Below are 72089 nucleotides of genomic sequence, written 5' to 3' on the forward strand. Positions count from 1 at the left end.
CTTTTTGAATATTTTGGAATTCACAAGCTTGGCACACCTATCTTTGGGCAGTTTCTCACATTCCTCTTTGCAGCACCTCTCAAGCTCCATCAGGCTGCATGGGAAGCATCGGTGCACAACCATTTTCAGATCTCTCCAGACATGTTCAATCGGATTCAAGTCTGGGCTCTGGCTGGGCCACTCAAGGACATTCACAGAGTTGTCCTGAAGCCACTCCTTTGATATCTTGGCTGTGTGCTTATGGTTGTTGTCCTGCTAAAAGATGAAGTCAAGAGTGCTCTGGAGCAGGTTTTCATCCAGGATGTCTCTGTACATTGTTGCATTCATCTTTCCCTCTATCCTGACTAGTCTCCCAGTTCCTGCCACTGTAAAACATTCCCACAGCATGATGCTGCCACCACCATGCTTCACTGTAGGGATGGTATTGGCCTGATGATGAGCGGTGCCTGGTTTCCTCCAAACATAATGCCTGGCATTCATGCCAAAGAGTACATTCTTTGCCTCTCATGGTCTGTGAGTCCTTCAGGTGCATTTTGGCAAACTCCAGGTGGGCTGCCATGTGCTTTTTACTAAGGAGTGGCTTCCGTCTGGCCACTCTACGATACAGGCCTGATTGGTGGATTGCTGCAGAGATGGTTGTCCTTCTGGAAGGTTCACCTCTCTCCACAGAGGAAAGCTGTAGCTCTGACAGAGTGACCATCGGGTTCTTGGTCACCTCCCTGACTAGGGCCCTTCTCCCCCTATTGCTCAGTTTAGATGGCCGGTCAACTTTAGGAAGAGTCCTGGTGGTTCCAAACGTCTTCCATTTATGGATGATGGAGGCCACTGTGCTCATTGGGACCTTCAAAGCAGCAGATATTTTTCTGTACCCTTCCCCAGATTTGTGCATCAAGACAATCCTGTCTCGGAGGTCTACAGACAATTCCTTGGACTTCATGCTTGGTTTGTGCTCTGACTTGCACTGTCAAGTTTGTGACCTAATATAGACAGGTGTATGCCTTTCAAAATCATGTCCAATCAACTGAATTTACCACAGGTGGACTCCAATTAAGCTGTAGGAACATCTCAAGGATGATCAGTGGAAACAGGATGCACCTGAGCTCAATTTTGAGCTTCATGGCAAAGGCTGTGAAAACTTATGTACATGTGATTTCTTAGTGTTTTTTTTTTTTTATTAAATTTGCAAAAATTTCACAAAAACTTTTTTCATGTCATTTCGAGGACAAAAATTAATTTATTCCATTTTGGAATAAGGCTGTAACATAACAAAATGTGGAAAAAGTGAAGCATTGTGAATACTTTCCGGATGCACTGTGGAGATATATATATATATATATATATATATATATATATATGCATCAGAATGACTGCACACTGAACCAAACTTGTAATGTCTGGGGCTGCTCCTTTAAAGGCATATAGCCCAAAAAATAGAAAATCAAGAAAAAAGGGCACTCACCACTTGATATGCAAAAGGGATTCTTCTTTTAATTCAACATAAGATCATGTGTAGACGTTTCGGTCCAACAGGACCTTTATCAAGACACCAACATATATATATATATATATATATATTCCACAAAGTAGGTTGGCACTCACAATCCAATTAGTACATCCGTCTGGGGTGCTGACCCAATGTTTCCACTGTCGGTCACATTAATATAATAAAAAGATCATTTAATAGAGTGCACTCACCAGGGCTTCGTAAAGCTGAAAAAGTTGCTTTATTTTCTGACGAAAAAGTACAAAACACGGATCACATGTCGACATTTCGGCTACGTTCAGCAGCCTTTATCAGGATGATACCCACACACCACAGGAGCAAGCAGTATACATATGTAGCAGTAGGTGGCACTCCTTGCGACTTCACAAAAAGCACAATACACTCTTAATTGAAAATATCAACATTTCAAAACTCTTGTATTGGTTCTTTTCCTGTATCCTGAGGAAAGAACCAATACAAGAGTTCTGAAACATTGATATATTCAATTACGAGTGTATCGTGTTGTTTGTGAATTTGCCGGGAGTGCCGCCTACTGTGTGTGTATATATATTTTTGTATATATATATATATATATATATATACACACACATTTATGTGGATATATATACTGTATACATGTGTATAACTATATACATGAGAAGAGACAGAAGGGTTGGAACCCGGACTAGAAGAGAAAAAAACAATCTCTCTCTCTCTCTCTCTCTCTCTATATATATATATATATATATATATATATGTATGTATTTAAAAGGAGCATATGAAATTATAAATCACTTTCACCTTTCTAGAGTGTGTACATGTGTTTCAAAATTTTCCCATGTTATTTAGTGTGCATGTGATACATGTGGCCCAATAGGAAGAAATGAGGAAGTTGAGTTTGATTTTGCATTCTATTTTGCATTTGATTTTAACTGAGATTTGAGGTTCGATTTTGGAAGGGATTTCATATACTGAACACAAAATCCCTTTTGAAAATCGAATGCAAAATTGAATATTAGTAAATGAGGGATTTGTTAATGGATTTTGCAGTTCAATTTAAATTCAATGTCGGTCGATTTTATTGATTCATAAAATCGAATACCAAATCGAACTTTAGTAAATTTACCCCCTGGTAATGCCCATTTACACACCTGCGTTGTGATGACCACGCATGCTCAGTCACTGTGTCGGGGGCAGAATCAGGAAATAAAATGATGGCATAAGCATTCACTTTAGTTTTTACACAATGCAGGGTTGGGCTTCCTGTCCCTGCATGACATTTTAAGTCTCATGATACATAATTTCTTATTGTGGCAATAAGAAATTATAATTATCGGGACTAATTCCCCCAAAAATATAAATATGTCCCATAGGAAAAAGAAGAAGCAATTACTGGCGCTTGAGATAAATCTATTAATTGACCACTGACTAGCCTGCTGCTCTCTGTAGCAGAGGATTTACTCTACCCTCTTCTATATGAGTTAAATAAAAAAAATACAAAATTGAGAGCACTGGCAGACAGTTTTATATATAAAGAAAAAAATATATTTTATTTTATCTAATTTCCTTATTATGTCCCATAGAAGCAGATAAAAAAGGACCTATCACTCAGCCAAAAAAATTACATCTTATACTTTTTACCTTGCAGATTAACCAATATGACTTCTTGGGTGATATAAAAAAGCAGATTGAGGGTCACATATGTAAAAGTAAGAGAGAATGGATTATGCTGTATATGACAATGGGAAGGAGAATGGGAGTCATATGTGACAAGGGTAATAGGGTGAGGTGATATGTGAAATGGAAAGAGTAGAAGGGATATTTGGCAAATGGAGAGAGGGCATAATATGGGTAACACTGTTGTTGCATGGGAGGGTGGAATCTAGTACAGTTTAAGTACTGGAATAGTTACTATGAATTTATGGTTAATCTTTTCTTTCATATTGAACTTAAAAAAATAGAAAGGGTACTTTATTTGTAGTTTCTGATTACTCAAAAAATATTATGGTACTTGTAAAATGTAATGTACTACAGAATTGATTTGAAAGTTCGAATTTGATTAGCTCTTTAAAGTAAATGCTGGTATGCTGGCATGAAAATTAGCAATGTCTACTGTGCAGTGGGTGGTAGAATAGAAAGTGGAGTCACCAATCTAAAAATACACAAGTTTACAGTACATTTTATATTCTGGAAGAACAGTGTCAATGATGCAATAAAGATAGTATAATGAAAGGTTTGTCACCAAAGTACAATGGCATTGCAGAAGTCATTAAAAAAGGATCACATTTTAAAGGCTATTTAATACAACATGTAATACATGCCCAACAGACCAACAGATGTTAAATAGAAAAAGAACAGTTGTTTTGTCCAGCTGTTTTTTTTTTTTGGAGGGGGGGGATTAATTCAGAGTGATTCTGCTTTGAGCCATTTTATATTATAATCTTATTTTGCAATAATATCACTGGATACCCATTAAACAAAAAAAGCACATTGAAAGGAACATTACAAACAATATATTAATGTGTGTTCCATTAGGATTACATTTGTTTCTGTACTTATGGAATTAAAAGCTTAGACTTTATTGTTTTAAAATGTTAAAATCAATACTGGTAGAAAGAAACTAAAGATGAGTGGTTCGGTTTTACAGAAAACTGACTGCTACTGAAATTGGGGTCCCAGCTAAGGTCTTCCAACCAAGTTCAGATCTCAAAACTAGGCAAAACGTAATTTTTCCAAAAATCTCGGATCTCGTGTGTTTTGGAGTGCATATAAGAGTTCCCCCTTCGTAATCAGGTGCCATTTAACACAGGAGAGTGTATGGAGAGGGTATGGACTGTACAGTAGTTGCTCTTCAAAAGACGCCATTAGGATGCCATTAGGTTCAGATTAGAGAGAGTTGTAGTAGGTACCGTAGATGGAGCAGGTGGGAAAGGTAACTGCAGTCATCTTTGCCACTGTGTGTATTTGTTTGTTAGACACACTAGCTAGGAACTGCAATGTACAAACAGGCTACCGTATATTTGTCTGTTTGTCAGACATAGGGTCTTATTCAGAGATGAATGATTTTGCACTGTCGCTGCATCTTTGTACACAGTGGATGTGCTAAAATATGCAAAAGTCGCAGGAAGTGTCTTGTGTAAATAAATGCCTACTGCAGGCTTTGTGATCCGATGCTATGTCTGAAGACAAAGCATCGGATCAACTGCGTGAACATTGGACATCTGAGTAACCACAGGTTACTCAGGATCAACCTGATTCAGAGCTGAAGATTCAGAGTTACCGAGTTAAGCAATTATCGGTAAACTGTGCATGTATTTAAGTTGTACTTCTCATGCATCAAGGTACATTATATTTACTCATAGTGTGATTGACAGTCAGAGAGCATTTAGGGAAGGTAATGGGATGTGGCATCAAAAAACGCAGGCAGAGTGCGACATTTTCATGGGTGTATCACATACTGCATCTGCTATCCTGCACGCAAGAAAATGGCTCCGGCGCCTCAGTTCCCATACTGTAGCTATTTTACACGACCATAAGGTTACTCAGAAGACAGATAATCAAATGATCTACAATCGATGCTGCATCTTTGTATGCAGAAACTTGGATTTGTAAAGCCGCAGGTGGGCATCTCAATACATTCCTAAGTGTCTGTGACATTTACTTATTTTTGCACAGCGGCTGCGTACGGAATCACAGCTGCAGTGGCATTAGCGTACAACTCTGAATCAGGACCAATGTCTGGTGAATTCATACTGCCGGGGCCAGTGCAGCTGCATCCAAGGATGCCCCCATTATCTGCAATGCTGCCTGTTGCTGACCCCAAATGCAAGCTGCATATCAATCATACTGCTGTTTTTTTTGCACTAAGAGTGACATCGCAGCCTCAGATATGCATATTCACAGTGTGGTTTCTGCACATTCTCAGATATAAAAACATCATCTCTGAATCAGGCCCATAGTAGCACCTGCAATCCAGTGCTGTAAACAGTCTGTTGTATATGTTTGTTATAGTGAGCATCTTGCACTTGCTTTTTAACAAGGATTTATAATCTATCTACAGTACATTATAATATATAGGTTACATGTGTGAGGGTAGAAAAAAATTATTTGTCCAAAAAAATAATATACTATCTGTGCTGTGTCTAAGTTCACCCACACCCAAGAGGATACCTCTTTTCCTGCTATATAAAAATAATTGAGAAATGTTTTTTAAAATATTATTTCAAGAGTGTGTGATTTGAAAAGGTAGCATATATTACTGTACTTACATATATTTTCTGGAGTCCAAACAAATCTGGTCTTTTATTAAAACTGCATTGTAAATGTAATGGTCCTTCATTGTACCTTCACTAGCATGTGGTGGCAGTTAAGTTCAGCTACAGTAGCTAGCTTTACTCCTGTCCTAGTGTAAAAATAAAACCAATCATGGATTAGTCCATAGAAGAAGAGAAACCCAGTACTAGTGCTGGAAGTCATAGTATGTCAATATTTACTTTTAAAGGAGGTCAAGGGAAAGTAGGTGTAAGAAAGGACACCTAAAATCTAAAAAGTATTTCACAGCCTTAAAGACAACATCATCAATGAAGGAAAAGGTACTGCCGGAAAAACATAAAATTGCCAACATGCCATACACCACATGCAGTGGCAAGGAAAGGTTCAGACCATGACTTTTCTTTATGAGTGGTGGTTCTGTTACTGCTGTTTCATGCACTAGAATGCCGGGGCCAAATACAGTCAGGCATCTTCTGTAACCTCTCATGCACCACTTTCTCACTCTGAGTCTAGATGTGTCATCTCTAAAACAGGCAAATCAGTGTACAAAAAGAACACTAAGAGCTGTATTCAATTTGAGCGGACCCGCGATAGTTTTCTGTCTCCCAGACTTTTCACCTACATTGCGTGTTTTGTAGGTGGAAAAGTATTGCGCGCGTGCCCACGTATCCCCGTATTCAATTTGAAAGTAGGCAAAAACAGGACCCGGCGAAACATAAACAAGCGGAAAGTATTGTCAGATTTGGGGAAATCAACCTGACAAAAAGATGCTCTGACATGGGGGTTAGCTATGATACCTCCAGATTTGGCTTGCTGAAGGTATTTGGTGTTTTTAAACAGGCTCAATAGCTGCTAAATAGGATTTTTTGTATAAGTGGTGCAGAGTAGTATTCTGAAGGTTTTTTTGCAGAAAATAACTTATCCCAACAAATTTGGAGTACTTGAAAATGGGGGCCAGCATATTTTAAAGTTGCTAACGTTAAGTTTAAAAAAACATGAAAAATCCACCTGCCACAAGCCTCTGCAATGAAAAAAACACCTGGGGCATACTTGGGGACCCCCCCCAGAGTCAAGTTCGCTATTTTTTAACTTTGTCCCCCATCATTTTTTTTTTCCCCTAAATTCAAAGTGATTTTTTTGGGGTGTTCTTAAGTGTTGTTTTTTTTTTACACAGTTTACCTTTGGGGGACTGTCAATGTTGCACCCCAAAACCCAAATTCTACACTTTTCTCCGACTGCTATTCATAGGCGAAACTTTTTTGCCTATTACATTGCATTGACTTTCTGCCTAGGCAGAAAGTATTTCAAATTGAGTATGGCGATACTTTTCCGCCTGGCGAAATGACTTATCGGCGAAAAGTTTCCGCCAAAAACACGCAAAAATGTTTTTTCACCTCAAATTGAATATGGGCCTAAGGCTGAAGAACAAACTGTGTTCACAAACTTCACAGAGACTAAAGGTGGGTACACACTGGAAAAATATATCTACAGATTGACTGATCTGCAGATATATCAGCAGATGATGGTTGTTCATACACACTGTACAACCATCACTGCCTCTGGCCATGGGTCCCACTGGCCAGGAGTACTGTCTCCACACTCTCCCCACCGGCTGCTGCAGCAGGTGTGTACAGGCAGTCAGCCCCCATCGGCTGCGCTGCACAACCGATGCAATATATCTGTGAACAACGTAATTCACAGACATATCGTCTGTACACACTGGCCGATGTGCACATGATATATCAGCAATTCAATTTAATGGCAGATATGTCGGCCAGTGTGTACTCAGCATTAGGGTGGCTATGAATGCTATATGCGAGTGTCATATTTCTGATACTGTAATTGTAGAGAAGCCTCCTTCCACCTGCATCAGGCCCACAACACCTACTATGGTCTAGAATGGGTAAGATGTACAGAAGGAAACACAGCCAATAATTTAGTCAGTGGTTGTATTGCTGTGCCTATGCCGATAATAGACTCAAGGTCACTCTGCACAATCTATTGTATTTTAAAACTTAAAACTTTTTTATAAGGTAAGACAATTAAAAAAAAATGTTGCGTAAAAGTGAAAAAAAACTTTTACATAGGCACTGTATGTCTTCTCAAAAACACATATGATAAATTTGCAATATAAATATTAAGTAAGCTTTGCAATGCAATTTTAAGAAGAGAAAAAAAAATACTTGGCACAAAGGATCTGAGGGGATAAAAATACACAAATTGAAGAGTGTTTAGAAAATGTCTAAACAGAGTTGTGTGTTTACTGTAATAATTTTAAAAGTGTATATCACTGTACTCTAGCCATACACAATTGCATAAACCTAGCTAAACATAGTTGAAATATAAATGTGCAAAACAGTAAAGTTTGTTTACATTAATTTTGATAGCCTAACACACATTCGTTATTCGTGTTATAAAATAAAACTCACATATCTGTATAGCACTACAGTTTTCATAATCCTTTTTGTGCTGGTCTAACTGCAAATAGCTTAACAATCACTACAGCAAACAACAGATAATAATATGTATAAGTGTGATCAATTAAGGAATTGCTATAAGATGGGGTGGTCAATATGCAATCATCAAATCAGAAACGACTAGCTAGTGTCATTAGTGTGAGTATTTGCAACTGACCATCAGCATGTGTATTTGCCACCTACTGTACAATAGTTCATATACAGTATGCCTTTAGTGTACTCTGCTTATGTTAGACCTTCCCTCCCTTTTCTCACCTCTCCAGTTGCAATGAGACACAAGTGTTAGATGTAAGCAAATCTGTCTCTATCTCATATTCTCTCTCTTTCATTATAAGAAATCTAATGACTACATTTTTTTCTTTTTGTGCTAACAGACCAAGCTGTATTGTGTTACAAGAGATAAATTTATCTCAAGGTTTCATTTCTCAGCGATTCCAATATAGATTGCAGGGAAACCTGGAGATACAACCTTGAAAAATATTTGCTGTACCCCATGAAATAGAATCCAGCCATGAAAATCCTAACAATGTCACACATACAGTATATTTTATGTTTTGTTTTACTAATTAGTGGATGATGATAACACCAGTGCTTTAGTAAGAATCAAGAAATATTTTCTTTGCAAAGGCATATTAAAAAATAAGTGCTGCATACGTAATTCAAGCCTCTATCATAAAATGTTAATTGTTATGTTATGTTTTATATATATATATATATATATATATAATGGAATAAGCCTGGCACTCAGGACGATGAGGATAAGAATGTGGGTGCCATCCTAAAAAAATACACACAAAATCCTTCTGGCTTGGGTATGCACCCAGCACAATGAAAAGGAAGATGGCACTCCAATGGGTGAATAAAGTCAATATGTATTAATAATACAACAGCATGATAACATCCATGTGTCAAAGTTTCAAGGCTGGAAGCCTTTTCATCAGGACATACAAAGGAAGACCAAATGTGAAACTGTCCTACCTTAAATAGAAAAAGGAAAAGTGTTGAAAGAATCTCCTCTCCGTGTCTCGAGCCACGAGACGCGAGCATCTACCGGAAGTGGGGAACTCACCAAACGTGACACAGCCGTGTGGTTGCCCAGCAACCGAACACGCAGCTTCCATTAGGACCTGCGGGCAGACTAAAACTCTCCGAAGTAACCTCATTGGAGTCTACGTCAGGGGTGCTGGCATCCCCCGGGCACGACACGCCTCTGTGGTTGCCCAGCAACCAGTAGTCCACTTTGTCATCGGCCCCTGGAGAAAATAGAAAAGTAGAATATGCGTGAAGAATGTGTAGGGAGATAGTGCAGATAAACAGATCCAATTGTTGATAGAAAAAAATGAAAAGAAAAACAGAAAGAGTGATTGATGTACAAATGCAAAATAACAGAGAAAAAATATAAAAAAATATAAAAAAGTGAAAAAGGAATCTACTAAATGCTAAATAATATGCAAAGTACCGATAACACATTGTCATAATAACATTTGACAATATACAGGCTGATGATAAACATTAAAGGAGAAAACGATTAATGAAGAGCAAAAGGGACATAGCATCAAAACCCACTAGAAGACATGAATTATAAAAACACATTTAACATGTTTTTTTAATTAAGCCCCCTCGGGGCAATAGTGTCTAAATGGTGGATCCAACGTGCCTCACACTGATTCAAACATTTGGCTCTGTCAACGCCTCAAACATCAATAGGAACATGATCCACAATTTTGTATTTGAGACTGGCTAAAGTGTGATTAGCCAACCAAAAATGACGAGCCACAGGTTGCTCTATCTCTTTGCCTCCCAGAGCCGCACAAATAGAGGATCGGTGCAGAGCTGCTCGTTCTCTGAACGTGCGAGTGGTCTGACCAACATAATAAAGCCTGCAAGGGCAAATAATGATGTAAATTATGAACGTGGATGTACACGTAGGTACATGTCGTATAGGGAATTTACGACCCTTATGCGGAAGTTTAAAATACTATCCAGGTTCTAAATATCTGCAGGTGGTGCAAGAAATACACCGGTAGCATCCTGGTTTCTTCTTCTGAACAACTGTATCTGGAGCAGGAGATGGAGAAACGACATAGGTTCTCATAAGTAGATCCTTAAGGTTTTTTCCTCTAGAATAAGCCGGCATGAGAGTAGTATGTTTAAATGTGGGAAGATCACTGTCACTTGTCACAATCGGCCATAGTTGCTTAGAGGACTGCTTAACAGTAGAGCTTGTGGTGGAAAATTCAGAGATGAATGGAATTTTATTAGCCACTTTTTGTTTAGAGGCAGATTTTAACAACTCTGTCCTAGGTATCTGCAAAACTTCTTGTTTGCTAGCCAACAATTCTTGCACAGGATAACCACGACATATAAATTTATCCACTAACTCATCAAGACAGCCATCTAGTGCTGAAGGGTCATTGGTGATTCTAGCGGCACGCATAAACTGAGAACGAGTCAAGGATTTCTTCAAAGATGAAGGATGACAACTGCTATGATGCAGAACAGTGTTCCGGTCAGTAGGTTTATTGTAGAGATTAGTTGTAATGATGCCATTGAAAACAGAAACTGCAACATCTAAATAGTGAATCTCTTTTCTACTGTAATCCAGAGTGAATTTGATAGGGCCATCCAATAGATTGATAGAAATCACAAGACTACACAAGTCATTCTCTGTACCTGACCAAATCAAAAAAAGGTTGTCTATGTACATCGTGTACATTATAATTTGACTGCTGATGTGGACATCTGAGAAGAAAAATTGTGCTTCACATTCAAACATGAAAATTTTTGCAAAAGATGGGGCCACGCAGGACCCCATTGCGCAGCCCATCAGTTGTAAATAGAACCGTCCATTATGGAGAAAATAATTCCTAATCAACCTGAGCTCAAGCAATTTCATGAATAGGTCAATATCTAACTGATTGAACTGATTATTGACCAGAAATCTGCGCATGACTGCTAAACCTTCTTGATGGGGAATAACTGTGTATAAATTCTTCACAAGTGTGCACAAGATGATACTCATTGGAAGAGCTTCAAGATTTTGTAATTTGAGCAGGAATTGGGTTGTATCCTTGAGAAATGTATTTTGTTTCATGATAAGCGGCTGAACTAAAAAATCCAAAAATTGAGAAACAACTTGATACAGTGACCCCCTCACCGATATAATCGGACGTCCGGGTGGATGGACAGGATTCTTGTGTAGTTTCGGTATAGTATAGATGATCGGAATCTTAGGGAATTTCTGAAGCAAGGAATCTTTCAATTTCTGATTGATGGGCTCCTGTTCACATGCCATGGTCAAAAACAGACTCCAACTCTTGTAAAAAAAACAGACGTTGGATCGTGAGGTAGCAGTTTGTAAGTGCTGGACTCAGATAGCTGTTGATCAATCTCTTGTATCCATCACCACTAGGGCTCCCCCTTTGTCCGCGGGGTGGATAAATATATTGGGGCCATTATGCAGTTGTTGTAACGCTATTTTCTCTGCTTTACTTAAATTGTAATAACATTTCTTATTGGTAGTTTTGCATTCTGTCACCGCTGTATCCAGTAATCTAGAAAACCTTTTTAGTGAAGCATTAGAAGAGGGTGGATCGAAAGATGAAGAAGAGTGTGTCTGATGAAAATCTGCAAACTTGTTGATGGATATGAAAGCACATTTGTGTTGATAAAATTCTTTTCTGCGTAATGTGCGGTTAAACCTGTGTAAGTCAATTTTCCTCGTAAGATCATGATGGAGATTAGTGGGAATAAAGGATAAGCCCTTGTTGAGTAATGACATTTCTGGTTCAGACAAAGGACGATTTGATCAATTAAAAATTAGATCTTTTTCTTGTTTGTGGGAGGCTTGGTGTTGTCTTTGGTTTTGTTTGCCCCTCCTCGTGGGCTTGGTCCAGGACTTTCTTGGCTGGCTCTTGTAATCCTGCCTAAAAGGACTGCTCGAATAGGCTCCTGATCATCCGAATCATCTACAGCAACATCGCTGCCACTTCTGGCTTTGTACGCATCTCTTTTATGGGATTTATTTCTCCATGTGGTACGAGACCAATTGGTGTTCCTGGAGCTAGATCCTGATAGCCAATTGTAAACTCTGTGGTCTTCATAGTCTGCCTGCACAGTGGTCAGTTTTTTCTTTTTAAATTTGAGCAAATCTTGTTTATACTGTTCACATTGTGCTTCTAATTTTTCCCACAGTGCTTTCAATTTTTTATCATCCAGACTAGTTTTGTGCATGGTGTGGTATTCAGCCAATTTAGTACGGCTGACCGAAAGTTCTTTACTTGATTGCTGTATGACTAGTAGCATTAAGTCAAAGCTACACTTATTGAGTATAGCAATCCACTGACAACAAAATTCGGTTAAACACAGGTTTAACCATACATTACGCAGAAAATAATTTTTTCAACACAAATCTGCTTTCATATCCATCAACAAGTTTGCAGATTTTCATCAGACACACTCTTCTTCATCTTTCGATCCACCCTCATCTAATGCTTCACAAAAAACGTTTTCTAGATTACTGGATACAGCGGTGACAGAATGCAAAACTACCAATAAGAAATTTTATTACAATTTAAGTAAAGCAGAGAAAATAGCATTACAACAACTGCGCAATGACCCCAATATATTTATCCGCCCCGCAGACAAAGGGGGAGCCCTAGTGGTGATGGATACAAGTTATTATCTTCAAGAGATTGATCAACAGCTATCTGAGTCCAGCAATTTACAAACTGCTACCTCACGATCCAACTTCTGTTTTTTTACAAGAGTTGGAGTCTGTTTTGAGCATGGCATGTGAACAGGAGCTCATCAATCAGAAATTGAAAGATTCCTTGCTTCAGAAATTCCCTAAGATTCCGATCATCTATACTATACCGAAACTACACAAGAATCCTGTCCATCCACCAGGACGTCTGATTATATCGGCGAGGGGGTCACTGTATCAAGTTGTATCATGAAACAAAATATATTTCTCAAGGATACAACCCAATTCCTGCTCAAATTACAAAATCTTGAAGCTCTTCCAATGAGTATCATCTTGTGCACACTTGATGTGAAGAATTTATACACAGTTATTCCCCATCAAGAAGGTTTAGCAGTCATGCGCAGATTTCTGGTCAATAATCAGTTCAATCGGTTAGATATTGACCTATTCATGAAATTGCTTGAGCTCACGTTGATTAGGAATTATTTTCTCCATAATGGACGATTCTATTTACAACTGACAGGCTGCGCAATGGGGTCCTGCGTGGCCCCATCTTTTGCAAAAATTTTCATGTTTGAATGTGAAGCACAATTTTTCTTCTCAGATGTCCACATCAGCAGTCAAATTATAATGTACACGAGGTACATAGACAACCTTTTTTTGATTTGGTCAGGTACAGAGAATGACTTGTGTAGTCTTGTGACTTCTATCAATCTATTGGATGGCCCTATCAAATTCACTCTGGATTACAGTAGAAAAGAGATTCACTATTTAGATGTTGCAGTTTCTGTTTTCAATGGCATCATTACAACTAATCTCTACAATAAACCTACTGACCGGAACACTGTTCTGCATCATAGCAGTTGTCATCCTTCATCTTTGAAGAAATCCTTGACTCGTTCTCAGTTTATGCGTGCCGCTAGAATCACCAGTGACCCTTCAGCACTAGATGGCTGTCTTGATGAGTTAGTGGATAAATTTATATGTCGTGGTTATCCTGTGCAGGGATTGTTGGCTAGCAAACTAGAAGTTTTGCAGATACCTAGGACAGAGTTGCTAAAATCTGCCTCTAAACAAAAAGTGGCTAATAAAATTCCATTCATCTCTGAATTTTCCACCACAAGCTCTACTGTTAAGCAGTCCTCTAAGCAACTATGGCCGATTGTGACAAGTGACAGTGATCTTCCCACATTTAAACATACTACTCTCATGCCGGCTTATTCTAGAGGAAAAAACCTTAAGGATCTACTTATGAGAACCTATGTCGTTTCTCCATCTCCTGTTCCAGATACAGTTGTTCAGAAGAAGAAACCAGGATGCTACAGGTATGTCTTGCACCACCTGCAGATATTTAGAACCAGGACAGTATTTTAAACATCCGCATAGCGGTCGTAAATTCCCTATACGACATGTACATATGTGTACATCCACGTTCAGAATTTACATCATTATTTGCCCTTGCAGGCTTTATTATGTTGGTCAGACCACTCGCACGTTCAGAGAACGAGCAGCTCTGCACTGATCCTCTATTAGAGCGGCTCTGGGAGGCAAAGAGATAGAGCAACCTTTAGCCAGTCTCAAATACAAAATTGCGGATCATGTTCCTATTGATGTTCGAGGCGGTGACAGAGCCAAACATTTGAATCAGTGTGAGGCACGTTGGATCCACCATTTAGACACTATTGCCCCGAGGGGGCTTAATTAAAAAAACATGTTAAATGTGTTTTTATAATTCATGTCTTCTAGTGGGTTTTGATGCTATGTCCCTTTTGCTCTTCATTAATCGTTTTCTCCTTTAATGTTTATCATCAGCCTGTATATTGTCAAATGTTATTATGACAATGTGTTATCGGTACTTTGCATATTATTTAGCATTTAGTAGATTCCTTTTTCACTTTTTTATATTTTTTTATATTTTTTCTCTGTTATTTTGCATTTGTACATCAATCACTCTTTCTGTTTTTCTTTTCCTTTTTTTCTATCAACAATTGGATCTGTTTATCTGCACTATCTCCCTACACATTCTTCACGCATATTCTACTTTTCTATTTTCTCCAGGGGCCGATGACAAAGTGGACTACTGGTTGCTGGGCAACCACAGAGGCGTGTCGTGCCCGGGGGATGCCAGCACCCCTGACGTAGACTCCAATGAGGTTACTTCGGGGAGTTTTAGTCTGCCTGCTGGTCCTAATGGAAGCTGCGTCTTTGGTTGCTGGGCAACCACACGGCTGTATCATGTTTGGTGAGTTCCCCACTTCCGGTAGATGCTCGCGTCTCGTGGCTCCAGACACAGAGAGGAGATTCTTTCAGCACTCTTCCTTTTTCTTTTTAAGGTAGGACAGTTTCACATTTGGATGAAAAGGCTTCCAGCCTTGAAACGTTGACAAATGGATGTTATCATGCTGTTGTATTATTAATACATATTGACTTTATTCACCCATTGGAGTGCCGCCTTCCTTTTCACTGTGCTAGGTGCATACCCATGCCAGAAGGATTTTGTATATATATATATATATATATATATATATATATATATATATATATATATATATATACATACAGTCAGGTGCATAAATATTGGGACAATGACAGAATTTTCATATTCTGGCCTCTATTCACCACCACCATGGCTTTGAAATGAAACAAACAAGATGTGCTTTAACTGCAGACTTTCAGATTTAATTTGAGGGTAATTACATCCAAATCAGGTGAACGGTGTAGGAATTACTACAATTTCTATATGTGCCTCCCACTTTTTAAGGGGCCAAAAGTAATGGGACGATCAACTCAAAAGCTATTTCATGGACAGGTGTGGGCTATTCCCTCATTATTTCATTATCAATTAAGCAGGTAAAAGGTCTGGAGTTGATTCTAGGTGTGACATATGCATTTGGTATATACTGTATATATATACACTACCGTTCAAAAGTTTGGGGTCACCCAGACAATGTCAGTGTTTTACATGAAAACTGAATTTTATTTATCAAATGAGTTGCAAAATGAATAGAAAATATAGTGAAGACATTGGCAAGGTTAGAAATAATGTTTTTCATTTGAAATAATAATTTTGTCCTTCAAGTTTTGCTTTCGTCAAAGAATGCTCCTTTTGCAGCAATTACAGCATTGCAAACCTTTGGCATTCTAGCTGTTAATTTGTTGAGGTAATCTGTAGAAATTTCACCCATGCTTCCTGAAGCACCTCCCACAAGTTGGATTGATGGGCACTTCTTGCATACCATACGGTTCCACAACAGCTCAATGGGGTTGAGATCTGGTGACTGCGCTGGCCACTCCATTGCAGACAGAATACCAGCTGCCTGCTTCTTCCCTAACTAGTTCTTGCATAATTTGGAGGTGTGTTTTGGGTCATTGTTCTATTGGAGGAGGAAATTGGCTCCAATCAAGCGCTGTCCACAGGGTATGGCATGGTGTTGCAAAATGGAGTGATAACCTTCTTTATTCAAAATCCCGTTTACCTTGTACAAATCTCCCACTTTACCAGCACCAAAGCAGCCCCAGACCATCACATTACCTCCACCATGCTTGACAGATGGCATCAGGCACTCTTCCAGCATCTTTTCACTTGTTCTGCGTCTCACAAATGTTCTTCTGTGTGAGTCACAAACACCTCGAACTTCGATTCGTTTGTTCATAACACTTTTTTTCAATCTTCCTTTGTCCAGTGTCTGTGTTCTTTTGCCCATATTAATCTTTTCCGTTTATTGGTCTCAGATATGGCTTTTTCTTTGCCACTCTGCCTAGAAGGCCAGCATCCCAACTGTAGATGTTGATACTGGCGTTTTGCGGGTACCATTTAATGAAGCTGCCAGTTGAGGACTTGTGAGGCGTCTATTTCTCATACTAGAGACTCTAATGTACTTGTCTTCTTGCACAGTTGTGCACCAGGGCCTCCCACTTCTCTTTCTACTCTGATTAGAGCCTGTTTGTGCTGTTTTCTGAAGGGAGTAGTACACAAAGTTGTAGGAAATGTTCAGTTTCTTGGCAATTTCTCTCAGGGAAACAGAATAGACTGTCGAGTTCCACATGAAAGTTCTCTTGTTCTGGCCATTTTGAGAGTATAATCGAACCCACAAATGTGATGGTCCAGATACTCAACTAGCTCAAAGGAAGGCCAGTTTTATAGCTTCTCTAACGAGCAAACCCATTTTCAGCTGTGCTAACATAATTGCACAAAGGTTTTCAAGGGTTTTCAAATCATCCATTAGTCTTCTAACGTGCTTAGCAAACACAATGTACCAAATAGAACACTGGAGTGATGGTTGCTGGAAATGGGCCTTTATACACCTATGTAGATATTCCTTTAAAAACCAGACGTTTGCAGCTAGTATAGTCATTTACCACATTAACAATGTCTAAAGTGTATTTCAGATTAATGTAATGCTACCTTCATTGAAAAAAACTGTGCTTTTCTTTAAAAAATAAGGACATTTCTAAGTGCCCCCCAACTTTTGAACGGTAGTGTGTATATATATATATATATATATATATATATATCTAAAGTAGAATATGTGTTATGTTTAATTGGCTGTAAATGGAATATGGACACAGAGTAAAGGTGATTTTGGAATTCAGTTGAAGCCTTTTGATTGGTGGATCATGTAAGGTACTTTGACCTAATGTGAGCCATGCATGTTTTTCTGTATGCACTATCTATTAACACGCAAAGCATGAGCTGTCCAATTTAGTTCTAGTATAAACAAAGCTGTAGGGTATAAGGTCACCACACTTTATTTTCTCAATTATATTGATTTGGATGTTCTATTCACATGTATACATTACTCATAACAAGAGCAGATACAAACTTAGAATTTGCTGTAGCTTGCAGAAAATATAAATAATTAGTTATTTGAGAAAGCTATCATATACAGCTAAGCATTGCCTTCACTGCTTATTTTAACAAACCATAATAAAAATGGTGTGACTTCTTTATCACACATAATAGTATACAAACAGCAGGGGTAAAGGTGCCTGACTAGGGCCAAGAGGGAGACGAGTGACTACCCTGCATGAGCTCTCAAAAGAAGAGTAGAGCAGCACCATGCACCCATCAGGATAGTCATGTCACGGCCCGATAGCAAAAATATGTGAGGGACCCTACTTTGACAAGGAAGATGGGCTCCCCTCAGCTCTGGGTCCCATAGCAGCTGCATCCCTTGCACCTATGGTAGTTACACCCAAGGTCGTATTGCCAAGGAGTGCAGGAGAGAGGTAGGAAAAGGATCTGTGTGATGGGGCAGATTTGTGTAAGGGGGAGATCTGATAGAGGGCAGATCTGTATCAGGGGAAACCTTTGTAAGGGAGAGATCTGTTAGGATGCAGATCTGTGAGATCTGTGAGTGGGGGCAGATGTTAGTGGGTGAAAATATGCTAGGGGGTAGAGCTGTGAGGGGGAGATCTGTGAAGGGGAAGATCTGTGTGAAGTGGGAGACCTGTGAAGGGGGAAGATCTGTGTGAAATGGGAGACCTGTGAAAGGGGAAGATCTGTGTGAAGTGGGAGACCTGTGAAGGGGGAAGATCTGTGTGAAATGGGAGACCTATGAAAGGGGAAGATCTGTGTGAAGTGGGAGACCTGTGAAGGGGGAAGATCTGTGTGAAGGGAGAAACCTGTGAAGGGGGAAGAACTATGTGAAGGGGGAAGATCAGCGTTGGGGGGAGACCTGTGAGTGAGAAGCTGTGTGAGAGGGAGGACTATATGATGGGAAGAGCAATGTGAGGGTTAAGCTGTTTGAGGGATATATACTGTACATGCAGTATATATATATATATATATATATACATACTGTATATATATATATATATATATAAAATAAATATATGGTGAAGGCGCCAACCCAATAGATGTCCACTCTATACAACAAGACTCTTATAAATGTGTGTGGCAACTGCACTCCCTTTAAATGTCAGGTGTCAGCTAGACTAACTGAAGTAGGACATTGGGTTAATTGCCCACAGGTTAAATTATGTTTACATATAGTCAATCCAAGCGACTGGCGTGTTGAAAAAACAAACCATAGGTAATCTATATCAACTTGTTTAGGGAAATAAAGTGCAAAAATATTCAAGATATATATGTGCTATATTAATCAGTAAATATATAGTAAAATAAAGTACATAAAATAATTAGTTTTAGCTTCCAGAAATAGCATTAAAAAAATGTATTCACATGTATAAAAAAGTAGGCCGAACATATATCAACAAAATTAAAATCAATAAATTCGCACATATTAATTATAGCAGCAGCTAGTTAATCTACAATTGTGCAAACAGTGCTAAAAAGTGCTATGTGCTGTGCAAAATATATAAACAATCCTTTTGTTGGTTGGTACAGCTTTCAGATAATTAATGTACTTAATAAATACCATAAAAAGTTTACACAGAACTGCAGGTCAGTCATAAAAATACACAGAGGAAAAGAAGTGACATATTAAAAATAAAAAAATAAAAAATAAAAATATATATATATATAGAAAATAGGTGGGTACGGTGCCAAAATATAATATCTTTATAAGTGACGTATCTTATGATACTAAATGCAATTATATCAACCCAACCCAGTGTTAATAGGCGTCAGCTCCAAGTCAAATAAATAATACTGGTAAAAGTATTAGAAAATGTATAGAAAAATAAAATGACCATAGAGCGACTGGTTTACCAAGGTGCATTAATCATTAATAGAATTAAATAAGGTTCACAATATAATAAAAATGAAAGTGCCAGTGCTTATAAATAAATAATTCAACAATTTAATAAATGTACAAAATACATAGAAATAGATAAAAACGTACACATATAAACACAATAGACCCTTTTAAGACCGGTGGATAAAATCAGAGAAAAAGGTCTAAAAAACTCAGCATAAAATATTCACTTTAAAAAAGAAGATTGTCTTTTTAAGAGAATAAGTAAGTTAATAGCTTATCTGAGTAAGGTGGAAAATATTTTGCTCATTCATAGGTTCAAGAGGCAAGGCTGATTCACTCCCAACGCGTTTCGTCCTGGGGACTTCATCAAGGGGATACTGTTATGGTGGGGCCCTCTCCCTTATATACCCCCACCTTAATTCATCAGAGATTGGACAAGCACATAATTTCCTGTTTGTCACATGCACTAATATTGATCAAAATAGTGAATTAACCTAGGATGGATCAGTGCCACTATATCTCAATTCCATTACATTATGTCTATTTATATTTTATATTTTAAAAACAGTGAATCTTCACATAACAAAAGGGCAAAGTCCGTCTCCTTTCTATCACTTCCGCCCTTAATTGGTGTGTCACATCCGGTATCTTGCCGCTCTCCTTCAGGACCCAGATAGGTTGGACCATCACACCTCCGTCCTGGAGGCAGAGTCATCAACTCCTGTCACATCCGCTCTTCTCGTGGTGTCAGCTCACTTCCGCCCACAGTCAGGTCTTCCGTTCCTCCGCCCTGGTGCAGTGTCCACGACCGTCACATCCGCCCTTGTCCTGCCCGTTCTTGCAATGGCTGCTGTCTTGCTTCCGTCCTCCATGTCACCATAACTCCACTGGCAGACATTTCATTTCTATGGGGACATAAGTAGCGTCATCCGGATTCTAACGTACTCATGGCAAAAACGTTAGATGAATCACTTCCGCCCATAGTCTCAATGTTATCTAAGATATTAAAAAACACATATTAGACTTTAAGGTATCTTAAAAAACGATTCTCAGCCCACATATTGCTATTTGATGAAGAATATATGAAAACTAAAGTCACATAATAGCTTATTATAGTTCATCAATGCGGCAACATGATCAAAATCCCTTAGACATAAGAAAAATTGTGTATAATCTTTTAGTGATTTTTTCCTTTCTTTTAAGGGGATTTAATAAAAAGTTGGAATAAATAATTCTTCATACAAGGACTCCCACATTCTTTAAAAATTTTGTAATCCTCATTAAAGTTTTACAGGTACACTTAAGTGTGTCACATATTGTATGTTGGCTCAATGTTCATAATTCTTCATATAAGGACTCCCACATTTTTTTTAAATATTTGTAATCCTCCTTAAAGTTTTACAGGTACACTTAAGTATGTCACATATTGTTTGTTGGCTCAATGTTCAAGGATTCTTTCTGTTCCATGTGTTCTTCGGACTTCAATCTTCATTGCTCGTAATCCCATCAGGAAATTGTCACCTACTGGAATCTCTGCAGCACCTGGTATTCCCAGGGGGTCTCCCATCCCAGTACTAACCAGGCCCATGGGTGCTTAGCTTCCAAGATCAGACGGTATTGGGCATACATCCAGTGGTATGGCTGCAATGAAAAAAGGTGACAATCTCTCGTCAATCTACCATACCTGATCTTCTCAAGTAGGTCACCCTCCAAGGTACTGATCAGGCCCTCAACCATTACCAATCTTGGATCAACTATGAGGTATATTGGTAGATGGAAAATTACCATTACAAAAATGGAGCAATCTCATAATATTCATTGAATCCCTTTGGTGTCAAAGTGTCCAATTTGAATAACCAGTACATTTCATGCCTTGAAAGAAGGTTTCCAAGGTCTCCTCCTCTTTCTCCTAATTTGACGTGTTCAATGGCCTTGAAAGTTATATCTTCTGGATTAGAATTATGTACTATGGAAAAATGCTTGGAGACCGCATGTCCTTCTATTTTATTACGTATGTTGCAGATATGTTCCTGGATCCTTAGTTTCAATGGTCTTTTGGTTTTGCCCACATACTTGAGTCCACAGGTGCATTCCAGTAAGTAAATAACCGAAGTGGAGTTACAATTCATAAAGTCTTTTATTTTAAACTCCTTAGACCCCTCTGAGTTTGTGAAAGTTTTTCTTTTAGGGTGAACAAACCTACAAATATTGCAATGACCGCACTTATAGCTACCATTGCATTTAAGCGGGTTAGATGTCACTGTGGTTTTCTTCTCTGGTAGCATGCTAGGTGCTAATATATCCTTTAAGTTCTTTGACTTCCCATAAACAATTTGTGGTTTTGGTGGTAGGATGTTTCGTAAAACTGGGTCCATTAAGAGAATGTTCCAATTCTTATTGAATGCTTTTCTAATTTGACCCTCATGACCATTAAATGAAGTAACGAATGGTATTTTCTCCGGTTTATCAGATAATTCCACCTTATATTTAAGGAGTTCTGGTCTATTCAATGATCTAGTTTTTTGAAGTGCAGTAGTAAGAATTGTCTCTGGGTATTCCTTTTCTCTGAATCTTCCTGTATATATTTCAAGTTCTTCACACGTCTTATTGTCACTACAATTACGTCTTATTCTGTGGAATTGAGAGTAAGGAATATTCCTCTTCCATTTATCCAAATGGCAACTCTTAAAATGCAGGTAGCTATTAGCGTCCACAGATTTAGTAAAGTTCTTGGTGCAGATGCTGCCTTCCACCGATGATAGCACCAAATCCAACAATTCTATTTTAGTAGTGTTAAAATTAGACGTGAATTTAAGATTCATGTTGTTATTTGAAATATGGATTAAAAATTGGTTAAAACTTGCCTCTGTGCCTTCCCAAATAATCAATATATTGTCAATATATCTTTTATACAAAATTAGGTTCATCCTAAATGGGTTGTTGGTATACACATAACAAAGAAGAACTATGTGAAGGGGGAAGATCAGCGTTGGGGGGAGACCTGTGAGTGAGAAGCTGTGTGAGAGGGAGGACTATATGATGGGAAGAGCAATGTGATGGTTAAGCTGTTTGAGGGATATATACTGTACATGCAGTATATATATATATATATATATATACATACTGTATATATATATATATATAAAATAAATATATGGTGAAGGCGCCAACCCAATAGATGTCCACTCTATACAACAAGACTCTTATAAATGTGTGTGGCAACTGCACTCCCTTTAAATGTCAGGTGTCAGCTAGACTAACTGAAGTAGGACATTGGGTTAATTGCCCACAGGTTAAATTATGTTTACATATAGTCAATCCAAGCGACTGGCGTGTTGAAAAAACAAACCATAGGTAATCTATATCAACTTGTTTAGGGAAATAAAGTGCAAAAATATTCAAGATATATATGTGCTATATTAATCAGTAAATATATAGTAAAATAAAGTACATAAAATAATTAGTTTTAGCTTCCAGAAATAGCATTAAAAAAATGTATTCACATGTATAAAAAAGTAGGCCGAACATATATCAACAAAATTAAAATCAATAAATTCGCACATATTAATTATAGCAGCAGCTAGTTAATCTACAATTGTGCAAACAGTGCTAAAAAGTGCTATGTGCTGTGCAAAATATATAAACAATCCTTTTGTTGGTTGGTACAGCTTTCAGATAATTAATGTACTTAATAAATACCATAAAAAGTTTACACAGAACTGCAGGTCAGTCATAAAAATACACAGAGGAAAAGAAGTGACATATTAAAAATAAAAAAATAAAAAAATAAAAAATAAAAATATATATATATATAGAAAATAGGTGGGTACGGTGCCAAAATATAATATCTTTATAAGTGACGTATCTTATGATACTAAATGCAATTATATCAACCCAACCCAGTGTTAATAGGCGTCAGCTCCAAGTCAAATAAATAATACTGGTAAAAGTATTAGAAAATGTATAGAAAAATAAAATGACCATAGAGCGACTGGTTTACCAAGGTGCATTAATCATTAATAGAATTAAATAAGGTTCACAATATAATAAAAATGAAAGTGCCAGTGCTTATAAATAAATAATTCAACAATTTAATAAATGTACAAAATACATAGAAATAGATAAAAACGTACACATATAAACACAATAGACCCTTTTAAGACCGGTGGATAAAATCAGAGAAAAAGGTCTAAAAAACTCAGCATAAAATATTCACTTTAAAAAAGAAGATTGTCTTTTTAAGAGAATAAGTAAGTTAATAGCTTATCTGAGTAAGGTGGAAAATATTTTGCTCATTCATAGGTTCAAGAGGCAAGGCTGATTCACTCCCAACGCGTTTCGTCCTGGGGACTTCATCAAGGGGATACTGTTATGGTGGGGCCCTCTCCCTTATATACCCCCACCTTAATTCATCAGAGATTGGACAAGCACATAATTTCCTGTTTGTCACATGCACTAATATTGATCAAAATAGTGAATTAACCTAGGATGGATCAGTGCCACTATATCTCAATTCCATTACATTATGTCTATTTATATTTTATATTTTAAAAACAGTGAATCTTCACATAACAAAAGGGCACAGAGGCAAGTTTTAACCAATTTTTAATCCATATTTCAAATAACAACATGAATCTTAAATTCACATCTAATTTTAACACTACTAAAATAGAATTTTTGGATTTGGTGCTATCATCGGTGGAAGGCAGCATCTGCACCAAGAACTTTATTAAATCTGTGGATGCTAATAGCTACCTGCATTTTAAGAGTTGCCATTTGGATAAATGGAAGAGGAATATTCCTTACTCTCAATTCCACAGAATAAGACGTAATTGTAGTGACAATAAGACGTGTGAAGAACAACTTGAAATATATACAGGAAGATTCAGAGAAAAGGAATACCCAGAGACAATTCTTACTACTGCACTTCAAAAAACTAGATCATTGAATAGACCAGAACTCCTTAAATATAAGGTGGAATTATCTGATAAACCGGAGAAAATACCATTCGTTACTTCATTTAATGGTCATGAGGGTCAAATTAGAAAAGCATTCAATAAGAATTGGAACATTCTCTTAATGGACCCAGTTTTACGAAACATCCTACCACCAAAACCACAAATTGTTTATAGGAAGTCAAAGAACTTAAAGGATATATTAGCACCTAGCATGCTACCAGAGAAGATAACCACAGTGACATCTAACCCGCTTAAATGTAATGGTAGCTATAAGTGCGGCCATTGCAATATTTGTAGGTTTGTTCACCCTAAAAGAAAAACTTTCACAAACTCAGAGGGTCTAAGGAGTTTAAAATAAAAGACTTTATGAATTATAACTTCACTTCGGTTATTTACTTACTGGAATGCACCTGTGGACTCAAGTATGTGGGCAAAACCAAAAGACCATTGAAACTAAGGATCCAGGAACATATCCGCAACATACGTAATAAAATAGAAGGACATGCGGTCTCCAAGCATTTTTCCATAGTACATAATTCTAATCCAGAAGATATAACTTTCAAGGCCATTGAACACATCAAATTAGGAGAAAGAGGAGGAGACCTTGGAAACCTTCTTTCAAGGCGTGAAATGTACTGGTTATTCGAATTGGACACTTTGACACCAAAGGGATTCAATGAATATTATGAGATTGCCCCATTTTTGTAATGGTAATTTTCCATCTACCAATATACCTCATAGTTGATCCAAGATTGGTAATGGTTGAGGGCCTGATCAGTACCTTGGAGGGTGACCTACTTGAGAAGATCAGGTATGGTAGATTGACGAGAGATTGTCGCCTTTTTTCATTGCAGCCATACCACTGGATGTATGCCCAATACCGTCTGATCTTGGAAGCTAAGCACCCATGGGCCTGGTTAGTACTGGGATGGGAGACCCCCTGGGAATACCAGGTGCTGCAGAGATTCCAGTAGGTGACAATTTCCTGATGGGATTACGAGCAATGAAGATTGAAGTCTGAAGAACACATGGAACAGAAAGAATCCTTGAACATTGAGCCAACAAACAATATGTGACATACTTAAGTGTACCTGTAAAACTTTAAGGAGGATTACAAATATTTAAAAAAAATGTGGGAGACCTTATATGAAGAATTATGAACATTGAGCCAACATACAATATGTGAGACACTTAAGTGTACCTGTAAAACTTTAATGAGGATTACAAAATTTTTAAAGAATGTGGGAGTCCTTGTATTAAGAATTATTTATTCCATCTTTTTATTAAATCCCCTCAAAAGAAAGGAAAAAATCACTAAAAGATTATACACAATTTTTCTTATGTCTAAGGGATTTTGATCATGTTGCTGCATTGATGAACTATAATAAGCTATTATGTGACTTTAGTTTTCATATATTCTTCTAGCAATATGTGGGCTGAGAATCGTTTTTTAAGATACCTTAAAGTCTAATATGTGTTTTTTAATATCTTAGATAACGTTGAGACTATGGGCGGAAGTGATTCATCTAACGTTTTTGCCATGAGTACGTTAGAATCCGGATGACGCTACTTATGTCCCCATAGAAATGAAATGTCTGCCTGTGGAGTTATGGTGACACGGAGGACGGAAGCAAGACAGCAGCCATCACAAGAACGGGCAGGACAAAGGCGGATGTGACGGTCGTGGACGCTGCACCAGGACGGAGGAACGGAAGACCTGACTGTGGGCGGAAGTGAGCTGACACCACGAGAAGAGCGGATGTGACAGGAGTTGATGACGCTGCCTCCAGGACGGAGGTGTGATGGTCCAACCTATCCGGGTCCAGAAGGAGAGCGGCAAGATACCGGATGTGACACACCAATTAAGGGCGGAAGTGATTGAAAGGAGACGGACTTTGCCCTTTTGTTATGTGAAGATTCACTGTTTTTAAAATATAAAATATAAATAGACATAATGTAATAGAATTGAGATATAGTGGCACTGATCCATCCTAGGTTAATTCACTATTTTGATCAATATTAGTGCATGTGACAAATAGGAAATGATGCGCTTGTCCAATCTCTCTCTGATGAATTAATGTGGGGGTATATAAGGGAGAGGGCCCCACCATAACAGTATCCCCTTGATGAAGTCCCCAGGACGAAACGCGTTGGGAGTGAATCAGCCTTGCCTCTTGAACCTATGAATGAGCAAAATATTTTCCACCTTACTCAGATAAGCTATTAACTTATTTATTCTCTTAAAAAGACAATCTTCTTTTTTAAAGTGAATATTTTATGCTGAGTTTTTTAGACCTTTTTCTCTGATTTTATCCACCGGTCTTAAAAGGGTCTATTGTGTTTATATGTGTACGTTTTTATCTATTTCTATGTATTTTGCACATTTATTAAATTGTTAAATTATTTATTTATAAGCACTGGCACTTTCATTTTTATTATATTGTGAACCTTATTTAATTCTATTAATGATTAATGCACCTTGGTAAACCAGTCGCTCTATGGTCATTTTATTTTTCTATACATATATATATATATATATATATATACAGATGGAGACGTGTCCATCATTGCCATGATGCACACAACCAGCAGCATGCATCACGGCCGGCTTTCTCCCATAGAAGTCTATGGCGTGCACATGCGTATGCCATAGGCGCAGGCACAGTAGTCGTGCCATCCATGCTGCGATGCGCTCGCCTCATGACATAGATGAGCGTGGCTACATCTGTATACTGTATATACATTATACGGTGACCCAAAACAGTACCTAGTGCCCCATGGGGTTTTAATCCAGCTCTGACAGCCATATACAGTAAGTCAACCACAAGCGATGGTAAACAATTTTTGGTATAGACCCCAGACCCTCAACATGTAATTCAAATCTCCCCTAAATTGCACCACAGAGCAGCTGGCATACAGTACACTGGGATAAAAAAATTAAACTTAAAGTGGCCCTTTAAAAAATTGTGAAATGGGGACCAAATCAATTGTACATCAGTGGTACGAGTTACTGTACAACAATGATGGGCAGACTCTGCCACAGAAGTGGGAGCTAATACACAAGCAGGTGAAGTATTGCAGTGGTAGATGGAACAAACACAAGTAGAAAAAATCTCCACACAATTTGGGGAATTACACGCATTGGTTATGTGACTGGTGCAATTCAGCAGTAGGGAGTCCCTAGGTAGCACTGAAATGATAATAGGAGAGTCTGGGGAGTCCTTACTGTTGTATGAAGCTTGGCCACTGTAAGATAGATTCTTACTCATGTACTGTAAATGTGGGTACACACCTGACCAATATATCTGCAGACTGTGCAGAACATATGTTCTACATACAGACTACACGATTCATTGTGACTGATGTCACAACTGGGCAGGCAGTTCAACAATGCTGTCGTTCACAGACATATCGCTGGTACACACTAGCTGACTGGCACATGGTATATCGGTCGTTCATTTGAACAACCGATATGTTGGACAGTGTGTAACCACCGTTAATTTTCAACTGATATAACATTTTTCCAAGCAGTATAAAAGAAAAAACATAATTAATATTTCCTCTGCCTTCCTGTATCCAAAACTGTATAGTGTGTCAGCCATAGTAATGGGCTTGCCATCTGTACTTCTTGGAGACAAAACAAAAACAAAACAACAACGGTTAAATATAACTGTGATTGATTACCTCTAAGCAATGGCATCAACAATACAAAGAATATATTTTTTTATTATTTCAATCTGTTTTTATTATGGATTGCATGATAATGTGACCAGTACAATGAAATACCTAATTAATAATTGATGCACAATTTTTTTTTAAGAAAAGCAGATGTAGTTTAAGAGGATACTAACCAATACGTAACCTTTTGTGTGTTCAGTTGGTTGCATACAATTTAAAGGGAGGAACCAGACATGCTGCACTAAACATATATATCGCATTACGGGGTTTTTATAACATCGCAATATGCACACATGCTGAAGCAACCTAGTTTCGTGCATTTAGGAATTTCAAGCAAACACTGTTGTACATTCAGCAGTATGTGCTATTACTTAGAACATAGGGGCACACTCAGTAGGTTTCCAGGTGCCCAGAAAATACCTTTCACTACCTCAGTAGGGATATTACTTCAAATTACTACTACTAAGTTCATAATACACACACACGTACACATGCACAGACACCACTGGACAGGCCCTATAGATTCAGTCAAGCCAGACCAAAGATCAATATAAAAAATAAATAGTCCCAAAAAATTCCAGGTAAGGTCTATGCACAATCTGATTTTGAGGGTACAACACTGCATTTCCCATATAGGGATCAGAACCTGCTGTGCATATCAAGGAAGTCTCTGCTATTAGTTTTACATGCACTATCTACTACTTGAAGATCCTTGGACATTAGCAATCTTAAACAAAGAAATTCCACATGAAGGGACAAGACGCACTCAGATAAATGAATGTTATAGCTGAAAAATATGTCAGACACAGAACTCTGCATGTCAACAAGCCATGCACCAATGTATACAGATAACAGTCTGATTCATTAATGCATAATAAAAGCTGACCTGAGATGACTCTGTGTCAACAGAAAAGCCATTTTATTCAGAAATGTGTATATATTTAGGTCTTTCCATCTACCATCTACGTAACTGTTTAACATGAGAAGTCAGCTAATGGATCCTCTTGTTGAGAAACCAGTTATTTTCATATCATCAAGAAATCATTAAAACACTCTTAAGGTTGTCACGCACTATCTATCTATACAATATTTATATACTGGCAGCTCTCTTGTATCTCTTATCAACTCATCCATTTTCATGATGTCACACCAAGTACCAAACCTTTACATTATATTCACCAAATAATAATAAAAATAAATAAATACAGTAAATGCCCAAAGAAAAGCTATACAATTTTTTTGTGTGTCTGTATATTTTGTTTAATGTCTATATATATATTATATTTAATATATGTTATGATGATGATGCCTGTTCATACCTCCTAGGACCGTACTCTTTTTTTCTGAGTATGTGCAGGTCTTGTGCATGAGCACATCAGCCTCAAATGGGGGAGATTAGAAGAGCATAAAGGGGCTTAAGGGAAGGTTAACCAGAGTCACGAGCAGCGTGATAGCCTGTAGTGATTTTACCTCTTGCAGGGGTGGTAGCTCCATCAATGTTAGTATGGCATTTTCCATCCAAAAAAGCAATGTGTAAATATTGTTGTCATTGTCGTTAGGATAACGAGGAAGATTATTAGTTTAATTACAGATGATGGGATGAGAAAAAATTATCATTGTGACTTTTTTCCTTAAAACAAGATGTGTCCCCAGTTCATCAAATGTAAGTTCTTGACAATGACAAGCAAGCATTTTGTCCTCTGATTTGCACAGCTTATATGGGATCGGTATGAATGGACCTATGTCCGGTGGTTCAAATCCCGACGCCAGAAGACCGGCAGCAGTGAAGATCTCGGCAGGTAAGTAAGGTAAGTATAACTAACCCTCTCCCCCTCTAACCCTAACCTCCCTCTCCCCGCAGCCTAAACCTAACCCTCCCAGGGGGGTGCCTAACCTTAACCTCCCCCCGGGGGTGCTTAACCCTAACCCTCCCTTCCCCTAGCCTAACCCTAACCGTAAGTCCCCCATGAGAGGCCCTAACCTATGATAGGTGTCAGGATTTCTACACCTATCATTAGTCCCCTGTCGGGATCCTTAGTCCCCTGTCGGGATTGCACAGTAGGGAAGCCGACCGTCGGCTTCCTGACTGAATATCGCTTATATATGTATAATATTTCTGTTTCATTGCAGGAGAAAAATCAATATGATTGTTGTCACCACTATTAATAACTTAGATAAATTAGTTTGTCTTTGCCAGACAATTGTACTTGTATTCCAAACTAAGCATCTGTATATAAGTTTTATTTAAATAGAAAAAACAAGTTTCTAATTGATGGCTGAACAATGCAATATAGTGTTATTTTTTTATAAGCTGCACTCTTTAAGATAATTATTCTAATTAAGCTAAATAGATGCAGCAAGCTAATGTAATGATTAATTAAACTGCCTTTTGGAGTGAAAAACTATTTTCCCTGGTTGAGCCAAGTTGACAATTGCATTACTATTTTTTTCACTGTCGAATTCATTTATAATATGTTAACCAAGGGGTGATTGTGACAGACTTTGTGTGTATTTTTGTTTTGCAGCTATGGCAAATTGTGTGTGTTTTTAAAAGGGGACAGAAAATTGAATATTGAATATTTTTTTCTCTAGAAAAATAAAACAGATTGTTTTTTTTTTTTGCAGGGACTTCTATAGGCAGTTATTAGAACACCAAAAAAGTAAACACATGCTAAATTTTAAAAAGCTAAACACAGCAATGAAAGATGCGGGGATAAGAAAAATGCTTGCTCACAAATTTGAGTTGGAAGCATAGCAAAAAAACAGGTAACTTTATATCTGGAACAAACCATGTGATGAGACAAGGAATGCAAATACATTTATATATATATATATATATATATATATATATATATTTTTTTTTTTTTTTTGTTTTGTTTTATTTACACTGCAATTTAGATTTGAGTTTGGACACACCTCTCACAAATCTCTATGCCAGTGGTTCTCAAACTTGGCCCTCAGGACCTCAAACAGTTCTCCAGGTCACCTAATAGGTGCACAGGTGTATTCATTACTTACTGACACATTTTAAAAGATCCACAGCTGGAGCTAATTATTCACTTGTGATTCTGGGCCCTATTCATCATAATAAAATTGTCACCTGGGCCCCGGTTGACGGCCCTGACTGGACCGGCCCACCTTGTTGGGTTATAGGCGAAGACAATGTAAACAAATAAAGGCTGCAGGTGTACTTCAAGGTCCAGTCTTCAATTCGGGCAACGCTGAGTATCCCAGCTAGTATATATATATATATATATATATATATATACACACAGTGAATATATATATATACTGTATATATATATATATATTGTATGTATATATATATATATATATATATATATATCCTGGATCCAGCACTCACCGGTGTATAAACTTGTGCTGGCAGTGATGAGGCACTGAAAGGGTCCTGTACATGTGGAAAACCACCACTGGTGGTTATATGTATATATATATATATATATATATATACATACAGTATATATATATAGTATATATATATATATATATATAGTATATATATATATATATATATATATATATATATATAAGCAATATCCCATAGTGTGGCCTGGCAGCCCCACATGTATAAGGAAAGAAGGCGGCAGTCCCTGTTGATGTAAAAAGTGAATATTATTTTCAAAACATCATATGAAATACATACAAGAAGTCTGTGTCTACGTTTGAAGGTCCTAAGACCTTTTCATCAGGACGGTAAATAGGACAATCAAGAAAATGTGACATGTTCTTACCTTATGTAGGCTGTAAGTGCTAGCATGTGCATGCTGTCCGGCCACGGAGCTCTCAGCGCAGGGCTTCCGGTGGTCACGGGGCCCGTCCTGATGAAAAGGTCTCAGGACCTTGAAACGTCGACACAGACTTCTTGTATGTATTGCATATGATGTTTTGAAAATAATATCTTTCCTTATATATGCAGCAGCTAAGCAGTAGTACATTAATCCAGGGCCTTGGCTGGTCACTAATCCAGTAACCACAGCTATTTTTATTAGCAGCACAAAAAGGCAAAAAGAAACAAAACACAAAAGTAAATCCTGGTCTGTCTGGCTCTAACTAAACAAAACAATTACCTTTCTCAGAGTGGAGGTACCTGACATCTCTCTCACAAAACAGAGGTCTTCAGTACAACACTTACATTCAGTAATCATAGTGTCTCTCAACAGGCCTCTGACTTGTTACAGAGGCAGTGGGAGACTGACTTCAGAGACTGACACACCTATTATCAGCCTTTCAGAGGTGGTCTGACAATCGAACCTGCTAACCATCTTTTGTCTATCAAACAGAAGCTAAAAACCTGGGGCATATATCCAGGTATCTCCCCTTGGCAACCTTTCTAGTGTTTTTGTCACATTCAGATTTGTCCTTGCACATGTTTGCTGCAGTCGCGCCAAACAGTCCCTCTTTGCGTGTCTGGTCGGGTGAGTCCCTGCTAGCACTGGGCAGTTGTTTTGCGTCTTTTTTTTATGAAAATGTGTCTAAGGGCCCGATTCATTACGGATCGCTATTCTGCTTATACGCACACAACTGCGTTGCTAATAATGCTCATGATTTGTGTTATTTAAATGTTTGCATTCATACTGTGGTTCCATCCTGACATAAGGACACCCACTTCCCCTTACTCACATCCATACACTTTAACAACATAGCGAAACAATCGGTAACATCCAGTAACATTGGACAGTTAGGTAAGCCCAGACCTTACTCGGGAATTGTTTACTTCTGCGCATCGCTATGAGGCCTCAGGCAGCGTATGGTATCGCAATGGCTAATTTATGCACGCCCATGCAACAAGGTTGAAACTCACTGGCATGCCTGCATTCGCCTGACCACCCCCCCTGTCACCATCCACAAATGGCACTTCCTGTCAATTCCTCTGCCATGGGTCTGTGTAGACTTCTATGATCACAGTTCTGAACGCAGCGCCTGGCATGCGTACGCGCACTGCGATGCATACGTGTGCCCAATGTGTGCGTAAAAGCAACTGCGTTCCTTGCTGAATCAGGCCCTAAGTCTCAATGCAATGCAACTAGGATGCAACAGGAGACTGTGCTTGATTAAATTGATTTGTGACACATTTTCATCAATAACTTTCACATTCTCTCTAGCCTTTACCAAAGGAGAGACTTTTAAATGTTCCGAGGAAAAAATATTTTTTCTCACTTCAAGATCAGGCATATAGTGAACTGGTTCAAAAACATTTTCAAAAATATTTCCTTCTTCAGTAGGGGTTACATAATTCTGCACTCCAGTGCTACTCTCTTCATTTTCTGACTCCCCATTCATGCTTGGAAAAGGGAACACTTCAGGCTCGTGGGACATTCCCACTGCCACTGTTTCAGTAACATAATAAATGGATCTGGGTTATTTACTTCTGTTATAAATTGGGGTTTCCACAGCTTCCAGAAAAGGGAAATATCTTTCCCCAATATAGCATCATACATTAACGAAGGAACTAGTCCCACAGTGATTACAGTAGGACCACACTATGGGCCTGATTCAGAGGTGCCTGCCTCCAGGCCGCTCGCACAGCTGTGGGTGACCACCCACAGCTTGTGCGAGCGGCGTGGAGATGGTCGCGAATATTGTGATCATCGGCATTGCGAGGAGAGCCTGTGGTAGGGTCTCAGCACTCGCAATACCAAATGGACTTACTGCTCTAATAGAGTGGTGTCAGTAGGGCCAACCCACAAACGGCAGGCGTTCCTTTGGGAACGCCTCAGTTTGTGCAGCCACCCCCCCTACCCGCCTACAAAACGGGGCGAGCTGTCAATCAACATCGACAGCTGCCCCGTCTTGTAGTGAGCCCCGGAGCAACGGAGCTGCCGTCGCTCGCTGGGGCTCATGCATGCTCGTGCATGCAAACATTGACCCGCTTGCGAGCACAATGCGCTCGCGAGCGGGTCTAAATCAGGCCCTGTGTTTCTATGTTCACTTCAGCAGTAACATAATGCAGAGTATCTACATGTATACAGGTTACACCAACAGTTTTCTCTGATGTTTTGAGAGGTTCACTAACTCAGCTTTTACAAGAGTAATCAGACTACCAGAATCTAACAGAGCCTCTACAGGCAACTGAGCAATAAGTCAGGCCTGATTGTAACTTTGCCAGTCCACCACTGTGTTGAGTGGTTGCTGAGCGACAGTTCACACTGGAATGTTGACTCCTCCTGCCTGCACCTGCTTGCAATGGTTAAGTGGGAGATGAAGGTCTGTTGTTCAGGACTGTACCACCGGCTGGTGCCTTTGTAGATGGTTGCTGGCAATGGTGCCGGCTGGTGACATCATTCCCATGGGACCATGGGGTTATCAGCTGAATCAGTACACCAGGCTGCTTGCCTACTTAAGGTACTTTGTTAAATTGATCCCTGATGTGTGATTCATTTATTGATCTATTTTTTTGATTACTAAGTCCATGGAATGCTGCCCGGAAGAGATTTATGTGCATTTGGTTATTTAGCCTTGGAAAGGCACCCTGGCCAGCAATGTTCTCACACTTGCTGTGGACACTGACCAGTTCTGAGAAAGCTGAAATGTCCTTTAAACATACTGTATGTGAGTAAATACGCCTGGCCCATTGTCCAGTGAGCGGTATCATACCAACTTTCAAATTGTGCTTGCGATTGTTGATAATGTTGTTTTATTGTATTCATTGCCAGAGATGCCTTTTTTTCCTGGAGGTGCAGTAATGGTGCGTACACATGGTACGATCAGTCAGCTATAACGATATCACTGACTGATCGACCTGCACCTTCCCAGAGTGCTGGATGATCGATATTGATCATCCAGCACACCACCAACCCACCAACAACTGCCAGTGACCCGCCATCAACGATCGCGGGTCCCTATAGTAACCTGGTCGATATCGACCAGGTTGGCCTGCATGCACAGTTGATGGACGATATCTTTATCATCCATATGTTCCCACGCTTCGCAGGTCATTGGTAGGTTGGAGGCACTGAAATATGCATGATATGAATGATAACGATATGATCAATATCGTTATTGTTCCTATCATGCATTTTTATTGTACCATGTGTACGCACCTTAACTTTGACAACTTTTGCGGGCTATTGAGATGATTTATCACCATAGGAAGATGATTACGCACGCAGACCCACCACAAAAATATGCTAATGTTTGCAATCGCAATGCCATCGCAGCCTAACATAAGGACGGCCACTTCCCCTTACACACATCCATAATACTTAGCAAGTCTGCAAAATCATTGGTACCATCGGAGCCTCATGCACATTTGCACAAGGTCAGACCTTTCTCAGAAATTGCTAACCTCATCGTACGCAGTGAAATCCCAAGATGTGTATGACATTGCAGTGGCTAATTTATGCATGCCCCTTGTAACGGCGTTCAAATGCACTGGCACACCTGCATTTTGCTGACCTCCCCCCCGTCACCACCCCCAAACGGTCACTTCCTGTCAATCACTCTGCGATGGGTCTGTATAGTCACTGTGATCGCAGTCCAATTGCTGTGGAGCCTTCGCGCACGCGCATTTTATTTATTATTATCTATTATTATCAGTTATTTATATAGCGCACACATATTCCACAGCACTTTACAGAGAATATTTTGTCATTCCCAGTGGAGCTTACAATCTATATTACCTATCACATGTGCACACACATACACACTATGGTTAATTTGTATTGGGAGCCAATTAACCTACCAGTATATTTTTGGAGTGTGGGAGGAAACCGGAGCACCCGGAGGAAACCCACGTAAGCACAGGGAGAATATACAAACTCCGCACAGGTAGGGTCGTGGTGGGAATCGAACCCATGACCTCAGTGCTGTGAGGCAGTAATGCTTACCATTACACCGTCTGTGCTGCGATGCATAAGCATGTGCAGTGCACAACAATCGGCCCTCTGTGTGTGTAATCACAGTTGCGATTGTAATGAATCAGGCCCAAAGAATAGTCAATAGCGGAATGACTGTGGTGAAAGTGCAAATCTGGTGGGTGGAAGAGTTGAAGGTCAAACAAGGGGAGGGTGGCAGGGGATGGATTGAAAGGCAGTGGTAGACAGACACAAATACAACATAGCACTATAATGAGCTGCATAATGGAAATGACAGGTATAAAAAAGGCTAGTACAGTAACATTAGAGTAAGGTTTCCTGTCTCAACTTAGGGAGTGAGGCTTATTAGCATCAGGTAAACCAAGAAGTGAAAATAGTGCCAGCATGCCTGGGCAGGCTTCCTGGGACTTGTAATCCACCTGTAAAAAACATTATTATTATCTATTATATTCATATTAGTTGTGCATCCAGTGCCACCAGGGATGCAGGAAATAGCCCGGAGTTGGTTGTTTCTTAGGAGCGGGACACTTTTATTTTGAGGGTCCCCACTTTTAGAGAAAATGTATCCCTGAGCCAGGGCATAGCTAGGGGAAAACGACAGGGGCACGTGCCCTGGGCACAGTAGGACCGGCAGTGTGGGGAGCACCACCGGCCAGGTCAGTGGTATCAGTGTGTAGTGCTAGTGCCGTCCGCACTACACAATAAAACAAACACACAGCCACTGGGTAGTACGCAGTGAGTGTACTACCCGGCGACAATGTGTTTGTTTTAGAATCCAATGAGAGTCAGAAAGACTCTCTTTGGCTGCTGCACTTAGGGTCAGAACCGAGCTGAAGCTCACTCATCAGCTCCACCTCCTGGCTACCACAGTGGGTGAAGGGAGATACATCATGCAGATTGGGAGTAGCGGACAACGGCAACCACAGGATCCGGGATTCGGGTAAGTTTTGTGTTTTGTGTATCTGTGTGTTATATATATAGAGGGCACTACTAGGGACACTGTATAAGGGGCATTGTATAAGGGGCACTACTGGGAGCACTGTATAAGGGGCACTGCATAAGTGGCACCACTGGGGGCACTGAATAAGGGGCACCACTGGGGGCACTGCATAAGGGGCATTGTATAAGGGGCACTACTGAGGGCTCTGAATAAGGGACACTACTTGGGGCACTGTATAAGGGGCATAGTATAAGGGGCACTGTATAAGGGGCACTGCATAAGGGGAACTACTGGGGCACTGTATTATGGGCACTGTATAAGGGACACTACTGTGGGCACTGTATAAGGGGCACTACTAGGGGCACTGTATAAGGGGCACTACTGGAGCACTGCATAAGGGATACTGCATAAGGGGCACTGCATAATGTGCACTACAACGGGGCATTGCATAAGGGGCACTACTCCTGCTGAGCGGAGGAGTGGACAGCACTAGGCGTAGGATCAGGAATTCGGGTAAGTATTGTGTTTTGTGTTGTGTGTGTTTGTGTGTTATATACGTAAGGGGCACTACTGGGGGCACTGTATAAGGGGCACTACTGGGGGCACTGCATAAGGGGCACTACTGGGGGCACTGTATTATGGGCACTACTGGGGGCACTACTGGGGGCACTGTATAAGGGGCACTACTGGGGGCACTGCATAAGGGGCACTACTGGGGGTACTGTATAAGGGGCACTACTAGGGGCACTGTAAAAGGGGCACTACTGGAGCACTGCAAAATGTGCACTACAATGGGAGCATTGCATAAGAGGTACTAGTACTGGGGGCACTGCATGATGTGCACTACAACAGGGGGCATTGCATAATGGGCACTACTACTGGGGACACTGTATAAGGGGCACCAGTGGGGGCACTACATAAGGGGCACTGTATAAGGGGTACTACTGGGGAATTGTATAAGGGGCACTCTATAAGGGGCACTACTGGCGGCATTGTAAAAGGGGCATTGTATGAGGGCCACTACTGGGGGCACTGCATAAGTGGAACTACTGGGGGCACTGTATTATGGGCACTACTGGGGGCACTACTGGGGGCACTGTATAAGGGGCACTACTGGGGGCACTGCATAAGGGGCACTACTGGGGGTACTGTATAAGGGGCACTACTAGGGGCACTGTAAAAGGGGCACTACTGGAGCACTGCAAAATGTGCACTACAATGGGAGCATTGCATAAGAGGTACTAGTACTGGGGGCACTGCATGATGTGCACTACAACAGGGGGCATTGCATAATGGGCACTACTACTGGGGGCACTGCATAAGGGACACTACTACAGGGGGTACTGCATAAGGGGCACTGCTACTGGGGACATTTTCATAAGGGACACTACTACAGTTGGCATTGAATGAGGGGCACTACTACTAGGGACATTGCATAAGGGGCACTACTACTAGGGACATTGCATAAGGGGCACTACTACTGGGGGCATTGCATAAGGGGCACTACTACGGGGGGCATTAAGGTGCTTATGGAATGAAAAGATATGTTTCCAGAGTGACAAAAAATGGTTGTTTGTTGATACAACTAATTTTTCTGTGGCCATGCCCCTTGTTTTATGTGACCACACCCACTTTTTCAGCGCACGCACATACTAAGGTGGGCTCCGTTTTTCATCTTGCCCATGGCTCTAAATACCCTAGTTATGCCACTGCCCTGAGCTGACCAGTTTGGGGCTGGTAAACATCTGGCATTATCCCCCCAGCTGGTTCAGCTTTGTGCTGGTTATTGAAGAATAGGGGGAACCCCACACTGTTTCTTCCAACTATTCTCCAATATTAGCCCAGGCAGAGAGGTCTGGGGCCGGTTACTGATTTAGGGTGAGAGACCCTTTTTTACATTTTATCCTAACAAAGCCTACACAGATCTGTGCAGGGCTTCTTCCAAACTTGCCTGCCTCATGCAGGTTTATTGTTTGGGTGGGTTTTCTGTCATTTTAAGGTTGTCATTTTAAGGTTTTAAAACCAACCATTAGTAAATCTGTGGATCCTATTCTGCTTTATGTTAAATTAGCAATTGTTGGTCCGATGTTCTAAAGTAGGGCATTTGGTTGGTTTTCTGTCAGCTTTGCCTTTAGCAAATGGACGGTTTGCAAAACCAAAGGAATAAGCACCCAAAGAACAAAAGTAAACACATAGTAAAATCACTGACTTCCTTCTTTCCTTCCATATCCACACTCAACTAATAACAGTGAGTAATGTACATCAAAACATTTAATTTTGGTCCTATTAGATTCCAGTGTGGATGTGAGCTGCCCCATAATGTATATTAACCCTAGTGTGTATGTGCATGTGATAGGGAATATAGGGCCTGATTCAGACCTGGTTGCGAGCGCTGTGCGCTCTGAACCGGGTCGATGGTAGGCCAGTGCACATGCGCGAGACCCGGATATCGATGGGCAAACCGTCACTCCAGGTCTCGTACCAAAGGGGGCGTGCTGTCGATGTTGAGTGACAGCATGCCCCCTTTGGTGGGCGGGCCGGTGGCGTGGCTGCCCAGATGGAGGCATTCCCATGGGAACACCTACCGTCTGTTGCCGGCCCCACGGACATCACAAGTGATGTCAGTGGGAGAGCTTTTGGCTCTGTTAGAGCCGAAAGCTCTCTGGGGCTTGCGGCAATGAGACCCTACCACAAGGGTCTCGTCGCAAGCCTGATGGTCGCGATGGTCTTGACCATCGCGACCAACTTCCTGGCCACTCTAAAAAACAAGAAGGCCAGCCCTGATTTAGAGTGAGCGCTCTATCAGAGTGTCCGGCTCTGAATCAGGCCCATAGTTTGTAAGCTCCACTGGGGCAGGGATAGATGTGAATGGCCAAATTTTTTCTGTAAAGCGCTATTGAATATATGTGTGCTACATAAATAACTGGTAATAAATAGTAAATAAGCACACATCTCCACACTATGTATGGAATAACACTCACCTAACAACAGATGGTAACGTTTGTCAAAATGTTTCATTATTCACTCGGGATGTGCTGCTTTGAGAAGGTACTATTTTCATATTACCAGTGAATACGGAAGATCAGCCATATTCAGTTACTAACAGCTCTTGTGGATCACTCATTTGTTTTTCTGCATTGACTAAAGGATTGGTGCTCGATTGCTTGACTGAGCTGTGTGACACTGTTATTCTTTGTTGTACCCAAAAACTCAAAACCAACCTTTAGTAAATTTACCCCATGGTCTTCTCTGTTGACGCCATGCAGGTCACAGCCCCCCTAGTGAGCATCAGGCATTACTGTCTGAAAAGGGTTCCACAAAAAGGAGGTATGAATAGATGAAGTAAGACATGAGGTACTTGAATAGAGGCATTGAGTCTTGGAGTAGTTGAAGAGGAATCGGTATGATATAAGATGATATAGTAAACAGGAATGGTAAATGTCAGAGGATGATATGCTTGACTGTGAGGATTCGAAGAGTGTATGGAGATCTGTGAATAGCTCTATTGACTACTATATAAAGAAGTACGTGGCATCAGGAGACCAAAAATTAACACAGCAGACTAAAATGCAACACAAGCACTGGGAGGACTTAGGACATATAGCTGAGTGTAATGAGTCACAAAGCATCAGGATGTATGAGTAAGGTGAAGCTGATTAAAATGGGGCACAAGGCACCAGGAGGTCAGGAGATGGTACATCTGTTGAAGATGAAGCATCAGGAGATCAAAGGATATGAATTCTATACTGGAAACACACAGATCGCAGGGAGCAAAATGTTCTGACACAAGAAGTCTAAGACAAAGTTCTGGAAATAAGGTAAAGTCCAAATCAGCTTTATATAGGAGAGGTGATTTGCATGGGGTGGCAGTTTAATGTCAGAGGTCAGTTGACCATGATTTTTAAACAGAGCTTGTAATTTAGCTTGTTTCCACTAGAGGGAGGAGGGTGACCCAGTAGACCCCCTCCCCACAGCCAGAGCATTTGTGCTGAAAACCTGCTTGAAGCACCACTAGTGACACCTGGATTCCATGTGTGACATCTGACAAATAGCTAATAGAGGTTACATGGGTGGTACCGAAATTTGATAAGCTTGTCTGAAGAGATACGTTTTCAGGGAATATATGAAGGTTTGAATGCTGGAAGAAAGTTGTTTTGTGCGATGGAGGTATTCCACAGGGTGGGTACAGCCTGAAAAAAGTTATTCAATCCTGAATGGGAGCAGGTCATGAATATGTATGAGAGACATTGTACAGAGCTGAGACGTACAGTTGAGAAGTATTTTGAAATAAGTGAAGTGTTATACATTGGTGTCGTTTTGCTGATAGCTCTGTGTATAAGCAGCTCTGTGTATAAGCAGAATTATATTGAATTTGGCAAAATACAGGCAAATAATATAGGTACTAACAGAGCAGAGCAACAGTAGAAGAATGTTTTGCATGGCAAATCCGTAAAGCTGCTTGATTAAATACATAGTAAAGCAGGTGGGTTGTAGGGGTGAATGCATGTTTTGGGGAAAACTATTCAGGAGACTTTTGCAATAATCAATGCAGGAGATACGTGCATATCATGACTATTTTTCTTACATGGAACACATACTTGCCTACATTTTTTATCTCCTTGTCGGGAGAACCTGGGGAGGAGAAAGATTGGGTAGCGATGGGGGGGCAGGGCCTGACATCTCGCATCATTAAGCCCCACCCCTTCATGGTAAATTGCCGTGATTTGTGCAAATTTACATAAGGGGTGGGGCGAAATGATGCAATTCACGCAGAATCGCATAATTAAGCCCAGCCCCCTACACAGGGACCTGCAATCGCCACGGAAGTTCTACCCACTCTGCCCACTTCACTAGAAAGTGGATAGAAAGCAGAAGAAGTGCCTACCCTTCCGGGGTTGGGGGAAAGGAGAGTTCCATAGAATGACACATAGGTAGTGAGTAGGAGAGTTTGTCAATAGACATACGCTAGAGATGTCAGGTTGGTCACTACTGTTGACTGGTGGGAATATTAATATATTAATAAATCTGTTTTTCAAAAAAATAAGTTTTAATTTGTGTAAGAAGAGGTTTACTAACAGTGTCAGGGGCAGTAAAGATATCCAGGAGAATTAGAAGTGAGTAATGGCCTTTAGAGTAAGAAGACATGAAGTCATAAGCCAGTGCAGTCTCTGTGGAGTGTTGGAACGAAAGATTGACTGAAATGGGTCCAATAGGTTGTGAGAGGCAAGAAAGTGTATAAGGGGAGTTCAGGCAGTTTGAAATAGTTTGGGTCAGATTTTTTTTATCCCTGCAATTGGTGTAATCACTGAGTGCTTAAATAATGATGGAAAAATACTATTAGAGCAAGGTATTGCAGATTTAAGTTAGGGTTGAGATGAGCACAGAAGAAAGGGAATAACTGATTGGTAAAGGTATAGTATCAAGAGGAGATGTAATACAGTCGGTCTATCTTCATTTGTGGGAAATGAACAGAAGGTGCCAGAGGGTTGAAAGAAGGAAATAAACAGTTTAATGGCTGAGAAAAAAAGATACAATTTCATGTCTGATCTTATTAATCTTGTCCTTGAAGCAAGATCTTAAGCACTGATGGTAGTCAGTAGGTTTAGTGTGGTTGAGGTGAGAAAATATTTAAATGTATTAAAAAGGTGTTTGTGGTAAGAAGCCTGAGCAGAGGGGAGAGATTGGAAGAGAGATTGGAAGAGAGATTGGAAGACAGGAAGTACTTTTGGTGTCCAGAGTCGTTTATATACATACAAGTGATATAAGTGGTATATACATATGACTCGATATAAGGAGTACAAGATTTATGCCACTACTATATCTTATATTATGTTCTACTTGATGATATATATATATATATATATATATATACTGTATACCGTATGTAGAGTAAAATGTATCTGTAGCTCTGAATACCCATAGCAAACCAATACAATGCATATCAGTTATGCAAACAATAAAAGGGACCCAATAAGCTTATAATGTGATAGGGCTCAACTAAATACAATGTGGTAATTAGGATTGGTTAACACATCAGAATATTTATTTTGCTTTTCCTTAATAGTTTAGATTTTAATTTGTCAGCAATTAAAAATCTGCATTCTGTAGTTTGCAGGATTTTGTAAAGCCAAATTCCAATAAAGAGTGACGAGGCTAAGGAGCAAGAACTTAACAATCTTCATGTTTTTACTTCCATCAACTGGTTGCAATTATAAATGAAGCTTTAAAGGGCTTAGATAAAAACAAACTAGCAGTCAGCATGGAATTCTTGTACAGTATGTCACAGTGACATCTTGATACTTGATCTTACAATGGTTGTACATTACTCATTCTGACTGTGTAATCTCTATTCATCAATATTTTAATGGCCACTGTTGAGTGGAATCTCCAGAAACATAACAGGCACGCATTTAAGTTCACATTCGCTTTAAGGTAAATAAATAATATTATATAATTAAAATAATTATAAACAACTATTGACCATAAATATGGAAAAGGAGCTCTTAATTGAACTACCTAAATATTTTTTTCACTGCCCATCTCTGAATAAAACTACACACCCAAGGCTTAAACAACATCTATTATCTATAGACAGACAAAGAGAATAACTACTATAATGTACTACACAACATTCCGAGGACCCTATCTCTTTCCTCAGTTGGTTCCCCTGAAACATTGTGCATTAAACTTGTTACTTTGTCTGTCTACATTTAAAAAGCTGTTATGAACATATAATAAATGTTGAATTTTGGCTGTGAAATTACTTTTTTTCATGATACATTATGTTGTTATAGACAAGGTTAGATTCAATGTAAATCTTAACATGTCTCTGTTTTGTCATGTCACCAGTTTTAAAGTTGAGGTTATCAGATCATCAGAACGTTCACATCAGCACATCATGATTCTGAGTCATATGGATCTCTATGCATGGATGCAAATGACAAGTTTTTTGCATACAGCGCATGCACAGATGTGAATTTATGCATTTTTACATATCTCTGTTCTATTCTGAGCTGGATGGAACTTGTACACTCCTGTCTTTCCATGAAAATTGGTGTATTGGGCAGCATCAGTGTGGCAACTAGACAAGTACACGGAACTGCTATGCAGGGCCACCATCAAGGGGAACTGCCGGGACTCCAGTCCCGGGTCTGCAGAGAGAGGGGGCCCCAGGTGTCAGCGGTGCAGATTGCACTGGCAGCCAGGGAGAAACAACATTGGTGGCATTTCAAATATGACGCCAGATGCGAGCCAATCAGAGCTCGTGGAACGGCAGCCAATCAGGAGCAGCAGCAGCGGTCTCTCCTGATTGGCTGCTGGCCCACGAGTTGTGATTGGCTTGTGGCTGGCATTATATTTAAAACGCAGCTGGCATTGTTTTCCCATGCCTAGCTGAAGAAACTAGGTATTTCGTTTCTGACCCTGCCCTGTGCCCCCCCAGCCCAGCCATCCTTCCCTGCCCTGCCCCTCCCAGTCCAGCCAGCATTCACTGCCTTGTGTCTCACCTCTAGTCCAGTTATGCAGCCTTCCCTGGCCTGTCCCCTTAATCCAGCCAGCCTTCCCTGCCTTTCCCCTCTCCCCTAGTCCAGCCAGCCTTCCCTGCCATGTGTCCCCCAGTCCACCTTTCCCAGCCCTGTTTCCCCCCATGTCCAGCCTTCCCTGCCCTATGCCTCCCATTAAGGTCCAGTCTTTACTGTCCTGTGTCACTGCCCCACTATGTCTAGCCATCCCTGTGCCCCCAACAGGCTCAGTCCTCCCTGGGAGGTTGATTTCTGCACATATCTCATACTGTTAGAGATCCTTGCATTTGCACATTTTTAAAAGTTGAGTATTAAAATAATGTTTAGTTTAAATCATATTTCCAAGACACAAAGTCATATTTATACTTTCTAAATCTTAAGGAAAAGTCCAGGAAATTGGCATGGGTAAGGGGTTTGTTAGTAGTATAAGATTTTATTTTACTTAATTTAAAATTGCATATTTGCAAAAGTAAGCATGATGACATAAAACATAGGACCTGATTCAGGCCCATTCGCTAGCAAGCGGCCACTCATTGCAGACGATGTTCGCTAATGTGCGCATTCGTGTAGTTCGCAGTGCACGTGCACAAACTAGTACGAGCGATTGTAATTTGCTCGCTCACCCTGCAAAGACAGCCCAGTGGAATTAGTGACAGTAAAGGCCGTTTGTAGGTGGTAACAAGGGCAGGGCCAGGGCTGGTGCAAGGTTTCTTGGCACCCTAGGCATTTCTTCAGCCTTGCGCCCCCCCCTCAGATAGCTAAACAAGCGTGTAGTTCGCAGTGCACATGCACAAACTAGTATGAGCGATTGTAATTTGCTCGCTCACCCTGCAAAGACAGCCCAGTGGAATTAGTGACAGTAGAGGCCGTTTGTAGGTGGTAACAAGGGCAGGGCCAGGGCTCGTGCAAGGTTTCTTGGCACCCTAGGCATTTCTTCAGCCTTGCGCCCCCCCCCCCCTCGGATAGCTAAACAAGCGTGTAGTTCGCAGTGTACGTGCACAAACTAGTACGAGTGATCGTAATTTGCTCGCTCACCCTGCAAAGACAGCCCAGTGGAATGAGTGACAGTAGATGCCATTTGTAGGTGGTAACAAGGGCAGGGCCAGGGCTGGTGCAAGGTTTCTTGGCACCCTAGGCATTTCTTCAGCCTTGCGCCCCCCCCCTCAGATAGCTAAACAAGCCCTTATACAGTGCCCCCAGCAGTGGTCCCCTCTATGCAGTGCCCTCAGTAGTGCCCCTTATAAAGTGCCCCCTGTAGTGGCCCCCTATTCAGTCCTCCAGTAGTTGTCCCCTTATGCAGTGCCCCTTATATAATGCCCCCAGTAGTAGTCCCCCTATGCAGTGCCCCTTATATAATGCCCCCCATAGTAGTCCCACCTACGTACTGCCCTTACATAGTGTCCCAGGTAGTGGTCCCCCTATGCAGTGCCTCTTATATAATATCCACAGTAGTAGTCCCCCCCCCTGTGCAGTGCCCCTTATATAGTGCCCCCAGTAGTAGCCTCCCCCCAGTAGTAGCCTCCCCCCCAGCAATGCCCCAGTAGTAATTGTGCCCCCAGTAGTAGCCTCCCCCCAGCAGTACCCCCAGTAGTAGCCTCCCCCCAGTAGTAGCCTCCCCCCCAGCAATGCCCCAGTAGTAATTGTGCCCCCAGTAGTAGCCTCCCCACAGCAGTGCCCCCAGTAGTAGCCTCCCCCAAGACAGACACACAAGTAAAAAAAATCCTCCACTTACCTTAATCTCCGCTCTGGCGTCCGCTCCTCTGTCCCCTGGGCTCCGGCAGTCACCACGGGCCGCTTTGCACGATGCATCACACACTGTGGGAGCCGGAAAAAAGAGCTCATGAGTAAGCTCCAGCCCAGCTCCAGCAGTGGGCGCAGCAGCCGATGAGAGTCTGTCTGACTCTCATCGGCTGCTAAAACAAACACACAGCTGCCGGCGCCTGCGGCTGTGTGTTTGTTCCTATTAGTGTAGTGCGGACTGCACTTATGTGTGGTCCACACTACTGCCCTGCAGGGCCGGCACTCTTAGGCAGCTTCCTAAGTTTGCCTAGTGGTAGTGCCAGCCCTGGGCAGGGCAGTAGCAACAGGAGAGTGTAGTTGCAGATGCAGGCATGCCAGAGTGTTTTCATGCCATTTCTTGGGCGTGCATATTTAACAGGCAGCATCATAGTACATGTCACCTGGTTGAATTATACACTGAAGTGCTCACAGTGCTTGTGGTAGGGTACAGTCAAGCACGAGAGTAGCGGTCAGATCTGATGGAACCCGATGTTCCGATGGGTTGTATATACTTCCTGGAGATGACGTACGCTAGTGGGCAGCTACAGACAGGCTGGTGGGCATCTATATCACAAAGTGATGGCTCGCCAAGACATAGTGGGCGTGCTTATGCCTGCCGAGCGAGCGGCTGCCTTGACTTCACTTTGCAAAATTTAAATACGCTGGGAGCGAGCGGCCGCATCTAGCAAACGGGTCTGAATCAGGTCCTTAGACTATAAAGGAAAATAAAGAAGAACTAATCATATGAAGGAGGGAAGCATAAGAATCTAAAAACATATTGCCAATCTTGGGTGGTTATATGTTTTTTAGGCATCCAATTATAGCAATATGATCTAGATCTGCGATTTGTGTATCTAGTACGATAATTTACTGTACTCTGCTTGAATATGTAAACTGACTGGTTCATTACAATTAACATTGTTGAATATGATCATGAATTGGGGGTGGAAGAGTTGAAAAGTTTGTACTGATGGCAAATTGTTCGGAAATTGATTAGGGTCAATGTAGTTTGCCAAAGTTTCTAATACACATTGCACTTCCACTTCCACAGAGTTATTTGCATAGAGAGGTAACAAACGCAGCAATAATTGCAGAAGCAGATTCACATTTAGGAGATGCCCAGGAGATCCATCTCTTGCCAAGAGTTGAATTGGAAGTGTCTTCATAAGTTTCTTTTTGATCTATTCTAAATATTTACCAAATTATTAAATGGCAAGAGGGTTAGAATTTTTATATTAATGTATCATTTTGTAGGATGTTATTTCTAGAGTGTATTCAAGCAATTTTTAAAGCCAGCACAAGCATAAAAATTCAAGAATCAACATAATGTATCATGTGAAACAAATTAGCGAATAAACAATTAACAGGCCATCACTCATGAAGATAAACGAAACATAATATGATTATGTAAATATGATATAATTATGTTAATCAGGAAAAATTAAGGTTTATATTATTTGAAAATAAAAGCAAAAATTAAATGTTGTATTTCCTAAAAAGGATGTCCTAGGCTAGAACACAACACCTACAAAACTGTACTTATTAATTAAAGAAGTAACACAATTTCATCAATGGGTTTAAAAATTCATAGCCAATATATATTAATAATGGAAAAGTCATAATGATTAATAGACAGAAGCCTAGATGACCAGCTCTAGCATGACGGTCGCTTCCCAGAATACAGGATCTCAATTATGATGGGTATTAAAAATATTATTCAAAATCTGTTTCTTAGATCCATAATTATTTATAATTAGCCTTTGTTTGGAATGCTATAATAAGTTCTGCAAAACAACAGAGAAGAAAGATCATACAGCAATTGATGGCAATATAGAGTATATAAAAGTAAAGTATTGTATAATACAAAAAAAATGTAAATACAAAAACAAGATTTTAAAACCATATGGATTTGATGATACTTTTTTATTAGGCACCAGTGAAGATCTTTCTGTTATTTAACTATATTCATCAAATCAGCAATTCCTTTGTAAGACTAGTCACTTTTGGAATATTACTTGAATATCAGATAATACTTTACCCACCTTGGAGAGAGATAAAGTGGACGGAGATAAAATACCAACCAATCAGCTACAAACTGGCATTTCACGGGCTGTTTTTAAAAAAATCAGTTAGGTGATTGGTTGGTACTTTATCTCTGTCCACTTTATCTCTCTCCAAGGCTTAGTACATAGACCCCTTGAGGATTTCAGAGGGCAGGTTTTCTAAAATCATAACTTAAAGAATTATCCATTCTACATATCCACTTCTAAAAATGGTAAATACCGAATGAACTTAGAGCTATTCACATTATAGAAAGAAATTCACTAACACATAATATCTCACTGTATACTGTAGTTATTCACCAAAAGTAACATCTCCACTGGGCGGATTATTATAGCCAACTGGGCTTTTCTGTTGGGTAATAATAACTAAGAGCATAATTAAAAGTTTATATAAGGACTAAAAAACATACAAAGCACATGGGTCGACTTTTCTGTAAATGAACAAAGCAAATAGAAGATTTGCTGAGCAAAATTAAATTTACAGATGGCATGTGAATGTGTATATCTACTAACCCACCATAAAGCTAGTCATTTTGCAAAGGACATATGAATTAAGTCACATACTTTAAAATAACATCACTAAATGAGAAGAGTGAAAATATTACACTATATACAGTATATTGTGGCAATATCAAGCTAGGTGGCGATAGTGAGCCATGGATTCTGTGTGGGGCTGGAGGGATCCGCCCACATAGGGAACAAAATGGAGGGCTGCCTTGTGCACAGAGCCCAGGTGGGGCTGATAAGACAGACCAGTTGTGTTGCATGTGGAGACAGTCTAAGGAGGACTGAAGCAGGTTAGGCCAGTGGGAGGCCAGGAGGTTGTGTACAGACCTGCGAGGCAGGAATGATTATAAATATCCGACTGACTGTTTGTGTAACTTAGTGGCAGTAAAACCATGCTAGGAGGCCAGTGTCTCAACCTGTGAGAGAAAGGACTAAAAAGACTAAGGGCTCTATTCGTTATGTTAATTATCGCGGTCCGAGTGGCCCCCCCCGAAATTTAACATTTCAACTCGCCATGGGCTCCAAAGCAAATCATTATTTCTCTGGCATGGACAGCTTATCCGAAAATCATCTGTCTCCCCGAATCTTTTCACTGCTCCTTCTGGGCAGTGAAACTCGTGCATCCCAGTGTCCGACGAGAGCAGCCAGATGGGGCAGAGGGATCCAAAAGGATCTTTCTTCGGAAACCCGAAGATGGTGAAAGCTTCCTCAGTCATGCTCTGAAAATATTGTATTTTCGGAGATTGATGAATTTAGGTTCCCATACAAGTGTATTGGGACAGCGGGCCATTTTGGGAGAGAAAGGTAAGCAGGAGTATCTGTGATACAGACTGAACTTAGAGCTATTCACATTATAGAAAGTCATATCTCCTGCATTAACTTTTTGATGAATGGCCTGAAAACTTAATTTCTCCTTCATCCACAGGGAACACTGGAGTCAAGACTGTGGGAGTCTAGACGGGTGCAGAGTTGAGTCGGCACTTTACGAATTTAGAAGTGTAGTATGGGGGAGAAGAAGAAAACTCTCTTGTTGGGGGCACTCGAATGTAAAGGTTATAATAAGAATAATATATAAAAAATAACTTTTATTAGATATATTTTAAATTACCAAAAATAAGTCTGAACCTGTTACTTATTGGCATTACTGTTGGAATAACAGCTATAAATTATCACAAGCAGAACACGAACATACATAGAACATAAGACAACATATAATACAATTCTTATCACAATTATGTGAAGCTAAGTGAAATATTACAAATAGGTCTATAATTCTCTGTCTCATACTATATTGAGACCTATATAAAACATATACTAGTTCAATGACCACCTGTGTATCACAGTCCACATGCATCTGACTGAGGAAGCGACAGTGAAACGCGCGTCTCAGACCCGCGAATCCGGCTGTGTACAGGCGGGATTCGTCATGGCAGCATACTGACAGGCTCTTCTAGTGGCAGATTTTCTATACTACACACCGGCTCCCTGGAGGTGAGCGCTCAGGTACTTTTCATACTACACTTTCTGAGTGGCTTTATTTAACAGAAACAAGTTTGTGACCCTGCAATACCTTTAGGGCAACAGAGCTCCACTTGTCCTGTACTAGCCATAGTGCAGCTACACTCATACTCTTTCTTCCTATCACTGCATATGCGATCTGAGTTTCCCACCACTCACCACTACCTTTGGTATATGACTGGCAGCAGCACAGATCGCAAACCTATGCTGTGTTATTTCATTACGATAACTATTGTCTCTATGAGTACTCTCATTGGGGTGCGCCTATTAGAGGTTCCTGCAATGTTTACACCAGGACCTTCTTTTTAACGCAGTCCAACAGCAGATACTCATTGTACTTATTCCCTACCCTGGGAGTACCTTTATAGTACGCTCACATGCCATTCAATGGTTATACAATGGCATGCAGCAGCTGCTATTTTGTAAACTCCACATGAAGGAGTAGCTTTACTTTTTCCTATAACCTTACTGTCTACAAATACCTGGGTGGCATCACAGGCGACCTACGTGTGATCTGCCTCTCATTACAACCTGTGATTTACTTATATTCATTTTGATATTTGCAGGGTCAGCTATTATTTCATCTGACCCCCTTATCATTGTATTTCTCTGATTACTGTTCAGTGTTATTGTGCTGTGATATATCACGTAACCTGTATTGAATATTGTATGGTTATTATCACATTCTTTTCTAGAAGATTTCCTTGTATGCTTCTGCCGTAATTCTGATTAGCCATTGTGCTATGACGACATTATGAGGTCATTGAACTAGTATATGTTTTATATAGGTCTCAATATTGTATGAGACAGAGAATTATAGACCTATTTGTAATATTTCACTTAGCTTCACATAATTGTGATAAGTATTGTATTATATGTTGTCTTATGTTCTATGTATGTTCGTGTTCTGCTTGTGATAATTTATAGCTGTTATTCCAACAGTAATGCCAATAAGTAACAGGCTCAGACTTGTTTTTGGTATTTTAAAATATATCTAATAAAAGTTATTTTTTATATATTATTCTTATTATAACCTTTACATTCGAGTGCCCCCAACAAGAGAGTTTTCTTCTTCTCCCCCATACTACGTATATCTATACTCTCATGGGGAGCACCTCCACACTTTACAATATTTTTGCTTGACACCTATACTAGGGTTTGATATTTATAATTGTGGATTTTCATTATTCTTTTGACTAATTATATCCAATATATTATATCCTGTGCTCAAACTATATCCCCCTATTCCCCCCTTCCCTGGTCATTTATGAATTTAGAAGTGTGACTGACTCCTCCCACTCTATGCCTCTCACCTCTTCAATTTTAGAAAAAGTGCATCGAGGAAGCGGGTCCCTGGGCACTCTCTGAGATAATATTTTTTTTTCTCTCTTTTCTCTTCACAGGCAGACAGTTTGCCCCTCTCTGCCTGCAATGTTGGAGCCGCTGTAGGGACTCGTTGCTTCTTGAGGCACTCGCCGGGTCCCTGACTGTAACTCACAAACAGTGAGTGAGAACAGTGAACAGGGGACCCGTCACAGCTGCACGAGGCTGGGTCCGGGTCCCCCATGGTCTTCCGCGCACTGGCGGCAATGGCGGGGTAAGTAGTCCAGCCTTCCCTGCTAGCAGGGGAAGCGCTGGTAAAATACAAGACGCGGCTATAGGAAGGAGACCCGTTGTGGCTGCATGTGGCTGGGTTTCGGGTCCCCCACAGGCAGCATTATACTAAGTGTTTCCAGCCTTCTCCGCTAATAGGGGAAGTGCTGGTTTTTTCACAAGCCGCAATGGCAGGAGCTGACTCTGTAGCCGGACAGCTCAGTAGGGGCGGCCATTGTCTTAGGGGGCAGAGCTTCTCCCTGACTGAGAGAAAAGAGCGCGTTAATGCTTCCTCACCCTCTCGGTCACTGACCGCCATTACACAACAGCTCCACGATTTCAGCTGCACTGTTCCAGTCTTACCAACCTGGGGACAGTGACTTATTGGGGGTACTGTCTGGGAGCCTTATTGAGGGCTGTGTGACATTCCGCCCTCTCTATTGTTGTGCCAAATTTCCTTTCTATATATCTTCCCTCTCTCTTTCACTGTGTGTCTGAGTGTAAGGAAATACTGCTATCTGTCACTGTACAAGTATGACAGGCAGAAGTAATGCATCTAAGGCTTCTCAAAAATTGTACGCCTGTAAAAAGTGTAGTTTTAAATTCACACAGGCTCATTCAGAAGGGGCTCTTTTATGCGAGTTATGCGACCATGGGGATCCCACTCCCAGGTGGTCTACCCAGGTCCAGGAACCCTCTCCTCCTTGGTCTACACTTGCTGGAGTCATGGCAGATTTATCTGTGGAACTCGCAATGCAAGGGAGGCTTCTCGGGAAATTGAACATTTTCACCTGCTTTTGTAGAAATTAAGTGCTAATGAAAAGAGCCCCAAGACGGTGTGACCATTGCAGACTAGCTTCCCTGTTAGTCAGGGTTCAAGCAGTGAGGTAGTGCCCTGCTTGGGGGCTAGGTTGTTTATTATTTTGTTCCTGAAAAAGCTCCATTTATTTTGATTTTAATCTGCAAAGCTGTGTGTGGTCCCTTACTGTGCACCTAGACACTGCACCACTGACCCCTCTACCGAGCTAATTACCCCAGATAAATATATAAAACTAAACAATGTAAAATATTAAAGGGTATCTCCATTCTGAATATTGAACAATTAATGCTGAAGTAAACTGGGTAATTAGGACCATGCTATCAATATTTTATCACCAAGGGCAAATCCAGTTCCAAAATTCAGATCAAATAATATCACATCTAAAAATTGCTACTTGAGCTCACCAATGTCTTTGTCTAGTAGTTCACAATAATAATCCTGTATCAATGTTCACAATAGGTAAATTAATGAAAATCTCTCACACATTTAAACCCCCGTGTTTTGGTTTTGGATCTAGATCTACCCTGGTTTTGGATCTGGATTGGTTTTGCCAAAACCTCACCTCTGTGTTTTGTTTTCGTGTTTTGGTTTTGGATCTGGATTTTTTCTTAAAAAATCATAAAAACAGCTAAAATCACATAAAATGGGCCTGTTTTTGTTCCTACAGTATAATTAACCTCAATAACATTTATTTCCAGTAATTTCCAATCAACTTTGACCACCTCACAATATTATTTGCTTCATCTAGTTAAGGCCAAAAGGTTGCATCCAGCTAGCTGGCTGACTAAGCTAAGTGACACAGTGGGCGGCACTAACATGTGGCAGTTCAGTTTCTAATTTCAACACGGATACAGTGTGTTATACAGTGTGGGTTGAATACACCAATAGTACACTTACTATGACAGCAGTGTCGGCAGAGCGGGGTTGCTGACGGTGTCCTCAGTACATGGAATGGCAGTGCTGCGGTGCTGGCAGTGTCCTTAGTGAAGGGTACCGGTGATATCGGCAGTGCAGGGGTGCCAGTGATGTCTTTAGTGCAGGTTTGCTGGCTGTGTCAGCAGTGCGGGGGTGCCAGAGGTGTTTTAGTGCAGGTTTGTTGGCTGTCTCGGCAGTGCGGGGGTGCCAGCGGTGTCTTAGTGCAGGTTTGCTGGCTGTGTCGGCAGTGCGGGGGTGCCAGCGGTGTCTTTAGTGCAGGTTTGTTGGCTGTCTCGGCAGTGCGGGGGTGCCAGCGGTGTCTTAGTGCAGGTTTGCTGGCTGTGTCGGCAGTGCGGGGGTGCCAGCGGTGTCTTTAGTGCAGGTTTGTTGGCTGTCTTGGCAGTGCAGGGGTGCCAGCGGTGTCTTTAGTGCATGTATGCTGGCTGTGTCGGCAGTACGGGGGTGCCAGCGGTGTCCTCATTGCAGGTTTGCTGACTGTGTCGGCAGTGCAGGAGTTGCTGGCGGTGTCCACAGTACATGGAATGGCAGTGCTGGCAGTGTTCTCAGTGAAGGGTACCGGCGGTGTCGGCAGAGCGGGGGTGCCAGCGGTGTCCTCATTGCAGGTTTGCTGACTGTGTCGGCAGTGCAGGGGTGTTCTCAATGCAGGGTGCTGGCGGTGTCGGCAGAGCGGGGGTGCCAGCGGTGTCCTCAGTGCAGGTTTGCTGACTGTGTCGGCAGTGCAGGGGTGTTCTCGATGAAGGGTGCTGGCGGTGTCGGCAGAGCGGGGGTGCCAGCGGTGTCCTCAGTGCAGGTTTGCTGTCTGTGTCAGCAGTGCAGGGGTGCTGGTGGTGTCCTCAGTGTAGGAGTGTCGGCAGTGTGGGGGTCGCTGACAGTGTCCTCAGTACGTTGGGCAGCAGTGCAGGAGTGTCGGCAGCGGTGGTGTCGGCAGTGGGGGATGCTGCCAGTGGGGGTGCCGGCGGTGTCAGGTGGCGGGGGATGGTGGGCGCCATCTTCTTTTCCTCTTTTTGTTCAGTTTTCAAAGGGCTTAACGCTGATTGGCTGAGAGCCATGACAGACGGTAGCCATTGGGACACATTCGCAGTGCAGCTCAGATGCATGCACACGCTGGTCACTTGCATGCGGATCAACATTATTATGCACCTCAAAATTAGGCCCTTTATTTCTCTCTGTTACCCACAATGTACATCTCTCCTCATTTTAGTGATTGGATTCATTACTATGGCGAGTAATTGCATAGTTTCCCAATTATTCCTACTTAAAAAAGTATATGGATAAAGCTGGATATATTGTATATGGATATATTACAATTGTATTTTATACAGTGGTTATGAAAGTTATGCACCCCCCTTGTGCTTTTTTCCCATTCCGCTGTGTTACAATATGGAGCCATGATGGATTTAATTAAAATGTATTCCAACTAATCAACAAAAAATACTTGATAGTGATAACATGCCCCAAAAAATGTAATCCAACCTTTTGTCAGAGTTAATTAGGATAAAAAAATGAAGATAGGTGATTGCATTAGTATTCACCCCCCTTGCTATATCTTTTTTCACTCACCACCACCACTACTAAAGAACCTTTGAAACAAGGCAGGATTAATTGTTCAGTTTTGGTGAACCTGTGCCAACTGTAGCCTCAGTTTCCTGTTCTTATTTGAAATGAGTGGAGTCTGGAGTTGTCTGCTACTGTAGCTCACTCACTTCAAGATTTAGGGCCTGATTCAGACCCAGTTGCTATGCTGCGCTCTCTCGCAGCAAAAAAGAGGCCGGGTATGCAAATATTTGATCTCACTGTCTGGCTGAAGTACGCCCTCTGTCTTACAGTGCGACGGCAGAGCGAACGCACGCTTTAGCATAAAGCTGCCCACCTCTCACTCGTAGCACACGTCATCTCCAGGAAGTGAGTGATTAATCGAGTACATCGAGTGGCTTTATTGCTGCACGCAGCTCTTGTGGTAGGCCTTACCCCAATGCATCAGTACGATCAGTTGAGCCTGAAATACACCCAAGTCACGTGTACAATGACGCTACTTTGCTAATTATGCACTCCCATTAATCTCCGTTTTGACGGTCAGACACGTCTGCATTCACAGCACCACTCCTCCGTTCACAAGCCCCTTCCCCTGTTAACACCCACAAACGCATACCGCCCAGCATGACCCTCTCCAGGTGGGACACAATGCTCTGTCCTGGACTTCCCTGGTAAGAGGTGGGGCTGCAGCGCAGTTCAAAAGTCAAATAGAGGAGCCACACCAACTGTCATTTCACACGCTGCCAAACACCACTGGCTGGGACTTATTGGCAGTTGGTGTGACTCCCCTATTTGAATTTTGGACTGTACTGCAGCCCCACCTCTGGAGCCTCCACCAATCATAAATTACCAGGGAAGTCCAGCACCAGACCATTGTGGAGAGGTTCATGTTGGGAGGTATGCAAACAGCACATTCTCTCACTCATTATACTGGCTGTTTTTGCCAGGTGAGCGCGAGCGCTTCCCGATCGTTATGAGTAGTTTGCGCACATGCACTACGATGCATACGCATGCGCAGATTAGCAAACATCATCAGCAGCGAGAGGACGGCTGATAGTGACTGGGTCTGAATAAGGCCCTTAATGTTCTGTGCATTCATAAATGATCTTCTGCCTACCGCCATTGTAACATATGGTCATTCAAGTTGCTGTTACCTTCCCATCAGTTTGAACAAGTCTTGCTATTTTCCTCAGATCTCTCTCATTGGTATATTTACTAAAGTGAGAGTTTTTAGAAGTGGAGATGTTCATGCCCATAGCAACCAACCAGATTCTATTTAACATTTATCTAACACCTTCTAGGGGATATTAGCTAGAATCTGATTGGCTGCCCTGGGCAACATCTCACTTCTAAAAACTCTCACTTTAGTAAATATACCTATACCACTCAATGTTTTCTCTGTCCTGGTTTCTTTATTAAATGATCATAGTGGCTTATTAAATGATCATAGCAGCTGTGTATATTAAAATAAATATATTTTTCTCAACTGCAGTGTATTGGCCATTGAGACTATTTTATATGTCAATAATACTCTATTCTCAGCTGCCATGGCCAATCAGGCAATTGCCAAAATTGTCAAATGGCAAAGCAGGCTTGAGTCTGGAAATGAATTAGCCACTGTGAAATTTCCTGGTGGATGATCGGTTATGGGGCCCGTGAACACTTTTTACTGACTTAAAATTTTTTTTTGTAACGTGACCTATTCTAGTTAGGAATGATAGTGGCCGGACCCAACATTGGTTTCCTTTTTGGTGGCTTGCCTCTACCCCATGGAGCAGCCAGCCATTATGAGTGCAGATCTTTCACTTCTGTCTCACGACAGGAGTTGACACAACCTCCTGTTTACTGCAGTCAGTAAGCCCGGGACAGCCAAGTTAAATACTAATATGTGGCCTACCCCACCGTCCATCCACGGTCAAAGCCAGTAGAACCACAATTCCCACCTTATCATCTTCTATATACTGCCTGGCAACTCCATCAACAAAGGAGGCCAATGCCCACAACATATTGATTCATAACACAAATATGCATTTTATAAAAAGCTATAAAAGCTCCACACATGAAATATGACAAGTTGTAGCTTATTTCATATATGGGGCAAAATGTCATAGGGTCCGAGTTCAGGAAATGTACGAGTAGAGCACTATACTCGCAAATTTTTAGAACTCAAACAATAGGGTGCAAGGACATGTGATTTGCATGCTTCTCACCCCCCCCCCCCCCCTACAACTCGCAATGGCAAAACTCCTGCAATTGTAAAGATACAATTTGGTCAGTGCATTAGAGTGCAAGTTTTATAACTCACACAATATTACTTAAAACTCTTAAAAAAATAGACCTGCTTCAGGCTAGTGAGTATAGCCTAAGAAGGTGCGAGTTACACAGAGGCATGCACAGATCAGTGAGATCCATGCATGATTCTGTGTCAAAAACCTATAAAAGTGCTAAAATACAAAAAAATATTACGTGGGGTCCCACCTAAAAGCACAACCAGCACCGAGCTTTTCTGAGCCGGTCCTGGTCCTGGTTGTTAAAAAGATGTAGGAATTTTCAACAACCAGCACCAAGCTCAGTAAGCCAGTCCTGGTTGTGGAACATGGGGGATAAAATTAGTTATGGGTTCCCAGTATTAAATCCTTTCTAGTGGGGGTGTAATGCCACAGTCATAGGACCCACTTCATGGGGTCCCCAGGCTAAAGCATTATCACCCCATGCTAATCAGCTGAGACTGGGGAACCCTGTACAGGTGGGGACCAGCCCAATAAAAGTGTTCCTCCTCTTCAGGGCATCTCAGACCTGCGCTGATAGCCCAGGGCTATCCCTGGCACCCCTAGGCAGTGGGTACTGGGTTGATTGTTTGAAAAACTAGAATAAATAATATTATCTTTTACAGGAGAACTAGAGGTCCCAGCAAGCCTTCCCCACATGGTGGAAGTTTCAGAATCATAAGTATCAGCATGTGGGGCATTAAGTGCCCTTTGGTACTTCTAGTTCACCTGTAAATGAAATATTAAAAAAAACTACACTGAAGGGTTTAATATTTTATTACACATGCACTCACACTACATACTTACCTTGTCCCTAGTCTGCCCCTTGTGCAGTAAAATCCTGATTGGGACTTCAGTGACGCTACTTTGCTAATTATGCACTCCCATTAATCTCCGTTTTGACGGTCAGACACGTCTGCGTTCACAGCACCACTCCTCCGTTCACAAGCACCTTCCCCTGTTAACACCCACAAATGCATACCGCCCAGCATGACCCTCTCCAGGTGGGACACAATGCTCTGGTCCTGGACTTCCCTGGTAAGAGGTGGGGCTGCAGCGCAGTTCAAAAGTCAAATAGAGGAGCCACACCAACTGTCATTTCACATGCTGCCAAACACCACTGGCTGGGACTCACTGGCAGTTGGTGTGACTCCCCTATTTGAATTTTGGACTGTACTGCAGCCCCACCTCTGGAGCCTCCACCAATCATAAATTACCAGGGAAGTCCAGCACCAGACCATTGTGGAGAGGTTCATGTTGGGAGGTATGCAAACAGCACATTCTGTCACTCATTATACTGGCTATTTTTGCCGGGCGAGCGAGCGCTTCCCGATCGCTATGAGTAGTTTGCGCACGAGCACTACAATGCATACGCATGCGCAGATTAACAAACATCGGCAGCAGCAAGAGGACGGCTGATAGTGACTGGGTCTGAATAAGGCCCTTAATGTTCTGTGCATTCATAAATGATCTTCTGCCTACCGCCATTGTAACATATGGTCATTCAAGTTGCTGTTACCTTCCCATCAGTTTGAACAAGTCTTGCTATTTTCCTCAGATCTCTCTCATTGGTATATTTACTAAAGTGAGAGTTTTTAGAAGTGGAGATGTTCATGCCCATAGCAACCAACCAGATTCTATTTAACATTTATCTAACACCTTCTAGGGGATATTAGCTAGAATCTGATTGGTTGCCCTGGGCAACATCTCACTTCTAAAAACTCTCACTTTAGTAAATATACCTATACCACTCAATGTTTTCTCTGTCCTGGTTTCTTTATTAAATGATCATAGTGGCTTATTAAATGATCATAGCAGTTGTGTATATTAAAATAAATATATTTTTCTCAACTGCAGTGTATTGGCCATTGAGACTATTTTATATGTCAATAATACTCTATTCTCAGCTGCCATGGCCAATCAGAATTGCCAAAATTGTCAAATGGCAAAGCAAGCTTGAGTCTGGAAATGAATTAGCCACTGTGAAATTTCCTGGTGGATGATCGGTTATGGGGCCCGTGAAGACTTTTTACTGACTTAAAAATTTTTTTTGTAACGTGACCTATTCTAGTTAGGAATGATAGTGGCTGGACCCAACATTGGTTTCCTTTTTGGTGGCTTGCCTCTACCACATGGAGCAGCCACCCATTATGAGTGCAGATCTTTCACTTCTGTCTCACGACAGGAGTTGACACAACCTTCTGTTTACTGCAGTCAGTAAGCCCGGGACAGTCAAGTTAAATACTAATATGTGGCCTGCCCCACCGTCCATCCAGGGTCACAGCCAGTAGAACCACAATTCCCACCTTATCATCTTCCATATACTGCCTGGCAACTCCATCAACAAAGGAGGCCAATGCCCACAACATATTGATTCATAACACAAATATGCATTTTATAAAAAGCTATAAAAGCTCCACACATGAAATATGACAAGTTGTAGCTTATTTCATATATGGGGCAAAATGTCATAGGGTCCGAGTTCGGGAAATGTACGAGTATAGCACTATACTCGCAAATTTGTAGAACTCATACAATAGGGTGCAAGAACATGTGCTTTGCATGTTTCTCACCCCCCCCCCCCGCTACAACTCGCAATGGCAAAAATCCTGCGATTGTAAAGATACAATTTGGTCAATGTGTTAGAGTGCAAGTTTTATAACTCACACAATATTACTTAAAACTCTTAAAAAAAATAGACCTGCTTCAGGCTAGTGAGTATAGCCTAAGAAGGCGCGAGTTACACAGAGGCATGCACAGATCAGTGAGATCCATGCATGATTCTGTGTCAAAAACCTGTAAAAGTGCTAAAATACAATCAGCACCGAGCTTTTCTGAGCCGGTCCTGGTCCTGGTTGTTAAAAAGATGTAGGAATTTTCAACAACCAGCACCAAGCTCAGTAAGCCAGTCCTGGTTTTGGAACATGGGGGATAAAATTAGTTATGGGTCCCCAGTATTAAATCCTTTCTAGTGTGGGTGTAATGCCACAGTCGTAGGACCCACTTCATGGGGTTCCCAGGCTAAAGCATTATCACCCCATGCTAATCAGCTGAGACTGGGGAACCCTGGACAGGTGGGGACCAGCCCAATAAAAGTGTTCCTCCTCTTCAGGGCATCTCAGACCTGCGCTGATAGCCCAGGGCTATCCCTGGCACCCCTAGGCAGGTGGTGCTGGGTTGATTGTTTGAAAAACTAGAATAAATAATATTGGCCCTCATTCAGAGCCGCACGTTAACAACAGTACGCTCGTTGCGTTCCGATGTTGACTAACCGCGCATGCGCCGGTGTTACACCGCGCATGTGCGTACGGCAGATTGCGAGCTTTTTTTCTCTCGTTCCTAAAATAGCGTACAGGAAGTGACATGTCAAATGTGATTGACAGAACAGGGCGTTTTTGGGTGTTGACGGGGGTGGAGATGAAAAAACGCAGGCGTGGCGAGGCGTTTTTGGGGCGTACATACATTAGCAGATGCGAACGTCAAATGTGTTTGGACCGTCTCATACGTCACTGAAACATCCGCTTTCCCTTCAAAATGCTCGCACAGCTTAGGGTCAGGATTACTCGACCACATTGGCGATGGCCTTCTCCTCCGTCCCGGGACTCTACGATGGTGCAGCGATTAATCGTGGCTGGTCAGTAAAGTAATTAGTGTTGGATTGAAATCCGGCTTGGTATGTGTTTGGAAAGCAGTTTATTGGGATAGCACAAAAGCGTACGCAGGTGGAAATCAGAGCTGCTAATGTCATGATTACATAATCAATTAGCGTACATTTTTGGGCTTTTATTTTGACCACAATTTGGTGGTTATGGCCTATTGTAACAATAATGTCATCATCTTTTAATTAGCTCCCCTTTTTTTTGGTTTACTGTGGAATTTGCATCGCTATGTGTTTTTTTAAACGTTCCTTAAAGAGGCCTTTTTTTTAAAAAAGAGGGTCAGTTTTTGCGTTTAAGGCCAGGATTAAATGTAACCCATTTGTACAATAATGTCACAATACAATGTCAGTGTTTTGTTTTTAATTTATTGTTTACACACAAACAAATTGGCATAATATTGTATTGCCTTTTTTTGTGGCCAAGATATTTGATCAAAAAAAAAAAAAAACATAACTACTAACATAAGCGTAAATACAAAATTTAAAAACATTTCACAAGAAAGGAGAGGGAAGTTTTGACCAGAAAGGAATATGAGCCAAGCACAGAAGGAAAGTGGGAAAAGTCGCCATTGCTGTCACCGTTTTCTCGCCCGTTTGGCTGGGTGAGGGTGGGCGCCAGACCGGGTCCGGGATGCCATCGGGCTGGCCTGTCCAGAGGCAGATGTTGTGGCCTCTGGACTAGGCACAGGGCTAGGCACATTTGGAGGATTGCCTGATGTTGTGCCAGAGGTAGAGGATCTGGATGTTCCGGCAGGAAGGGAGGTCGGCTCCACCATGTGCTGTCGAACGAGCTGCTCCAGGGCATCGGCGATGCGGATGTTGGCCCTGGTATTTTCCGCCAGGGCCTGAGCAATGGTCACGTTGGCCGCAGCATTTTGCTCCAGGGCCTCAGCCACCCGTATCAGACTGGCGTCCATCCTCTGCAGAATCTCCGTATGGCAATCCGATTTAAAATTGAGTTCTGTGAGGAGGCCCACTGCCTGCGAGGGGGCACGCCCTGGACTGGCTTCTGCAGGGTCCTCAGCCGGATGTACTGGTTCCTCCCCTGCAGAGTCAGCAGAAATTCTGCGGCCAAGGCTCCCCTCTGGAGCAGACTCATCCGCCTCTGTCTCTGTTAGGAAATTGGAGAAAAGACTCACATTAGAATCTACATATTGGCACAATAGCATTTCTGAGTTGGTGACATCACAAGACTTACCTTGGCCAACATGAGGAGCCGCAAAGTCTGGCATGTCCGTATCCATGTTGGACACGCCAAACACCTCCACAGCCTGCACACACCCCTGTGCCATCTCTTCTAAGTCTGTCAACTCCAATGACACAGGGGTGGGACCCCCACCTGTCCCCCTTGCATGCCTAGCCCTGTCGGCAAGTTTTTGTTTTAGACGATATTTGAAGTCTGCCCATCTGTGGAATGAATTTGGAACCATTATCCTTTTTTTTACAATGGGGTTTGTTTATAGGATGGGAAAGTGTTTACTTACCGCTGTTTGACATCCCGGGCTAGACGGACATAATCACCCACCCTATTGACAGCAACGGCGACCTCCTCCCACATTCTCCACTTCTGGCTTTGGCTCATATTCCTGGCTGCCTGGGGCAGGATGTCAACGCACTTCTGGATCAAAACCTCCATCTCCTTGCTTGTGAAATGTGGCTGTCTTTTTTTTTTTGCAGCTTTGGCGGGTTGACTGGGGCCAGCAGTCTCTTCCATGTCATCCTCCTCACCTATTTGGGTAAATATGCAGATTTAGCCACTTCACAACTTGCACAATATTATGTTTTAAAATACTCATTGACACAAAATGCATGAAGGCCTTACCGCCGCAATTTTGACCATTGTTTCCCTGGTTTGAAGCCATGTCTCTGCTTCCAGCATGAAATCATCCAGAAATTCTATGTGATTTCGTGACGTATTTATACATGCGTCGTTAGTTTGCGGCCGCATCATTGATTGTGCGTCCCTATGATTCATCCTTAATTTGTGCGGGAAAATAAACACTATTTATGGCTTGGTGTGTGTGGATTCGAGGTGGGGTTGTTGGAGTGTTGTCGGTTAAGTGGTTTGGATTTGGTTGGTTGGTTGCGTTTGGAGGATTTTGGAGAGTTGTTTTTTTGTTTGTTTTTGCTACATTTCTTTGGTTTTTCCGTTCGCATTTTTTTCATTTTTTCAACATCCTTTCCTGATTTGGTAAGTTTTGTGCATTCAAATTTGTGGCCAATTGGTGTATTCTTCTGTTTTGTGGTTAGTTAATTTGTTTAACACTCATTTCATCTTTTTAAGTTTTTTTTTGTTTTCGGACCCAAAGAAGTTTTTTGAGGACATCTTATATATTCGAGTTGGGTAAGTCCATTTTTTGTCTTGCATTTGCGAATGAATTACGGCATTTTTTACTGTTGGTGTAGCGCCTTGCATTTGCGAAAGAATTACTGCATTTTTGACAGTTGGTGTAGTGACTTGCATTTGCGAATAATTTACCGCATTTTTGACTGTTGGTGTAGCGACTTGCATTTGCGAATAATTTACCGCATTTTTGACTGTTGGTGTAGTGACTTGCATTTGCGATTAATTTACCGCATTTTTGACTGTTGGTGTAGTGACTTGCATTTGCGAATAATTTACCGCATTTTTGACTGTTGGTGTAGTGACTTGCATTTGCGAATAATTTACCGCATTTTTGACGGCTTATTCATCATATAATCCAGTTTTGCTTTTCCCTTTTCCATTTTTTGGGTCCATTTGAACCCTATTTGACGTACGGTGTGCAATGTAGTTTTCATCGATGGCCAAATGTGTTTTTCCGCTATTTTCTGTGTTGGCTTGCAACAATTTTTAAACCAAAAAAACACCCTCTAAATTTTTGAAGTCTCATTGTTGCCTTTTTTACAGTTTATACGTATCATGACAATACCCCGGCATGTAAGCAGCTATGGATGGTATCAGAAAGCTAAGTTGTTTTTTCTTACTTTTGGGGTGGGTCAAAAGCCTTACATTGTAAACTTTGAATTTCAGGTAGATCTGGGGCGAATTGTTCTGGCCCTGCTCCCGGAAGACGACCAACCTCAAACTCGTCCCAGGCGTAGGCATCGTAGGCATGCAAGGCCCCAGATATTTCGAACACATGTCACCCTTTTTGGAATGCCCGATGATGAGGTTTTAAGACGCTACCGTCTACCTCCCAAAATCATCATAGACACTCTCTCATTAATAGAAAGTGATCTTGAGCGGCAAATTGACAGTCCAACAGCAATACCACCACTGACGCAATTTATGGCGGTGTTACATTTCTGTGCCTCAGGATCGTTTCAAACAACGGTGGGAATAGTGGCGGGCATCTCCCAATCCTCCTTTTCCCGGATCCTGAGGGCAGTGATGGAGGCACTTTTCAAGCACCTCCATCATTTTATTAAAATGCCTTTGGATATGGGTGCCCTTAGTGTGGCCAAGGCCAATTTTTACCAAATAGCTGGCTTCCCACACATCATAGGGGTTGTGGATGGTACTCACATACCACTTCAGCCTCCAGCACGGCTGGAGGCAATATTTAGAAACAGGAAACACTATCACTCCCTGAATGTAATGGTGGTATGTGATGCCTCCCTCCAGATCCTGTCCCTGAATGCTAAATTACCAGGAAGTGCACATGACTCCTTCGTCATCCGGCAATCAGGGATATGGCAGAAATTAACCAACCTACAAGCTGGTGATGCGTGGCTTCTGGGTAAGTGGAGACCTTTAGTACATAACAATGTTAAGCTTGATACACAGTGTTCCTGATGTGGTCTATTTTTGTTCACAGGAGACAGTGGATACCCTTGCATGTCCTGGCTGCTCACTCCTTATTTGGCTCCCACACCAGGGCCACAAAGTGCGTATAATTCCGCACTTACAGCCACCAGGCAAGTGGTGGAGCGCTGTATCGGCCTTTTAAAAGGCCGATTCAGATGCCTCCACCGCTCTGGTGGCGAGCTCATGTATGTGCCGGATATGGTGTCTAAAATTGTGGTCCTGTGTGGGATATTTCACAACATTGCCATAAGGAGTGGTGTCCCAATGCAGCCAGAGGATGCCTTACCTGAGGATGGCCCCCCCGAGGTTGGTCGAAGGTCAGTATGTGGGGGGGCCATACGCGATGATGTGGTGGCCCGATTTTTTAGGTAAGTTTGTTCAAAACTCCAGTGTTTATACCTAATGTGTTTGTTTTTTTTGGCAAACATCTAATTTTTTTTACATTTTCTCACCATCTTCTGTTTGTTCCCATAATCTTTGGCACTCCAACGCTCACTACTTCCTGCTACCCTTACCAAACCTGGATCTGGTCCTTTTGGGCATATATTCTGGAACCCATATCGCAACGCCATGTTTGTGGAATCATGTTGGCATGGTCCTTCGTCAACCAGTTCTTGATTTTGTGTTTTTTTTTTTTTTTTCTTGGTATGTGTTGTATTTGAATTTATCACTGTGTATTTTTTTTGGGAGTGACCACTTTGTTTTCTCTGTTATGTGGTGAATAAATGTTTGAAGAGTGAAATGGTCTTCCTTTTTTGGGACGTTAACAGCAAGTGTAACCAGGTTAACACAAGTTACATTTGACTAAGGGGTAAACCAGTACTGACGCCAGTTGAGCAAAACTGAAATATGTTTTCAGCTTTCCAATCCACACCAAAAGGAAGCCTGGCCCAACCTTGGGATTTGTAAGATTGGCCTAAGCAGCTTGCGCACCAAGTAGGAACCTGGAAAATGTAGAAATCTGAAATTGACACTACACCCAAAAAGGGAAATTACATTGTGACTGTTATGTGTTTCTGGTGTCTGTTTGACATACAAAGACAAAACACAATCTAACTTTTAAAAAAGGGAAATCCTTGCAGGAACTTATGTCAGGCTAAACTATCTTGCTTTTGGTTTTTAAAAATGAGCCACAACGTATATTTGTCTTTAAAAATTTATTTGGCAAATACAACAAAAAAAAAAAAACTAATGCCGAAGGAGGCCAGACAGCCGGTCGAGGGCCACCAGAAGGCCGATTACATGGTGGCGCATCTGCCCCACAACATCCGCCACCTCTTGCCGACGCCTCTGTTCCTCTGTGGGTGAGAAAAGTGTGTGGGTTAATACAACAATAGGGACTCCACAGAAAAACATTAAAAAAAAAAAAAATCACTCCTAAACCCAAAAACATAAATAAAAAGGGTGGGCTGGCCAAAATACAAGGCCTAGGTACAAATTCCCACAGGTATGATATGTGTATGCTTAAATCACCAGGAAGAGGTAAAGGCAAACCTTCACAATCAACAAAAGTCAAGCCACAAAAACACGAAGAAAGGCACGACACATGATTACATACAAACAGTTTGTGGTTTAAAAAAATAAAATAAAAAACATACCGGTAAACAAATCGGGAGCTCCGGCAAAACCTCCATGATCCTCCTCGGAGGATCCGTCATTCCCCAAAGAATGGGGCGGAGTTATGGTGGACTCCGGGGAGGGGGTAATTGGAAGAGGGGTGGGTGGAGGAGAGGGGGAAGTGGGACGGAGGGGAAGGAGGCCCGACATTTCCGGGAGAGGGTCTGGGAAGGATGGGGAGGAGTGGGGAATAGGCGAAAGATTTGGGGTGGAGTGTTGGCTGGGGGTTGGGGAGAGTGGGCGGGAACGCCGACGTTGACGGCGGAGTCTTGGCTGTCCCCCTAAAATATGTCAAATACATTGCGTTTAGTTTATGGACAAATCCGGGCAAACAAAAAAAAAAAAAAAAGAAAAAAAAAATAAAACCAAAAAAAATAGCAGTAGAATTAAAAATTCATAAAAAGAGGGAAAACATGCAGACGCAGATATGAGTACAAATAATAAATAGAACAGACAGGAAAACATGCAGACGCAGATATGAGTACAAATAATAAATAGAACAGACAGGAAAACATGCAGACGCAGATATGAGTACAAATAATAAATAGAACAGACAGGAAAACATGCAGACGCAGATATGAGTACAAATAATAAATAGAACAGACAGGAAAACATGCAGACGCAGATATGAGTACAAATAATAAATAGAACAGACAGGAAAACATGCAGACGCAGATATGAGTACAAATAATAAATAGAACAGACAGGAAAACATGCACACGCAGATATGAGTACAAATAATAAATAGAACAGACAGGAAAACATGCACACGCAGATATGAGTACAAATAATAAATAGAACAGACAGGAAAACATGCAGACGCAGATATGAGTACAAATAATAAATAGAACAGACAGGAAAACATGCACACGCAGTTTGCCCCACAAACACAAACATTAAAACCACAATACATAACACTTACTTGCCAGGATCTGCATGCGAAAGCATGCCAGCAAGCGGGGCGTTCGCCGTTGCAGGTCGGACCACCTGCGCTCCAGCTGCCCGATGTTGCGGCGTGATCCGAAGGACCGCAGGCGGGACCGTACCTCCGCATACGCGGAGCGCTTCTGCCGGTTGGTCATGGGTTCTGGCTGGCTGGTGATCCGGCGATCCATGACCTCCGTAAGCACCAGCAGCTCACGCCTGGTGAATGCGGAGGCTCTCATGATGGCAATGGTGTTTTTCTTAAAAATCATTTTTGATAAAGTGTGTAAAAATTTTCTGATTGGCTAATGTATTTTGGAAATTAACAGGAGCAATTTTATTGGTTAGTGTATGAGTCATGTGTTCGACAGGGCCAGAAATCTCTGGAGAGTTAGGATAGGCTTGATGCAGTGACATGCGTAAGCAAATTTACATAAAGAAATGAACCCAGGGAAATATGCGGGGATACACAGCAATAGTACAATTGTTTAATTGTGGTTCACATGTTTTTTAAACAATAAAAGCGAATGTTTCATCCGTACGTATTCTGCGGGTAAACACAAACACAGACAAGAGTAAAGTTTCTTGCATTGTGTTGAAAAAAAAAAAACAATTAAGCTAATTGATACATTGATTGGCATGATACGATTGATGGAGGTAGGCAGAATAAAGGAGCAGGTAATCGACATCTGACAAGGCCACTTCCTGTTTATACTTGTGCGTGCGTTCCTTTCAAGCCATTTCGGGGATGTACGCTCGCTATTTCGTACGCTCGTTAGTTAGAGGAGGGGTCGTCAGAGTTTAGGGAGGAATTTTAGATGCGAACGAAAATACGAGCGAGCCATTGAATTTAAATATTTTTGTACGTACGCCTAACGTACGTGCGCCCGCTTGCGTGCGGCTCTGAATGAGGGCCATTGTCTTTTACAGGAGAACTAGAGGTCCCAGTTAGCCTCCCCCACATGGTGGAAGTTTCAGAATCATAAGTATCAGCATGTGGGGCATTAAGTGCCCTTTGGTACTTCTAGTTCACCTGTAAATGAAATATTAAAAAAAACTACACTGAAGGGTTTAATATTTTATTACACATGCACTCACGCTACATACTTACCTTGTCCCTAGTCTGTCCCTTGTGCAGTAAAATCCTGATTGGGTCTTGTAAAAAAAAAATCTATACTCACCTATCCTTTGTATCATGTTCTCTTCTTTCCATGTAGGCATCCACCGTCTTCTGAAAATAACAACCTGCAAAAACCCATACCCATGGACATAAGTATGTCCTCTAAGGATGGTACTTTACAAATGAGTACTCAACTGTTGCATTTCCCATAGAAATGCATTGGCTTAACTAGATTGGCTGAGAGAGGCTAGCCTCCACCTCTCTCAGCAAATGAGCATTTCCGACCATTGATTTAATGGTGGGAACCACTAGGCTACTAAATGTTACCTAGCAGTTCCCACCATTGAAGTTAATGGTGGGAACCGCTCATTGGCTGAGAGGGGTGGAGGTTCACCTCTCTAAGCCAATGAACGTTTAGTCAATGCTTTTCTATGGATAATACAGCGGCTAAACCATCATTCACGAAGTACCATCCTTAGAGGATGTACTTATGTCCATGGGTGCTGGTTTTAGCACTTTATTATTTTCATAAGATGCCTACATGGAAAGAAGAGGACAAGACACAAAGGGTAGTTGAGTATGGATTTTTTTTTTACAAGTCCTAATAAGTATTCTACTGGACAAGAGGGTAAGTACAGGCATGCAAGGGAGGCTTGCTGGGACCTCTAGTTCTCCTGTAAAAGACAATTTTATTTATTCTATTTTTTCATACAATACACCCGGCACCCACCACCTAGGAATGCCGTGGATAGCCCCAGGCTATCAGCCCAGGCCTGGTGTGCCCTGATGAGGAGGAACCACACTTCCCCAGGGATCCCCAGTCTGGGCTGACTAGTGTAGGGTGATAATGCCGTGAAGTGTGTTCCATGGCTGTGGCAAAATAGCCCCTCTAGAAAGAGCCTGGTGCTGGTTGTGAATAATATGGAGTTCCCCTACTCATTTTGTCCTCCATATTCCACAGCCAGAACTGGCTCAGAAAAGCTTGGTGCTGGTTGTGCTAAAAGCTAAAAGGTGGACCCCACGTTGTTTTTTTAAAAATGATTTTGACCGTTTTATAGCTTTTTTTTTAACATAGAAGCATGCACAGTTCTCACTGATCTGTGCATGCCTATTCTGACTCAATAAACATGCTGTAAGTGTAAGGCCCCTGAGATAATTTGCATTCGGTATGAAAAGCCGGCTGCCGCATGACCGGCAGTTCGATTCCCGGCTGCGGCAGCCCGACAAAAGAGCAGAGCCCAGCAGCGGAAGCTTGACAGCGCTGGAAATCCTGATCGTCCCTAAGGTAAGTACTTACTAGCCTAACCAACCCCCCTAACCCTAACCCTCCTTAGGGGTGTCGAGCCCTATCTCCCCCCACAAGTGCCTAACCCTAACCTCTCCCCTCTAAGTGCCTAACCCTAACCCCCCCTTCTCCGCTGCCTAAACCTAAGTCCCCAGGGGGGGTGCCTAACCCTAATTCCCCCCCCGGGTGCCGTAAACCTAACTCTCCCCCCGCGGCTTTCCGCTCGAGGCGGCCGGCATCCCTTCGATCGGGATGCCGGGCGCCCAGTCTCCCGGCGTCGGGAAAATGACAGGCATCTAGAGTTTAGACGCCTGTCATTTAACTCTAGGCGGGATAGAGGATTTGGGAAGCCGGCGGTCGGGATTGCGGCCGCCGGCTTCCTAAACGTATCCCAATAATTCATCTGTGTATATCTGTATTGAACCAGTACTTACACCAAGATACTTTGTCAGACAGTGTCAACTCAACTAGTAAGACACATATGTAGAATCCAGATGAGGGTTTATTTCAAGCTGATATTCTTGTAATTATGCACAAAATAGTAGGTGAAAAAATGATAATTTGCCAGAACTCAACAAGAAGCAACTGAAAGCTAAAATGACACACAATGAGCTAGAGATAGGAAGAAAGGAGGTCTGATGACATCAGATCCTAACTACAGAGAATCAGGAGGGACAAATTTAACAAGATGCAAAGCCTTGCAATAGTAACATGTCAGAAACTTGACATATATCATGGGACATGACAATGCCTCTGTGTAACTCGCACCTTGTAATGAAAGTCGCATTACAAGGTGCGAGCTTACCCACAGTTTTAACTTGCATGCAAGGTAAAATGGCACCCTATTACATTTGCAAGTAGAGGGACAAACGCGCACATTCTAAATGTTCATGTCTTACAGAAAGAGTATTTTACAGGAAATTTCCAGACAGAACAAGGTAGAATGCATTGATCACACAGGTAACATAAGCAAATAAACCAGTGCATTTAGAGGTAGATGTACTAAGCCTTGGATAGAGATTTTTCATACATGTCATTTTAAAACACAGCCTGTACAGTTTATTATTTGCTTATGTCTGGAAAGTGTTTGACTTTGTATACTTAAGAGTTGGATGCGATCCAGAACCTGCAAGGTCAAAGGTTTTTGCAATAAGAATTAAATAATCCCAGATCTGATGGGTACTAGGACCTCACATGGCTCTCTCTGCAGGTCTGACCTCCAACATGTGCTACTGTGCTTACTTGGCTCCGCTGCACGTCTCTCCAGTGGCATGCTGCATGTTAGGATGTGCCCATAGGCTTCCCAGCATTACAGAGCCATACAAGGTCCCCACAGGTTTCCTGTTAGACTGTGCCATCACAGCTTATATAGAGGAGCATACCACTCTCTAGTAGAAGGGTGTATGTGTGATTACAACCTGGTGCATACAATGCCCTATCTCTACCTGGTTAATAAACTAACACCTTAGTTAAGCCAATCTGCTGTGTGGACTGTGTGGTAAAAAGCTCAGGGCCTGATTCAGAGCCGGACGCTATTTGCGCTCGCTCGTTCAGAAAAATGGGCCCGCTATTTAAATTGAGCGCTCACTCTTTGCGGTCTGTTGACGCCTCTATGTCTGAGCGAGCGAACGAAACATGCGCTCGTATTTTTGTAAAGACGCCCCCGTGGCCGCTCGCATCCTACGTCATCTCCGCTATTTATTAGATTAATCGAGTACATCGAAAGGCGTCTGAACTGCTCGCAGTGCTTGTGGTTGGATTTTCCTACCGCAATCAGGCGAACAGTTCAGGCTAAGAGACAACCAAGTGACGTGACCGATGACGCTGCTTTGTTAATTATGCACACCCTTAAAATGCCCGTTTTGACCGTTTGGCACGCCTGCGTTCGGATCACCACTCCCCGTTTTTCAAGCACCTTCCCCTGTTACCACCCACAAATGCCTCATCCTGTCACTCAAATTAGCAGGCACCCGCTATTTTGCTAGCGCTCGATATCCGACCACACTGACTGGTTGGCGCATGCGCATTACGACCCATACGCATGCGCAGTTGTGCGAACATCGCTCGGAGCAAACGAGCGGCCGCTTACGAGCGGCTCTGAATCAGGCCCTGAGTGCATGCAGAAACATGAATGAATATATAGATAAAA

At 41.5% G+C, this 72089-nt stretch overlaps 2 pseudogenes; one reads left to right on the plus strand and one right to left on the minus strand.

The window, feature by feature from the left end:
• Positions 1–21129: 21129 nt before the first annotated feature.
• Positions 21130–21248, minus strand: LOC148542066 (5S ribosomal RNA; annotated as a pseudogene).
• Positions 21249–25403: 4155 nt separating this feature from the next.
• Positions 25404–25522, plus strand: LOC148542067 (5S ribosomal RNA; annotated as a pseudogene).
• Positions 25523–72089: the final 46567 nt, after the last annotated feature.

Source organism: Taudactylus pleione, unplaced genomic scaffold, assembly GCF_031769625.1.
Source record: "Taudactylus pleione unplaced genomic scaffold, aTauple2 ptg000015l, whole genome shotgun sequence".
Taxonomy (NCBI): domain Eukaryota; kingdom Metazoa; phylum Chordata; class Amphibia; order Anura; family Myobatrachidae; genus Taudactylus; species Taudactylus pleione.